A 72,089-nucleotide genomic window follows, 5' to 3' on the forward strand; every position below is an offset into this window, starting at 1 on the left:
ATTTTTAAAAAATGCAATTGTTGGTATCCAACCCTACATATGTCACTGTGACAACATCTAGTTGTCATCCTTCCTTCTTGTTCAGTGACAAGCCTCATTCTATCTTGTACCTGCCTGACCTGTGACATCGTCCCACACATTCTTATTGAATCCCCACATACTGAACTGGAATAAGGACCTGCAAGTCTGGAATGCAGGCGTTTCTTTTCTAGAGATCATTACTTTAAATTTCCTAGACATGGGTGACATACATGGGCATGGCACATAGAAAAATCCTTCCAGAGGGCATGTGGTTGGAAGAGTGAAATTGGCAGGCATGTCCTAAGACATATTCACACCTAGTGATTGAGAGGGAAATAAAAAATAAGCAAAGGAAAATAAAGATGAGATTGAGAGCAGAGTAGAGTCTTTCACGGCAAGCCAGCAAGGAATATGAAGCAGGAGACTGAACATCACGAGGAGACTAAATCCTATCAATACATAAACAGAAATTGAGACACGAGATGTAATTAGCAAAGTATTGAAAACAAGAGACAAAAATGGCAAATTCCTCAGAGAGGCTAGAAAATTCTATTGTTACACAGTGTCACATAAACCTCCTGATGGTTTTGCTTTGAGTTTAGTCATTTATGGTCGTAACAGCCATTCTTCACTCACAGGCCAATAAGCAATAACAAATAGTGAATAGGATCTTGATTGTACAGTTTATTTTCTCAACCTGGGGCTTTAATTAGCTCTATGTCCTCAAGAATCATGAAAAGCCAGCGAAAACAAGAATCAGTGCCCAGAAACAAAAAGGGAGGGAGAAAACATGCTACGATTTTGGAGGTATATATTACAATTTCTCTACAGGTCTGAGGACCTAAAGCAAATGGAAGAACTGGACTGTGAGAAGCCAGGACGGTTTAGAAACTGCTGACCAACATGGTATGCCCCTGGCTTTACTTTGCAGTGCAGCTGTGCTCATTTTGTATAGAAACAAATTTTACCCCTCCAAGCCCCACATCGCCCAGCACAAGACAAGCTCTTCTTATCTCCCTCCTTCCTATGAATGGGTGAGAACATTAGTTTGGAACTTGAGATTTTGAAAGTCTCTAATTTGATCTGTCTTAATGAACGAAGGGAAAGCTAGGCACAAGAACACAAAGATGCTGAAAGGAAATACCTGAAATAATTCCATTTTCATTTTCAAATCTAGCAGATATATGATCATCTAGACAGGTCTCCGAGTATATCTAAGGGCATTTTTACCGAAGTGGGAACTCAGGTATATAGGCCAACTATGGATATGAACAGTGCCATGCCACTGCCTGGATGCACAGACTACATAAAAATAAATAAATAAATAAATAAATAAATAATAAATAAATAAATAAATAAATAAAGAGACCGATGTCAAAAGCCAACTGACCTCAACATGCATTGCTCTCTGCTGCTTGTAGACACATTTTGCCCAGCTGCCTCTCGCTCCTGTCACCATAGCTACAGACTTTTATCTTCTCTCTTTTCCCACCATGGTGCCCTCTACCCTTAAACAATGATCCAAAAATCCGATCTTCCTTTATTTATCAGACATATTATGAAGCAATGAGAAATAGAACTAACACTATGAAACAGACAGTATATGACTCGTCTTAGTAAGTATGGCTTTCCAAAGAACACCAAGAACACTTTTAGCAAGTAGGATAGGGACATGAGCTTCCTGGGAGAAGTCAGCTTTCAATGAATGCCAACCATCTTGTGATTCATGATGATATGGTCGGACATTTATCCATAGAGAATGCATGTTCTGCATCTCTGCAGTCTAAGGCTGTGCCATTCCTCATCTCTTCCTTGAAGGGAAGAAGCTATGAGTCCCAGAAAAGAAAAAGCTCACACATCTCAGTGCATCCAAGCAGTGCTGAGAAGCTCAGCATCCAGCACCATGAGCTGTGAACAAGACAGATTATCTGAGGACTTGCAGAGCCAAGCCCTTCAACTGTAAAGATAATTCTAGGATTTATGGCATAAAATGATTGTAATGATTAAATAACTAGATGCATGAACATGCTTAAACCAGTATTAGAGTCATATGGAAAATTAAAATATTATTGATTGTAAACTGATATTAATAACCTTGCTAATTTTCTGTGATCTAGATGATCAGCTCTAAGCACCTTCTTGTGAGAGCCCATGTGCCCTGTCTCTCTGCAAGGAGCATTTTTTTTCTTTTACATTGCTTTTCCTTTTTCTTTCTTTTTTGAATTAAAAATAGATTCTTCTTTTGTATAGTAGTTTGAAACTACAGTTTATCCTCCCTCCACTTCTCTGATCTCCCACCAACCTCCCCTCTCTCCCAGACCCACTCTCCTCGACTTCCTGTTCAGAAAAGAGAAGGCCTCCAAGAGATAACAGTCAAACAAGGACAAACCAAGGTAAAACAAGACAAGGCAAAATCCGTAACAGTAGAAGCAGTGTGCCCCTGACTCTTTTGCTCTTGACCCTTTTGTCCTCCTTTTAGGATGCCTTGTCCAGCCAGGGACTTATCAAAATTGCATAATTCCACCTCCTCTCTACCTGCCTAAGACTGGAGTTTTATTTCCAAACTTCCTTCAAAATCCTTGCTGATCTTTTCAGATCACCCAAAAAGGAGGCCTTTTGCATTGCATTTTCTCTGGCTTCACTTAACATTTAACTCTTTTGTTCCTGAGCTTTTCTACCCACAGATCTTCTTAACTGTGCTACATCTCAATTAAACCAGTTAAGCAAGATCTCTAGTTCCCATATCTGTTACAAAGATATGAAGGGTATTTTATAACATGGTGGCTGAAGACCAATTCTCAGAGGTATATTCCCTAACATTTTTTAATTGGATATTTTATGGTTTTACATTTCAAATGTTATCCCATTTCCTGGTTTCCTCTCTGGAACCTCCCTGTCCCATCCTTCCTCCCCCTGCTTTTATGAGAGTGCTCCACCTCCCACCCATCCCCTTCCAACTCACCACCCTGGCATTCCCCTACACTGGGGAATCGGGCCTTCACAGGACCAAGGGCCTCTCCTGCCATCCTCTGCTACATATGCAACTGGAACTGTGGGTCCCAACATATGTACTATTTGGTTGGTGGTTTAGTCCCTGGCATCTCTGGGGCATCCGGTTGGTTGATACTGTTGTTCTTCCTATGGGGTTGCAAACCCCTTCGACTCCTCCTACAGTACTTTCTCTAACTCCTCCGTTAGTGTCCCCATGCTCAGTCGAATGGTTAGATGTGAACATCTGCATCTGTATTTGTCAGATTCTGGCAAATACAGGAGACAGCTTTGAGGAGAGAGCTATAACAGGCTCCTGTCAGCAAGTACTTCTTGGCATTTGCAATAATATCTGGGTTTGGTGTCTGTATGTGAGATGGATCTCCAGGTGAGGCAGTCTCTGGATGGCCATTTCTTCAGTCTCTGCTCCACACTTTGTCCCTGTATTTCTATTTAGACAAGATACTTTATGTGTAAAAATTTGGAGATGAGTGGGTGGCCCCATTCTCCAACTGGGGGCCTTACCTAACCTCTGGATATGGTCTCTATAGGTTCTCCCTCCCCTTTGTTGGGCATTTCAGCTAATCTCATGCCTGTTGGGTCATGGGAACTCTTGTATTTGGGACTTGCTGATGGCTACCCCCAGTTCCCCATCCTCCATTGCTATACACCTCTGTTCAAATTCCTGACCTTCGGTATATCAGCCCTACCTCCTGCCATACCTAATCCTGTCCCCACCTTTCCCCCTTCCTCTCCTCTCTTCCTACCAAGTCCCTCCCACCCTCGACCTCCTGTGAGTCTCTTGTTCCCCTTCTAAGAATGATTGAAGCATCCCATTTTGGTCTTCCTTTTGCTTGAGCTTTATATGGTCTGTGAATTGTGTCCTGAGTATTCCAAGATTTCTGGCTAATATTCACTTATCAGTGAGTGCATATTATGTGTGTTCTTTTGTGACTGGTTTACCTCACTCAGGATGATACTTTCTAGTTCCATCCATTTGTCTAAGAATTTCATGAAGTCATTGTTTTTAATAGCTGAATAGTACTCCATTGTATAAATATGCCACATTTTCTGTATTCATCCTCTGTTGCAGGACATCTGGGTTCTTTCTAGCTTCTGGTTGCGATAAATAAGGCTGCTAGGAACATAGTGGATCATGTGTCTTTGTTATATGTTGGAGCATCTTTTGGGTATATGCCCAACATTTAATCAATAAAAACAGTGCCTGGTTTTCTCTTTGCTCACTTTTACTTGGATTGGTTCATTTGTTTTGGGTTTGTTTTTCATTTGTTTATTTGTTTTATTCTCTTTATTTTCAGTGTTCTGTCTCATAAGACATTTCTTTCCATTAATTACTTTGAGTACAGTTATCAGAGATTATAAATATATAGTAGAGCATTATATTAAGACATAAAGGGACAAAAGCAAATTAAGTTACATTTAGGAACCATGGCTTTCTGATTTCAGCTTAGGGGAAAGAAAGAAACAAAAGTAGAAGTTGACCCCAAAGCTTAGCCAATGCTGAGTTCTACCTTTACCCTAAGCTCTGTTGCTGTTGCCAATGAGAACAAGTCTATTTCTGTAGGTCAGTTTCAACTGCCAACTTGGAACACCTTAGATTCAACCTAGAAGAGGTTTAAATAGGAATCATCTAGATCAGTTTGGCTACCTGATCATTAAGACAGCAAGCAAAATGTATCTACTTCTCTGTTTCTGTTCCTAGCTGGGGATGTGATGTGACTGACCAACATTCTCAGTCACAATTGTGTCACAGTTAAACACATTTTACAAACAATTACTGTGCAGGATTACTAATTAAAGCTAATCCTTTTCTTATGAGTTCTGGTATATTTTCAAAAATGCATTATAATGGAGTAGGTAATGCATTTAAATTATGAAATACAATTTTGAAATAAACCAGACAAAACCCATAAAGAATACTTGTTATAATTTTATTACATTTTCACTTATTTATGTGGGGGAAAGGGTGTGGCCCAGTATACACAGAGAAGTCAGAGGTCAACTTGCAAGAATAAGTTCTCTCCCTCTACCATATGGATCATAGGGATTTCAACTCCAATCATCAGGCCTGGTGGCAAGGACCGCTATCCACAAAGCTCTCTAGTCAGCCCATAGAGAGTCAATTAATGATAAGACAAGAACAGTTAATTGAAAGAAAATATTAGAAAAATAACTATGTATTTAGGAGAGTTATAATTAGTTTGTGTTCTCACCTCCCCACATCCATCTAAATAAATCCCTTAGCAATTGCAGGTAAGATTTCAAACAGTAATTCATTGGAAAACAAAGATAATAGAGATGAAAATTTGCCAAATCTCACTAGATAGGCTGGGTATTATGAATTTTAAAAGGAAATGGGTCATAAAATTAAAAAAGAACATATTTAAATAAATAAAAGTTTGAAAAAATCCTATGCAAAGAATAATTTAAGTTAAAGAGGTAAACATGTTCTAGAACTTTCAGTGAATAATTTTCCAAAAGGGGATCTATTTCTGTATAACAAGATTTCAAATATTAAATAAAACAGGATGAAACCCTAGGGGAACAGAGCTTATAAATGTGGAAACCTATGATGTTGCTAAACACATCGAAATACTCAACTTTAATAGTTGTGTGAATTAATAAACTTTATATAATAAGATGATAATTTTCTTGCATTAGTGTTTAGCTTAGAAATACAACCTCAGGTTTACTTGCTCCACAGATAAAGCCATATCTTTCTTCATTCCATTTCTGCCCAGCAGTTCTGTTTCTTCATTACAGCAATGATCACTGGCAAAATCCACATAGAAACTAAGTACGATACTTCTATAAGTCAGAAGTTAACAGATTGTGTGGTTGTTCTTTATGAAATTCAAGCACATCACAAAATATTAGACAAAGAGTCAATGTGAACTGGTAGAAGCCCCTGAGATTTTTTTTCAGAGAGATCTTAGCATATGAAATTCCCAACAAACTGTTCAGCTGAGTGAGAAGTTGGAAATCCAGCCAAGTAAAGAAGCAGCAGATGAAAAGCGTTAGCAATCTAAGGCCAGGAAGAGGGGATGGAGGCATTGTGATTGAGAATAACCACACCTCTGTAGGACTAGAGCGAGAAAGAAACATGCAAAAAGAAAGGACTTCTGCTTTTAGCCTAGGAGCAGTGAGGATGTAGGATGTACCTCACTCTCTGTGCATGTCACCAACATACAGATGCCACATGGAATAATGGCGAGCAGCCATCTACTAAAACCAAGGGTAGGCAGTTGTTCCTGGACAGGGCCAAGTTATTGTTTTTGTTTAGTTAGTTTATTTTGTTTTAATGTCCTGTATTCTTTTCTTGAGAGAAGCACCATGATACAGTAAAGAAAGAAAGATCCAATACTACTTGTGGTAGATAAAAAGAGGGGGGCCATGTAGAGAAGACAAAGAACAGGGGATTGAATGGAACAGCAACAAAAAGGAAAGACACTCACACATCTACAGAGGTGCGCTGTTAGGAAGCAAACTCATCACTGGATGCATATGAAGAAACCCTATAAGGTTAGCAACATAGCCCAGAAGGAGCCAAACTGCTGGAGCCTAATGATCACTGTGGATGAGAAAGAATGCAGGCTCTTCATAGCCAGACCAGAAAGCCTTAAAAGTACAGAATAGCTAACATGTAAACTTCACGAGCATGGAGTAGCTGACAGGTGATTTTCTTGTCTCAGAAGTGACCAGTGATCCCTGTGGAATCAATACTGATTTAAGAATGAAAAAGAAATCCTTACCAGCAGCACCCTAAAAAAATCTTTTATTCCTTCAAGCAAATGTGACTTAGAAAACAGGAAAGAGTACTTAAAATACTATGAAAGTATTTAATAATAAGGTAAAAATCTAATTCAATAAGACAAAAACTATCACATTGAAGTTGGACAAGACAGACATACAGAAAAAAAGTCCAAGAGGAGGAGGAACAAGAATTAGAGACCCATTCATTTTCACACACAGAAATAACATAAGATCATGAATATATATATATATATATATATATATATATATATATATATATATATAATCACTGGGAAGACACATGCAGGCCCTGTGCATGCTACTTCAGTCTCTGTGAATTCATCACAGAGCTTTGATCATTTTGATTTAAAAGGCCTTGTTTTCTTGGAGTACCCCATGCACACTGGGTGTTACACTCTTTCTACCCCCTTTACTCAGGGTTCTGTGAGAACTAGGGGGAGGGATTTGAAAGAGAGATCCCATTTAGGGTTGAATGTTCCAAGGTCTCCCTCAGAGTCTGAGTAACGTCTGGCTTTGAGTTTTTCTATTTGTTCCCTTTTGCTATAGGAAGAAGCTTCTCTGATGATATATAATTGATTATTATATATCAAAAGAACTTTAGAAGCAATTTTATTGCTGTTTTTAAGAAGAGAAGTATTTGGTTTTATCCTGGGTGCTTGGAGTGTCTAGTCTTTGATTCTTGGTCATCCAAGAAGTGTCAGATATGGGTTCTAGCTCATAGAGTGGGCCACAAATAAACATTGACTGGTTACTCCCACAGAGAGACCAGCAGAACAGTACATGTAACCCATAATTGGAAGAACAAGATAATTGAGATTCTAGTAGTTGTTATAGCAGTAGACAAGCACATTAAGATGCCTATTATGATGTTCAAAGGCTCAGGTAGGGACATACAAGACATAAATCTAATTTTTCAAGATGAAGTTACAATGGATGAAATTAAAGATGGGTTAAGATCTTCAGAAAGAATGCATTCTTTCCCTTAAGTCATAGCAGTAAGAATTATCCAAATGAAATGTAGATAGAGCATACACCGATAATAATAAGTCATTAAGCATGGAAACATTATGTTCCGGTACCTACAAGTGAAATAATATGGATTTGAGTGAGGGCTCCAAAGAAATAAAAGGGTCAATATTGGAGCAAACAAGGAAAAAAAATTTTTTGCTAGTTTGCTAGTTACTATAAATCCATAAAGAAAATATGCTCCAAAATTGAAACAAAAGAAGAATGCTGGTATCTGCCACAATTACACTCCCATTAATTACAATTATAAAAGCAGGTAGAGAAAGAAATACAATACAAACAGAAAACAGAACTCTTGGGATGACAGACATTCATTCAAAACAGAACAGAAAAAAAGAACACAGTAGAACACCATCACTTTGATGGGAAAGGGACAGGAGAGGGAAGAACACAGAAAGAACAAGGCAGGAACACACACACACATACAGAGAGAGAGAGAGAGAGAGAGAGAGAGAGAGAGAGACGACAGACAGACAGACAGACAGACAGACAGACAGAGACACAGAGAGAGAAACAGAGACAGAGACAGAGACAGACAGAGGCAGAGACAGAGACAGACAGAGACAGAAACAGAGAGACAGAGAGACAGAAAGACAGAAAGACAGAGACACTGAGACAGAGACACAGAGACACAGAGACAGAGAATGGGGAATAGGGGGAGGGAGAGAGAGAGAGAGAGAGAGAGAGAGAGAGAGAGAGAGAGAGAGAGAGAGAGAGAGAGAACTTGCAGGGGAAAGACTGTGCCCTTGAAGTCTACATGCCTGGTGAATATATTTTATAAAAATTAGTACCACAACAGAAACATAAATTAAACATAAACATAAATTTAAAGGAAATACTTCAACACAATACCCTTCAGAGTACCAGGAACACATTACTACATAGGATGTATATCATATAGAATTTTGTGCTTCACAAAGAAATGTAAGGCATTAAAGATAGTAAATACTAGACAAATATGTAAGATTAGCTCCTGTTGCTTAAATCCCTTAAGAGACAATTTGTTCCTTGGAAAAATAACTGAAATCTGAATGGGGTTTATCACATGCTGGATTAAATTCTAATCAAAACCTCAACAAGAGCAAAAGAATTGTAGAGAAAAAATGGAAACCTGAAGCTTTAAGGTTATTTCCTTTGAATTAAATAGTATATCACTGAAATAAAATGATGATAAATTAAGTATTTATAAAATCTAAAGCAAGGGATGAAATAACAAAGTATGGATTGACAATTACCAGTGTAGTGGGATAAACTTGAACAAGAAACTAAAATACAATCCATTCAGGATGTAGACAACACTGAACAGACTGGAAATAAACAGGGACATGTGCAAAACAACTAGGAACAGAAAAGAAATAAACTTGAGGAAATGAAGGTTCACATGAAGATAAAATTCTAAGAGCATCAAAACATGGATATTTCAGGCAGACCTAACCATATGACATAAATGTGTATTGTCAACCACAGGAGAACTTTAAATCCCAGACACAAATATGGTACCAGTGAACTGACTAGATCAAGCAGAAGTGAGCTATAAATTATATATATATATATCAAATTAATAATAAGCTGAAAAGTTAGGAAACATGAAAATATTAAATATTTATGCAGCTAAGCCCTTGGTCTCTGAAATAGTTACACAATAACAAACATTTGAACCTGATAGAAAAGAAAGTGGCGAATAGTCTGAAACTTATTGGCACAGGAACAACTTTCAGAATAGAAAACTATTAACAGAGTTCCTAAGATCAACAATTAATTAAATGAGATCTCAGAAAAACAAAATGTTCAGGCATGTCAAAGAACACTGTTATTTGGACAAAGCAGCATATTCTTGAGAACATATTCTTATCAGCTACACATCCAATAGTGGATTAATATCCAAAAACATATAAAGAAGTAAAAAAAAATCACTTAGATATCATTGAAAAAATAAACCAAGTAAAATATGTCCTGTCTCCAAGATATGCTAGGGAAATGGTGTATGAGTCAGAGGAGGGAGAAGGACACCAGGAGAATGTGGGCTACCGAATCAATTAAGCTGCACTCACAAAGGCTCATAGAGACGGACTGAAGCAGTAACATACCGAATCAATTAAGCTGCACTCACAAAGGCTCATAGAGACGGACTGAAGCAGTAAGCATACAGCCTGCATGGGTCTGCACCAGGTCCTCTGCATAAATGTTATAGCTGTTAGCTTGGTGTTTTTGCTCAACTCCTAATAGTGGAAGTAGGTGAGTCCCTCTTGGGACTGTTTTTCCTTCTTTGGATTGCCTTGTCTAGACTCCATATGAGAGTTTGTACATGAATCCTTAACAACAAAACCTGGAGTTACATCATGTTTTAAAAGAGCAGAAACCATGGAAACAAACAGCTTTTCTTCCAACTGGTCCAAGAGGAAGTTGCTTTACTGTCATTAATACATTTTCAACACAGTGACAAGCATGCAGGGAACTATGAATAGAATCTGTGTCTTAAAATACATTGTTCATGGACAAGAGAATTAATTCCCCTTATTCAAGTAATTAATTTATATCAATACCAATTAATCAAAAACAAATGCTTATGGATTGATAAAAATAATTATTCAACGGAATTAAATTTTTATACCACCAAAATACTTTGGTACACAATACTGAAAAACACTTCTGCAGTTCTAAAGTCTCAGAAATCTTATGTCATAATGACTCACTGTGGCGTCATCCATTTGGAAAAGAAAACAGATGATGGTAATGCCTTCTGTATTGTTGGTTTACTTCCAAAGACATTAATTTCAAAATGATTTATGTTAATGGGCAGGTCCAAAAGTGGCCAGGTTGAATATATTATATCTAAAGGGATGATTGCTGTAAACTTTTAATACAGTCAGTATTTTGGGAGGAGCTGCTCTCCATGCTCATACATGGACAGATACTGACAATGACATGGAAACTTTTCTTTGTCCCTGATTGAGAAGAATGTTTATAGTCACAGGAGAACACCTGGTCCTTTTTCAGCTTAATGGTGCATCAGTCCCTGAAGCAAAGGTGGAGATGCTTCTGTTAACCATCTGGCTGTGTCCCATTGGTTCTCTCATCATGGTCACATCACATTAACCCTGTCATTTAACATAGCTCTGTACTGCTGGGCACATGAAGTCTACTGCCAGGGCCACCTGAGATGCAATGAAACAGATAGATTTCAGGAATGACCTGGAACTAAAAGGATTCCAGATTGTTGTCATACAAGCCTCCACAGTGCCTGCTCAGAATCCACAAGTTGGCAGGAGGAAATAAGAAGTTCTGTTTGCCATGATGGAGGAATCCCTCACAATCCTGTTATTGTGCCTCAACTCAATTTTTAAGTAATTCAGAACGTGCTGATCCAAAGCTGCCTGATAATCCTGAATGTCTCCAGCAGTCCTACAGTAAGAGGAAATCTAGACCATGTTGAATATTTTTCTTAGGACATTTCCTGTTTGGAAACACTGGGAACATCAGGCATTATATTAGGTGGCTCTTTTTGAGGTGCCTATCTCTGGCATTAAGTCTTTTCCCATATCTACTCTACGTCCACAATGTTCCTAATAATACATCAATGACTGGGGATGTAAGTTATTTGAGATAGTGCTCACTTAGAATACACTTTACGTTGACTCTCAAGCATCACATCTACATGATGAGGTGAACATGCTTATGATTATGGAGCATGGGAGCAGAAGACAGGGAAATCTGAAATCCAAGGATATCCAGGACATGCTACCAGGGATACATGAGACTTTAACTCAAAAACACATATGCTACATGATAGTCAGTTTTAAGTCCTAAAGAAAGTTTGACACATCATTTGATCTTTACCTCAATGCCAGCCGAGCTCTTCACTGTTGTTTAATAGTTTGGTTATGTAATGTCCCCATGGGCTTTTGAATTGAGTAGTTGGTCCTTTCCACTTCCTGCCACACATTCTCCTTCCTGGCAAGCCACGAAGTGTGAAGTTTTCCTCCATCACACACTTTTGTCATCATAGTATTCTGCTCAAGTACATGGGTCCCAATGATCCTAAACAGGACCCTCTGAAACCATGAGCTGAAATAAATAAACAAACCATTCCTTACAGTGTTTTTTTTTCTTTTTTTTTAATTAACTTGAGTATTTCTTATATACATTTCGAGTGTTATTCCCTTTCCCCCACCTTGTTCACGGTGGGTATAAAAGTAATTAATACAGTGCATCACTGACTACTTCCCTGATCTCAAGCATACCAGTATGGAGTATGTTATCTCCCTATACAACCACAAAACAATCACTTCTCCAGTAAAAGACAACATGTCCTCTACTTGCGCAAAGCCAGTGATAACAGCTGTAACAGATTTATTACCCACAAATGTAGCCTTACATTTTTCAAAAACTACTTTTAATAAGGGTTTTTAAGTGATTTAACCTCCCTTTTAGACCACTACCAACCAGAGGTAGTGGGAAAAAATGTTATTAGGATCCAGGGGAAGTGGACCTGTTTAGAAATAGTTGTTTGGAGCAAATCCAATCTGTGTTGTCAGCATGTATCTCAGCAGTCCAGTTCAGTAGTGTCAGGATAACAAACACGAATCAGCAGCAATGGCACAACCCCCCACCAAAGTAGCTAGGCCTCCACCAAATCGGCATGAGTAAGCAGGAGCAACCAGGACCAGCGGAGTTGCCAGATGTTCTCTGCCATATCTCTCTCAATGAAGTGAAGACCAGTGAAGGCCAAACCTCAAGACCAACAGTGCATTGCGAAGCTAGTTCCATAAACCTGTCACTGTCCATTGAGTCCTATTTATACTCCCTTCAAACATCATGTTTCCTCACATGGGTCTCGCCTTAGCAAAACACCATGTAGGTCTGTCTTATCAAAACTCCATGAGTCTGTATAAGCTGACATCACGCTTTGTCAATCAGCCCATAATGGAATCAGCAAGAAACAGCCAGAATACTACCAGAAAGTTTTTGGTGCATTTCTTTCTATGAAGTCATAGAATGATGACCAATAAGGAAGGGTGTACTAATACCATCCAGCATTGTCTACCCTTTCTCGGGTCCTTCTTAACATCATGTGTCCTGTCACATGTGTGCTTTAGCAAAACATCCTTTCACCTGTGTCTGTGAGGGACCAGATTTTGGGTTCAGACTCCATCTTAGAGAACCTTGACCTAAAGTTGGACTCAAGTTCACTAACATACCGTTTCATAGCACCAGTTTCCAGGTTGCCATGCGTACACACACACACACACACACACACACACACACACACACACACCAAACAAAACCTGAGACTAACACCGGTTTCTAGGTTATTCCCCAATAAATCTGGACCTCTAGGTTACAAACCTGCCCCTGCCACTTAACTTCCTAAGAACTACCAATCAGGAGGAAAATAGAAGTTAAGTTTATGGTCTGGGTCAAAGCACTAGTCAATTATGCTAAAGGCCACAATATTCCCCCAACTAGATGCTCACCAGGCTAGATACCCACTTTTTGCCTCTATAAATGCTTGCCTAAAACTAGGCTCAGGGACACCCCTTCCCATCTTACTGTGTCAGGGCTGACAGAGGGCCCAAAGTTGAGCTTGTAATAAAGAGACCCTAATGTGATTGCATCAGAATCAGTTCCTTGGTGGTCTCTTGGGGTTCATGACACTTCCTGACACAACATCTGCTTCTGGAAAACACTCCTTCATGTGTTTGTCCCAGCAAAACACCATCTGACACAACTGATTTTCCAAAGATACCATAAGTTTCCACTTCACAAAACAGATCTGGAGAGCGTCAGGGTTACTTCACAGCCTGTGCCCTCTTCAACAAAACAGATTTTCCTTGAGATGGTCAGACATATTTGCATAAGAAAGCATTTTAGGGAAGGGTACATTTCTTAGCTCAGTGTAAGATGTTCATTTCTGAGATTTCTCAGTTTAAGGTGATGGTTCAAGAAGAAAAGATGGTGTGTAGGCTTCTGGGCATGCTTCCCTCAAGGTCATTAAACACATGTGTCAGATGGGAAGGCTTCTGGGCATGGTTAACATTTTTCTTTCAAAAGAAAGTTTAAGCGAAATGAAGCAGACACATTGAAAGTGTTAATACAAGGGTTTCCTCCAACAGCACAGAACTCACCTATTTCATAATACCGTAATGCTCTGTAAATAGCTGCATCCTGTATGTGAATTCAAGGCATGCCTTATGGTAGCATTTACAAACACTTGCCTAATGGAACAAGGCTTCCATGCACAAGAAATGGTGTTCACTAGAAAATAATAAAGTGAATCATGATGTGCTCTATTCAGTGTTACACAGAGAAAGGCTTGGTTTTGTTTTATTTTCTCTCAACGAGATTTTTACCTATTTCTATTGAATATTTGACATTTCATTCACAGGACATTTGTTTAGAAATTAATAATATGCCACAACACTGAAGCTGCTTGCTTGCCGTTCATGTATGTATTTTTATATCGATCTCTTTGTAACTTTATACCTTCCACATTTCTGTTTATAGGTCAAAACAACATCCAGCACAGATGTTTTATAAACTGCATGGTGAGCATCATGCATAAAACAAGGGCAGTTAAGCTGAATCCACAAGTGGAGGAATCTACTATAAATTCACAATAGCAAGTTAACCCGGAGTACACTGACCACAATTACTTTACCATATGATATCCCAGTAGTCTTAAACACCTTCAAATGTGTGTGTTTGTTTGTGTACTCAGATTTAAGAATTCCACATGACTAAGTGAGGTTTTACCCGTTATACATTTTATGTCTTTATCATTCTTTTTCTGAAATAGAGGTACAAGCAGTGAAGTGATTTCTAGTCAGTATTGGATTATATTGGGGATCGGTTCTTAAAGTATTGGAAATTAAAATAAAGAGTAAATTGCCTTTTCTTCTATTTTTAAGAAAGAAAGAAGAACATAGAAATAAAGATGAGCAGTGTCATCCGCTAATACCCATAACTCAATTATAGATTTCCCAGCTACTGGGTCAATGCCAGTAGGAAATTAATATGCCTTTATTCTTGATCATTATGAGGCAAACATTGACAATGAATCCAATTCCCTTGAGGGAATATGTGTGGGAAACTGAGGTGGATAAATGCCATGACTTAGAATAGGAAACTGCCTAGCAAGTAATTTCAGCTCTCTGAGCCTCCATTCCCAAACTGGCAAAATAGAAATTATTTTTACTGAGTTTCAGGCTCTGGTAGAAATCACATTTGAAAAACAATGAAGAACTTCCCAGCAATGTAATTTCCCCTCCTTCTGTGGACCTATAATTTTTTTTAAAATGTGGCAAAATCATATTCTTTTAACTTAGATGATAATATATAAATTTATAGATTTTTTTTATTTTTGCAGAAGATGGAACTCAGGAAATTCATGTTTAGGATATTCTCTTCCCTGAACTATCCTGATTAAACTTATTTACAAAATTGGAATGAATAAATCATGTTAGTTTAAAACTATGATATTTAAAGGGCCATTAACGTCATCTGTTTACTTCTCCTCATTTCTGGGATGGAAAAGAGGTCCTCCTGCTACCTATTGCAGGCCCTTTCCTGGACCTAGATCTTAAAATCTTTTTTTGAATCTGCTTCTCAAGTGCTAAGTGGAAACAAGAAGCCCAATGCCAAATTGTGCAGATCCTCTGAGAATGACTGTACCCTTTTGTCTCCAAATTCAGTCCATTTTCCAATCCAACTAATTACTTCTGAGGAGAAAAGTAGAGTGGCCTCTTTTACTCCTTTCTAAAGGCATAATGGTGTAGGTCTGAGGTCTTGTGAATAAATTCTCAATCATCCTAAGTGAAGGAGAGACATAGCTATAAAAGATATACTAATTCTTGGGGCACTTTTAGAAAATATGTCCCCTTTCCTAATCAGTATTTAGAGTGCACTTTCCTTGGTCACGTTTGTCAATCAATTCCTTTTCTTGTTTACATGTGATTGGGGAAAGAAAATTTAGAAATGGAGAAATGGTGGTGACAATTCCCACTCAGTATTTCATTGCCTTAAGCAATGAAGGATGTGGTTAGATTGAAGAATGACTTAATACTTAGAATAGGTGAGGAGACAGCAAATGCTGGCGAGGATGTGGAGAAAGACGAACACTCCTCCATTGTTGGTGGGATTGCAGACTGGTACAACCATTCTGGAAATCAGTCTGGAGGTTCCTCAGAAAATTGGACATTGAACTGCCTGTGGATCCAGCTATACCTCTCTTGGGCATATACCCAAAAGATGCCCCAACATATAAAAAAGACACGTGCTCCACTATGTTCATAGCAGTCTTATTTATAATAGCCAGAAGCTGGAAAGAACCCAGATGCCCTTCAACAGAGGAATGGATACAGAAAATATGGTACATCTACACAATGGAATATTACTCAGCTATCAAAAACAATGACTTTATGAAATTCGTAGGCAAATGGTTGGAACTGGAAAATATCATCCTGAGTGAGGTAACCCAATCACAGAGAAACACACATGGTATGCACTCATTGATAAGTGGCTATTAGCCCAAATGCTTGAATTACCCTAGATGCCTAGAACACATGAAACTCAAGACAGATGATCAAAATGTGAATGCTTCACTCCTTCTTTAAAAGGGGAACAAGAATACCCTTGGCAGGGAATAGAGAGGCAAAGATTAAAACAGAGACAGAAGGAACACCCATTCAGAGCGTGCCCCACATGTGGCCCATACATATACAGCTACCCAATTAGACAAGATGGATGAAGCAAAGAAGTGCAGGCAGACAGGAACCGCATGTAGATCTCTCCTGAGAGACACAGCAAGAATACAACAAATACAGAGGCGAATGCCAGCAGCAAACCACTGAACTGAGAACAGGACCCCCGTTGAAGGAATCAGAGAAAGAACTGGAAGAGCTTGAAGGGGCTCGAGACCCCATATGAACAACAATGCCAAGCAACCAGAGCTTCCAGGGACAAAGCCACTACCTAAAGACTATACATGGACTGACCCTGGACTCTGACCTCATAGGTAGCAATGAATATCCTAGTAAGAGCACCAGTGGAAGGGGAAGCCCTGGGTCCTGCTAAGACTGAACCCCCAGTGAACTAGACTGTTGGGGGGAGGGCGGCAATGGGGGGAGGATGGGGAGGGGAACACCCATAAAGAAGGGGAGGGGGAGGGATTAGGGGGATGTTGGCCCGGAAACCGGAAAGGGAATAACACTCGAAATGTAAATAAGAAATACGCAAGTTAAAAAACAAACAAACAAAAAAAGAATAGGTGAGTTGTGAGGGAGATGTGACATAATCATAAATGTAATGGTCAAACTCCCCTTGGGATGGCAGTGGGCATTTCCACTCAGTTTCACTCATTTTTTTAATTTAATTTTTGACAGTTTCATATGGGTACACAAATACACAGTATATAGAGATGCAATTTACTGAGCATATTTAATTTTGTTTAATTCTACCTGTTCCTAGGGCTGACTCCTTGGTATTGGGTACAGCATCACAGGCTTATCCCATAAAAAACCTGATTCACCTTTTCCCCTCACCCATTGACTGGATGTGGCTTTTTATCTAGAAGTGGCATTTTGTGAATTGCCCCCTCAATGTTTGCATGCCAACTGTTGTCATCAATACAGACATCTTGTTAGGAGACCATATTGTTAAGATTGCATTGATGGAGTTTCCTTTTCGTTCAGGAAAACACTTTCTCATAGCAGGTAGACTGTTCCTCTGACTCTGACAGTTTTTCTGCTCCCTCTCCTGGAATGTTTCCTGAGACTTGGGTATAGAGTTAGGTTAGAGCAATTGGAACAAGGAATCCCAGGGATACTTAATATTCTTTATATCTTGACCAGCTGTGGGTCTCTGTAATAGTTATCACTAGCAAAAAGAAGCTTTTCTGGTGAGAGGCACGAACTTCTCTGTATGTAGAAGGATAAGTATTTAAAATACAATTAAAAATCATATTGATTTAGGAAAATGTCAGCAGCAGGTTGTCCTCTAGTGTCCATGACCTTCCAGGCATGTATATTTGGATTTCTCGTCTGAAAGTTAATGTACTCTGCATTTCAATGAATACAAAAAGTGTACTAAGCTTTAGAATATCAACAAAACAAACAAAAAGCAAGTAAGAATGTAAAAGCAACTGCCATTCTTATTATAGTAGCATCTAATAAATAAATACATATATCATGCTTATTAAATAAAATTAATTAAATCAAAATAAAATAATTAAATAATTTAAAAAGTCAAGGTCCAAATGATCCTGAATCCAAACAAGAGTTCTGAACCCTCTTTGACACCCTGAAAATATATTCACACACTCTCCGCTCTTTGTGGTTCACAGCTGTGAGCTGTGAAAAGAAAATCTTATTTTACCATAATGCTGGGAAATGGGAAATATGAAAGTAATGATGAAAACTGGAAAGAACCGTATCTGTTTCCAAGACAAATCAGCCCATAATAATCCCTTCCTTTGTCAACTGAAATTTTCAAAAAAGAAAAGAAAAGAAAAAAAAATTCCTGGAGAGTTCACATCCTTGTTAGATAGAACTTTCTTTATGATTTTTACAGATACATTTCTGCTATTTTCCCATCTATTTTTTGGTATTTCTCAATAGAATAAGGCTGTTTCAAATTTGCGTGGATTCATGCATTTTTTTGAGGGACATCCTTGAAAACCATAGAATTTCGGGGTTCTCTATTCCTGCATTCAATTAGTAACACCCACAGATAACAAAATAAGGTAATAGCCTCTTCATTCTGCGAACATAATGCCCTTCAAGCTGTTTTTCTGTGTTTTTTATAGATTTCCATGTCTTAGGATTCTTTCCGTGCACATTATAATTTTTGTTGCTATCATGAATAGGAGCTTGTTTTGTTTCTTCCATTGTCCTTATTTATTTATCTTCTGCCCTCCCCGTCCCTTCTCTTTAGCCCCCCTTGTCCTCTCCCCTTCCTCCATTTATTCTACTACTGTTTTTACAAGAACACTTCACTTTCTCATATATGTCTTTGCTTGTATGTGCGTGTACATGTCTTTCCGAGTGTGCACATGTGTATGTCCTTGTGCCTATGAAGGGCAGAGATTGACTTAATTTATCTTTCTCTAACACTCTCCACCTTACTTTTGGGAGAAAGACATTTTCATTCCACCTGGAGCTCACGGATATGCAAGACTGGCTGGCCTGCCATATTTCGAGATCCTCCTCTCTTTGCCTCCCATGATCCCCTAGTGCCTGAGTTACAGAACTATGCCATCATGTGTGTTATTTATGGGTTGATAGTGATTCAAACTCACTTCCTCCAGCTTATACAGCAAGCACTGTACTCAGTGAGCTATCACTCCTCCAGATCCTCATTTGAACTTTCAAATGAGGTTGCACTAGAGAACTGAAGTTTTTTATCTGTTAAACTATCTACCTAGAAAACATATTGAGTAGTATTATTTATCATAATCTATATATCTTTTTGCACTTTATATATATATTTGTATTTGCATAGGTCATGGAGTCCTTGCATTGCTTGAAAAGTTATGAAAGGCATGTCTAGATGAGAAATTCAAAGATTTCAGTCTATGGGTATTAGACTTGTCTGCCTGTGGTTGTACAAAAATATCTTGAGCAGAAGGGCACAGTAGAGAAAATATACCTACACCCATGGCAACTTGCCAGGGGAAAGCAGAAACAATACGAAAAAGGGGGTAAAGACAACCATGACTGTGTGAGTGACTTAATTCACGCCCGAAGATGTCCCATCATTCATTGAGGCTCCTCCCCTTAGCCACACCAGATAAAAACCAAGCCTTTAGTATAGGAGTCTACGAGGGATATTTCCCATTCAAATCACAACATTGCGAGAACTAATGGACAGTTTTAAGCTGTTTTCCTTTTCTCTAATTATTGTCATTTTCCATTTCAATAGCCTGAACTTCTCAATGGCATGAAGTAAAGTAAATAGTTAACATAGATTTCTCCAGCTTTTCAGTCCTCATCCTTCACATCATAGATATGAACTCAACCTTCCCAAATCATGTTTCTGTAGTCTTTCAAATTATGTGAGGCAGATCAAGAGAGTTCTACCTGAAAGGAGGGTGATAATCCAGTGTGTTCTCATAGATAGTCCCGGTGCTGATGAAATAACCATGAGCAGAAGTGTTTGAACCAGATTATAAGAATCATGTTCTTTTCACCAGTTGTGTGTCTCAAAGGAAAGAACATTAAAGAGTGGACGAGATCTTACAAGTAATGCATCCTAAGGTCATCTAGACGGGAAGCAACACTGCCAGGATCAGAGTCCAGCTTTCTCTTGAGGCTACTTCAGTACAGTCGCTGCCCCAACAGAGCATCCCTCCCTGGGGACACTGAGACTCTTTCAGAACCAAGGTCACTAGCCAGGACTCATGCTCTACTGCAAACTCATTAGAGCACTCAGGCTACCAACAATCTCTTTGATTTCTGAAACCCAAGAACTACCAAACGAACTGCTTTGAAGTTGGTTTCCACCTTCCTTTGAAAGGGATGATTTAAGTAGAGTGACTTGGATCAAGGAGGTCAGAAGGGAGACTGAAGCACACTCTTTAGTGACAAGCTTCTGGAGAGAGAGAGAGAGAGAGAGAGAGAGAGAGAGAGAGAGAGAGAGAGAGAGAGAGAGAGAGAGAGAAGTGAGATTGCTTCTACTGGGAAAAGTTGTGGAGTATGGGCCAGCCTTATCTGGAAGGCACTCACCAAAGAATGCTGTTATTTTAAAGGAGGGACATATCACCTAGAAAGAAAAATAAAATATAATCAAATCATTTCCCTCCTTCCCGGTCTACTCTTCATACTTTTCTATGCCTCATCTCTACAATTCCTCCCACGACCCACAACTCACTCTCAGATTGATGATCTCTTTACATTATTATTTTATAATTCTTATTGTTGTTGTTATTTGCTGTTGTTAAATAATATATTTTAAATAGAGTTTAAATAAAATCTATATGTTTTGCTTTATTAAGAAGAAAATATAGGGAAGAATGCCTGTTACATAGGAAGATCATGGCAGTCTCAGTATCTCCCTTTAATGCATTAGATGTTGAGTTACAGTGTTGACATCTTAACTATGAATCCCAATATTATTGCAATAGGGAGTTCCGACAGGGTGGGGTCCTGCCTTCCTATTCTTGCTCCCTCTTCGTTCTTTCATTCTGCTTAGTTTAGAGACTCTATGACATCCATTTCTCCTTCCTTTCTCTTCTCATATTTAGTTCTTAAAACATTGTTTATATGTTAATGACTGCCTGAAACTCTCCTCTTTGAAACATAAATTTAATGAACACTGTCTATGCTTAATAATAACTAAAGCTAGCAAATGATGAATTTTTGTTGTCCCGCAAAGTATGCTGAGGGTGTCACATGTATTCGTTCGTTCATTGTTCACACTACATCTAGAAAGGATCACTGTCAGTCATTTCACACGTGTGGAAATGGAGTCTCAGGAAACCACTGAAAAAAGCTCCAAGTTAGAGTAACAAGTAGCATTTCACCAAGGAGAATACTGAGCTTAGAGATCTCAACAGGCACTGTTCCAAATATGTATGATAGACAGACAGTCAAGCTAAGACTCAAGACATATATGCTTGGCGCCTATGACCCTGCTCCTTGGGAGAGTAGCAAAACTCAATAAGGCCTGGGTATCCTGTGTTCATCTGGAATGAAGTAAATTTTATTTGTTTCCACGAGAACAGTGACAGTCAAATGGTGAGCTACAAGGCACATGAAGCATAGATCCTACAAGTGGAAGTGAGCTCATATCTTGGATAAGAAGCCGAAATCAGGCCCTGGAAGAAGAGAAGTAGTTCCAAAACCTGCAGGACAATTTTAGTGATTCGTGTTGGTGTGTTCACAATACCTATTCCCCCTGCTTCAGCAAATAACAGCTAGATCCGAGGGTCTAAAGATGGACGTTCAGCATGGACATTGTCATTAAGATGCTTTGGAAACGACATGGCAGACAAAGGCGGCAGCCTTACCCTAGAAAGTGTAAAACAGAGTTTATTTTAAAACAAGGATATCTAATGCTGAACCCTGCACTCAAGTTTTGTAGCTTTCTTTCACTGGACAATTGAGACCTTGTTGATCATAATGGAAAGCAACAGGAAGGCTTTGTCTATTAGCTAGACACCAAAGGCTGTGTGCTATTTCTGTGGCCCTCTACAGATGCACAAGAAAGGAACACCCTGCAGGATGAACAATGAGAACCAAGAGGTTTGAGCAAGATGTGAGCAAGCTGGATGTGAGGCTAGCACAATGGGCGTTGTATAACTTAGCACAGACATGCAGTGGTTTGGCTGGTAATCATAGCTTATGTAGGGCACACACTGTGAGGCAAGAAAGGAATATGCAGGGGTTTTTCTTACAAACCTGAAAGAAAGTGAAAAGCAAACCCATTCTCTCTCGCTAAAGAGATGCAGAAGGAGAAATCAGCAGGGCAAATGTGCCCAGGAGTAAGAGGAATTCTATTACTTGACTGAGGACAAATAATTAGGTTGACAGGATTGTTTCCAGTCTTTCGGCATCTGAAAGGAAGTGAAAAGTTGTATGTCTTGACTACAGCCTAGAGTCTGCTTCAAATGGACTCCAGATCTCTAATGGCTTCCCCGTCTAAGAGCTTTCAGTGCTCAGTATGAAATGCTGAAAGCTTCCCAGGGAGTTGATGAATTGGGCATCAAGACTTTAATACAACTTAAAGTTGTATTCAAAGTTATGCATGGATGTGAGTGCTCACATTTTGTAGAGGAACAAATTTTAATGATTTCCTACCTTTCTTTAGGAGACGGAGCTCCTAAATGTTTACACGCACTACATCTTACCCAGCACCAAGCATTAATGATTACATTGTTTCCACTTCCCTGACTTGAGTTTTATTCATGCAACACGGTTTGTTAAAATTTACACTCTCACCCAGCAGTGTGCCAGTGGCTTTCCACTGACAGCAGAACCAGCAGGTTTGAGCCTTCCTGGATGCTTTGTAGCATAGAGTGTCATGCATGTTTGGAGTTGTCTCTATGTCTCTATGTCTAAATGACCTCTGATGCTCATTTGCATTTCTCTTCCTACCCTTTGCCTTTATGTAATGCTTCACATGGCTGTGTCCTGTGGAATCTGGTGAGTTCTTTTAGATATCTAATAGGGAAAATCTTTGGAGAGTTTTTCTTGTAATGCCAAGCCTGGAATTAGCTTTGAACGTGGAGAGTTAGTTGATTATTTAGGAGTTGGGTCTATGGTTTCTGAGGACATGCTTAGAAAGTATTTATGAAAATAAATGATTGAGTTACAGGGTAGACAAAGGGGTGGATATGATCTAATAATTAGTTTAAAATGCCAGTCCATATAGACATTTCTGGGGAAAGTGCATGCATGACACCAGGACTCAACTATTCTGCAGCAATGAAAAATTAAGTTGTTGAAGCCCCTGGGTAGGCAATGTTTTAGTCAGTTTGCTTTGCCTCTTTCCTGAGCTTGATCTTGTTTGTTTGTTTGCTTGCTTGCTTGTATTTGTCATCATTATTTCTTTCAAATTATTTTTAATTTACTTTACATGGCAGTTGCATCTTCCCCACCCTCCTCTCCTCCTAGTCTTCACCCCCATCCTCCCATCTTCTCAGGCTCCTCAGAAAAAGAGAAGCTTCCTTCCCATTTATATCAACCTACTTTGGTATATCTAGTTGCAAGAGAACTAGGCACATATACTCCTATTGTGGCCAGACAAGGCAGTTCAGTTAGAGGAATGGGATCCAAATGCAGGCAAGAGAGTCAGAGACATTCCCTCATCCTACCTAATGACTGAGCTGTACAACTGTTACATATGTTCAGAGGGCTTAGGTCTATCCCCATGCATGCTCTCTGGTTGTGTTTCAGTCTCTGTGGGCCACTGTGAGTCTAGGTTAGTTGATTTTCTCAATTTTCTTGTGTTGTCATTGACCCATCTAGCTCCTTCAATTCTTCCTCCTCACAAGCCTCTCCTTCTTATGCTTGACTATGCTTCTATACATCTCTTTCCACCAGCTGCTGGATGAAGGATCTCTGGTGGTAATTGTGCTAGGCTTCTGTCTTCACATATAACAGAACATAATTAACAGTGTCAAGGATAGGCTCTCTCTCTCTCTCTCTCTCTCTCTCTCTCTCTCTCTCTCTCTCTCTCTCTCCCTCGGCATGGGTCTCAAGCTGGGCCAGCCATTGGTTGTTCATTCTCTCAGTTTCTGTTTCATCTTTATGCTTGCACAACTTGTAGACAGTGCAAATTGTGGTTCTAAGGTTTTGTGGCTGGATTGCTGTCCCAGCCCCTCCACTGGAAGTCTATACTGTTTACAAGAGATGGCCCCTTCAAGTTCCATATGCTCCATTGCTATGGGTCTAATCTATGTGTCACATACTCATAGATTCCAGGGAGTTCCTTTTGTTCTAGATTTCTAGCTTTTTCCAGAGATGCTCCCCATCTCCATTTATTCCAGTTCTCCCTCCAAGAAACCTCTCCCTTCATCTTTCTACCCAACTGATTCCTCTTGCTTGTCTCACCATCCTGTCCCCTGTCCTCCATCAAGTTCCCTCCCACCCTCCCCTTCTCAATGAGATTCAACCCATGGGCCCTCCTCTCCCTTGTTAATTAGTTTCCCTGGATCTGTAGAACATAGAATAATCTTTACTATTAAACTGCAACTTCCAAAGAATAGAAGTCAGTTTCTGTGATTAAAGATTTTTCTGAGTAAATTCCCCAAACAAACAAGGCCTCTTTGGTTACCCTCCAGTCTGTAGTAGTTAGAAACTGCTCAGCATTGGAGTCCTGCCATTCATCTAGCCCTACTCCTTCCAAACTGTCCAGAAATCAGCCTCCCCAAGGGCCTTAATGTTCTGTCCTGGAAAAAGAAGATCAATGGCAGAGTGCGCAAGCCAACACAAGTTGCCCCTGATGATTACCAAGGTGCTTTGCAGCAACACACTGGGACTCCTCCTAACCCCTTCACCGTCATATTTATGTTTTGGGTTCCTGCCTAAAACATGTCTGTGTCTGACAATCTTAGTGTTGTATTTATCATAGGGACAATACGTAAGAACTCATTCCTTATTCTTTTATGGACAGTAGTCTGCAGACTATCTGGGAAACACTTTAAAATGAAAACTGAGATCTGACAGAAATGGTAGATGCTTTGTTTTTCCATTGACTGGGACAGATAAAGCCTCTATTGTGTTGTAAAGAAGTTAACAGATATCTGTAGATAATTTTTCCACCTTCTAACAATTTAAATTTTCTAATATTTATACCAATACAGACACAGGAGGGATAAACAGAGTTACAAACCTGCTATCTCAGAGAGATACCTTTGTTTTCTTAACTACATATAAAATGTTGTTTATAAGCCTGATTCTACAACTAAACAGCTAGCTCTTATGAAATCTCTTTCTAACTGTTTCATTCTCCTGAGCCAGTCTACCTCTCTCTTGAACTCCTCCAAACCCAAGAGGAGCTCCTTAGCTCTCTATCCTAGAGTAATGTTTCACCAGTGTCCTGCCAGATGCTTCTCTTGCAAGCCCAAGGACTCTTTCAAGTCAAAAGGGAGCTGGGAACAAGCTAGATGTCAGTAGGGCTGAAATATTTCACCTTTACCTTGGAGTAGCTGGAGGTCACTGAACTGACTTTTCCTAGGGTCATAGGATGAAGAACACAAGCTGTCCCCCAAGCCATTAGCCTTTCCCATTCCTTAGCATTGCTATCTATGCAAGCTTTTTGAGGCACGCCTAAACTACATCTCTTCAGGGCATAACTCATTGCATTTAGGCTTTTGTATTTTGCTAACAATTAGGTTTTCTATGTACATAATCAAATACCCTCTAACACCATTTAACAAAAAGATATATGCTGCTGTAGTCATTCATGTTAAGTTGTTATAAGCATCTTGGGTCCCCACATGTACCCTGGGTTAGCTGAGTAATAAAGTGCTATTCCTCTCAGGATCAGAAAAGGTTTAACAACTCACTCTCTATATCTGTATTATATAAGGCATATAGAGTCCTTTCTCTACCAACCACATCTTTTGCAAATGCCCTATAAAAGCTATAAGTCGTCTTCCTCCAACTAACTTGCAATTTCTTTCTTTCCTTTCTTCTTATTCTCTCTTTCTTTCATCATTCCTTCCTTGTTTCCTTCCCTCCTCTCCCTTCATATTTTTGTTAGGGTCTATGATGCCTTGAAAAATGATACCTGGAACTCAAATAGTATGCAAAAGCAAAGAGTGTTTCACTCTGCAGAAAACTATACATGGACTGACCCTGGGCTCCAACTGCATATGTAGCAGAGAATAGCCTTGTTGGGGTACCAGTGGAAAGGGGAAGCCCTTAGTCCTGCCAAGGATGGACCCCCAGTGCAAGGGGATATGGGGGACAGTAAGGGGGATGTATAGGGGGAATACCCGTATGGGGGAGGGGGAGAGGAGGGGATGGGAACTTATGGATAGGAAACCAGGAAGGGGAATACTTACATTTGAAATGTAAGTAAAGAAATATATCTAATAAAAAAATTTAAAAAAGAAAGAAGTCCTGCATGATGGAATCTACCGTTTACCAAGATAGAAACATCCAGGTGAGCTTGAAGGTTCAATTTAAAGCAATTCAGGAAAATTCCAGGGAGGAGTGTAGGTGCTTGGGTAACACACAGAAAAATTACATATTCATTAACTCCACATCATATACCTATCAACTCTCTGATTGATAAATAAAATTTAATGTCACCTTCTTTCCTCATAATTATGCAAACATCCTTGTACAGAAAGACATGATGCTTTTAACAATGAGGTAAATGTGAACATGAACATGTACTGGTACAAGGTGTAAGTTTAGCCTGGGAAGTTTCTGAGTCAGATAATTTGAGCCTCATGTTCTTCATAAGAACCCTGTTTTTAAGGACTGTAGTGGTTTGGCCCAATGTTGCTTGTATTCTAATTCTAAGGGCAGGACCCCAAATGGAGTCTGCACATAGACCCAAGTGATCCTGCTTCCAATTATTTCTGATTTGTAAATAAATATGCTAATAGCCAACAGCTGGTCAGAAGAGTCATAGGTAGGGTTTAGGCTTCCCAAGCTTGGGGATAGAGGAGAACCAAGAGGAGAAGAAGGAGAATAGAGGAAGGGAAGCAATCATGGGTTAGGTGAGTTCAAGAGAACATGGACTGATCAGTTGGAGTTAAGAGCAGCCTAGATGAAACATATTAAGTAATAACTTGGGATTATCAATAGGAAAGTAGATTCTAATAGCATAGAGGGTAGATACCTGCCCAACTCTAATGCTGTTTAAGGCTTGTTTTAGATATAAAGGTTGTGTGTGTGTTTTCCTGGGAATGAAATGGTCAAAGCATGGTAGAAACCCTGGGTTGGGATTAAAATTTTTTGACTACATAGAAGCTGAAGACTTGCATTGATATTAAAATCAAAGCTTAGGGTAAAGTAGGAGCTTCAAGTTTGCCATGTGTGGAAAGACCATCTTGTTTGTTCATAATGATATTAAACTAAATCTCTAAACTCTGAGGCAGTTCAATTCAATGGTTCCCTTTATAAGAGTTGCCTTGGTTATGGTGTCACATCATAGCAATAAAACCTTAGACAGAGGTTGGTACTAGTGACTTGGGTATTGTTGTGATAGGCCTGGCCATGATGTTTTTGTTTGGAAAATTGGGGACTTTAGCTTAGGAAAGCAGTGGAATGCTTTAAGTGGGGCCTTATGAGGCATGTTTGTAGGAATGTGGAAGAGAGTGGAGCTGAGGATAATTTGAACTGTGGGCATATGGTTCAAGAAGGTTCAGAGGAAAAGAATTTTATTATGTTGTCTAGAGACTGTTCTTGTAAAATTTGGCAAAGAATGTGGCTATGTTTTACCTTTGTACAAAAATGTTCCTGAGGCTATAATGAAGAGTTTTGGGTTAATTCCTTCAGGAGAAGAAATTTCAAAACAGCTTAGTATTAACTTTGTCCTATGGTTATTAATGTTCACTATTATGAAGATCTATAATGAAAGATAAGCAATCCGAGTAAGGAAAAATACACAGAATAAGGAGAACTGGAAAACACAAGGAATCAGAATGCAGCTAAATCCTGCCTTCAAAGAGATTAACAGATTAAAGAAATGGCAGATGTTAAATGGAGTAAAGGGAGTGATGACCTCAGAGCAAGACCAGCTAAGCTTCCAGCAACAAAGAATGGAGGTGAGACTGAAGTAAAGGCCATCCAGAGACTGCCCCACCTGGGAATACAGCACATATGTAGCCACCAAACACAGTCACTAGTGCTTGCTGACATGAGCTTGATATGGCTGTCTCCTGAGGCTCTGTCAGAACCTTACTGATATAGATGATGATGCTTGCAGCTAACCATCAAACTGAGTATGGGCACCCCAATGGAGGAGTTAGAGAAAGAACTGAAGGAGCTGAAGGGGTTTGCAACCCCATAGAAAGAACAATATCAACCAACCAGACCCCTCCCTCAGAGCTCCCACAGACTAAACCACCAATCAAAAAGTACATATGGAGGGACCCATGGCTCTAGCCACATATGTAACAGAGGACGGCATTTTATGGCATCAATAGGAGGAGAAGCCCTTGGTCCTGTGAAGATTCATTTCCCCAGTGTAGGGCAATGCTAGGGTGTTGAGGTGGGAGTGGGTGGATGAGAGGAGGAGCATCCTCATAGAAGCAGGCAGATGGGGAATGGGAGAGGGAGGAACCATGAAAGGGGATACCATTTGAAATGTAAATATATATATAATATCCAATAGAAATAAAAATATAAAAATATGAGCTTCCAATTTAAGAAAAGGAATTAAGGAAGGGACACTTATGTTCCAAGCATAGTGGTATACACTTTTAATCCAGCACCCAGGAGACAGAAACAAGAAGATCTCAGAGTTTAAGACCATGCTGGTCCACAGAGAAAGTATAACCAAGTGCAGAAAGTGAAGGAAACCATCAAAACCAGAAAGTTGGTGAAGATGTAATTGAATGAGGAGATCATGACCCAGCCTCAGCAAGCAGCAGAGCTTTGCTCTAGCTTTAGAGTCAGTAACAGAAGAAAGGGTTTATAGAATCTTATCCATGACTAAGGAAAGCCACTGAGGCCAGGTATGCATGTCAGGTCTGTTCTTGTGTGAAGGCCTAGACAGGCCATTTTGTGAAAGGATAAGGATGAAACCTGGATTGCCTTGGAGATCCCAAGATGTCAACAATGCCAGAACTCTGTGCTATCTGCCAAGCAGAGCTCCTAACAGGTAGTGGAAATAGCCCACAGGAGAGAAGTGTGTGGCAGTCAACAAATCTAAAAGGAATTGAAGATCTAAAGAGTGATTTGGCATCAGATATAAAAATGCAGAGTTTGGAGTTTGCCCATCTGGCTTTTGGTCTTGTTTTGGTCCAGTATTTTCTCACTGTGAAATCATCATGTGTGTCCTGTGCCATTGTATGTTGAAAGTATATGATCTACTTTCTATTTTTATTTTACAGGAGACTACAGTTAAGAGATTGTCATGAGTCTCAGAAGGAACTTTGGAGTTTCTTCTTGTATAGGGGACTTTTGAAGCTGAACTGATTGCAGTTTTCTTTATGATATGGCTATAATCCTATAGGGTCAGGTAGTAACATGTGGTGATGTGAAAGAAAATGCCCCCACCATATGCCCATAGGAAGTGACAGTAATAGAAGTTGTGGCCTTGTTGGAGTAGGTGTGGCATTGCTGGACGAAATGTGGCTCAGATTTCTTCCTGCTACCTGTAGATCCAGATGTACAACTCTCAGCTACCTCATTAGCACCAACTCTGCCCTGCATACTGCCATACTTCCCACTATGATGATAATGGACTAAACCTCTGAACTGTAGGCTAGCCCCAATTAAATGTTTTCCTTTATAAGAGTTACCATAGCTATGTTGTTTCTTCACAAGAAAACCAAAACTAAGACAGATACCTATGAACCATATCAACAATTGTGGCACAATAACCCTAAGGGTATACAGTACTGATATGTATACTTTGGCATTGACCAATAGCTCTCCATTTGTATTAAGACCAACTCAACAAGATGAAGACTATGCCAGGTACTGGAAACTTACTAACTTCTCAATGCTAGTGAACTCATTGTTACTGGAAGAAAATAGGCAACCACTAATTTGTTAAGCTATAAACATCTCTAACTACATTCTAAGTATTTGCTCTTATACCCATGGGTAAGTGTAGTCCTCACTCCTCATCAAAGAAACTTCTCTTTGCAACAGATGGAGGCACTACAGGAAGCCACCATCATCCATTCTTTTTAAACTCCAATACAGCCTTCGCAGAAAATAATTCCCTAGGCTTATGTAATGCTCTGAGCTCAACCAGCTCAATCATCTACAAGTTATTCTCTCTTCATTCTTCATTAAAGAACGTTCCTTCCTAGCAGTTTCAGAAAAACATTTCCACCATCAGATTATCTATTGTGACTCAATTGTGAAGCTACCCAGCACCCTCACGGTAGCTCATGATCATCTGTAACTCCAGCCCCAGGAGATCCAATACCCTCTTTTGTCTTCTGTGGGCACTTTATACACATGACGCACAGACACACATGCAAGAAAAAGTTACACACACCAAATTTAAAAATAAAGAATTACAAATACAGGTACACAAATATTCCTTTGGCAAATAACTGCGTGTTTAAGTGAAATTGAACTGTATTTTTAAATATCATGCACATTCAATTTATTGCCAGCAAACAAAGCCTTTTTTTTTTTACAAAACCTTTTCTTTATTAACCCATGATTTAATATATTTTCAAGTCATGAGGACTTTGGAACTTAAACTTCACTGAACTATTACTCAAAATGAAAGTCCTGTTCCAAGTAGTTTTTTATTTTGTAACATGCATCTCTTTTATGCTGGGATTCATCACAAGGGCAGCTTATACCAGAAAAGCTTATACACAGAAACAAAGTTGGAACCCTGTTTCTGGTCCAAGCTAATCATAAGTAGCTATTCAAAACATTTCTAATGACTTCTAGTGGGATTGCTTTCCAAGGGCACAGAACATAGCAGAATGCCTAATCAGATTAATATTAGAACATTTCCTAGTAACAGCAGAAACATTAAAACTTTTCCTTATAATGGCAGACTAGCCAGGTAACTGTTACCTAGGCCTTAACATTTTATCTAGGTCTTAACATTCCATCTAGAGCAGAATTCTATTAGACCTTCAAAAAAAACCTAATACCAATACTCTTCAAACTATTCCACAAAATAGAAACAGAAGGAACATTACTCAAATCGATCTATGAAGCCAAAATTATGCTTATACCTAAACCACACCAAAACCCAACAAGGAAAGAGAACTTCAGGCCAATTTCCCTTATGAATATTGATGCAAAGATACCCAATCAAATTATCACAAACCAAATGCAAGAACACATCAAAATGATCATCCACCGTGATCAAATAGGCTTCATCCCAGGGATGCAGGGATGGTTCAATATACAGAAATCCATCAACTTCATGTGCTAAATAAACAAACTCAAAGAAAAAAAACAACATGATCATCTCATTAGATGCTGAGAAAGCATTGGACAAAATTCAACATCCATTCATGTTAAAAGTCTTGGCAAGATCAGGAATTTAAGGCCCATAACTAAACATAGTAAAAGCAATATACAGCAAACCAGTAGCCAAAATCAAACTAGATGGAGAGAAACTTGAAGCAATCTCATTAAAATCATGGACTAGACAAGGCTGTCTACTCTCCCTACCTATTCAATATAGTACTAAAAGTCCTAGCCAGAGCAATCAGACAGCAAAAGGAGATCAAAGGGTTAAAATTTGGAAAGTCAAAATATCACTATTTGCAGATGATATGATAGCATACTTAAATGACCCCAAAAGTTCCACCAGAGAACTACCAAGCCTGATAAACAGCATCAACAAAGTGGCTGGGTATAACATTAACTCAAACAAATCAGTAGCCTTCCTCTACTCAAAGTATAAACAGGCTGAGAAGGAAATTAGGGAAAAGACACCCTTCACAATAGTCACAAATAATATAAAAATTCCTTGGTGTAACTCTAATAAAGCATGTGAAATATTTATATGACAAGAACTTCAAGTCTCTGAAAAAAGAAATTGAAGACGATCTCAGAAGATGGAAAGATCTTCCATGTTCATGGATTGGCAGGACTAATATAGTAAAAATGGACATTTTGCCAAAAGCAATCTACAGATTCAATGCAATCCCCATCAAAATTCTGATTCAAAGATTCATTGAGTTGGGAAAAGCAATTTGCAAATTCATTTGGAAAAACAGAAAACCCAGGATATCGAAAACTATTCTTAACAATAAAAGAACTGCTGGGAAAATCATGATCCCCAACCTCAAACAGTATTACAGAACAATTGTGATAAAAAAAACGGTATGGTATTGCTACAAAGACAGTCAGGTAGATCAATAGAATAGAATTGAAAACCAGAAATGAACCCACACACCTATGGTCACTTGATCTTTGACAAAGAAGCTAAAACCATCTAGTGGAAAAAAGACAGCATTTTCAACAAATGGTGCTGGTTCAACTGGTGGTCAGCATGTAGAAGAATGCCAATCGATCCATTCTTATTGCCATGTTCAAAGCTTAAGTCCAAATGGATCAAGGACCTCCACATAAAACCCAATGCACTGATACACTACAAAAGAGAAAGTGGGGAAATGCCTAGAACACATAGGCACAGGGGAAAATTTTGGAAACAAAACACCAATGACATATGATCGAAGATGAAGAATTGACAAATGGGACCTCATAAAATTTCAAAACTTCTGTAAGGCAAAGGACATTGTCAATAGGACAAAATGTTAACCAATAGACTGGGAAAGATCTTTACCAATCCTATACCTGATAAAGGTCTAATTTCCAATATATACAAGGTGCTCAAGATGTTAAACTCCAAAGAATCAAATAACCCTATTTAAAAATGGGGTACAAACAAAAGGAGGTCAAGGGGATACAGATCGGAAAAGAAGAAGTCAAAATATCACTTTTTGCAGATGATATGATAGTATATTTAAGTGATCCCAAAAGTTCCACCAGAGAACTACTAAAGCTGATAGACAATTTCAGCAAAGTGGCTGGGTATAAAATTAACTCAAATAAATCAGTAGCCTTCCTCTGCACAAAAGAGAAACAAGCCAAGAAAGAAATTAGGGAAACGACACCCTTCATAATAGACTCAAATAATATAAAGTACCTCGATGTGACTTTAACCAAGCAAGTAAAAGATCTGTACAATAAGAACTTCAAGGCTCTGAAGAAAGAAATTGAAGAAGACCTCAGAAGATGGAAAGATCTCCCATGCTCATGGATTAGCAGGATTAATATAGTAAAAATGTCCATTTTACCAAAAGTGATATACAGATTCAATGCAATCACCATCAAAATAGCAATCCAATTCTTCAAAGAGTTAGACTGAAAAATTTGCAAATTCATCTGGAATAACAAAAAACCCAGGATAGTTAAAACTATCCTCAACTATAAAAGGACATCAGGGGGAATCACTATCCCTGAATTCAAGCAGTATTACAGAGCAATAGTGATAAAAACTGCATGGTATTGGTACAGAGACAGACAGATAGACCAATGGAACAGAATTGAAGACCCAGAAATGAACCCACACACCTATGGGCACTTGATTTTTGACAAAGGAGCCAAAACCATCAAATGGAAAAAAGATAGCATTTTCAGTAAATGGTGCTGGTTCATCTGGAGGTCAACATGTAGAAGAATGCAAATTGATCCATGCTTATCACCCTGTACAAAGCTTAAGTCCAAGTGGATCAAGGACCTCCACATCAAACCAGATACACTCAAACTAATAGAAGAAAAACTAGGGCAGCATCTCGAACACATGGGCACTGGAAAAATTTTCCTGAACAAAACACCAATGGCTTATGCTCTAAGATCAAGAATCAACAAATGGGATCTCATAAAACTGCAGAGCTTCTGTAAGGCAAAGGACACTGTGGTTAGGACAAAACGGCAACCAACAGATTGGGAAAAGATCTTTACCAATCCTACAACAGATAGAGGCCTTATATCCAAAATATACAAAGAACTCAAGAAGTTAGACCACAGGGAGACAAATAACCCTATTAAAAAATGGGGTTCAGAGCTAAACAAACAATTCACAGCTGAGGAATGCCGAATGGCTGAGAAACACCTAATGAAATGTTCGACATCTTTAGTCATAAGGGAAATGCAAATCAAAACAACCCTGAGATTTCACCTCACACCAGTGAGAATGGCTCAGATCAAAAACTCAGGGGACAGCAAATGCTGGCGAGGATGTGGAGAAAGAGGAACACTCCTCCACTGTTGGTGGGATTGCAGACTGGTACAACCATTCTGGAAATCAGTCTGGAGGTTCCTCAGAAAATTGGACATTGAACTGCCTGAGGATCCAGCTATACCTCTCTTGGGCATATACCCAAAAGATGCCCCAACATATAAAAAAGACACGTGCTCCACTATGTTCATAGCAGCCTTATTTATAATAGCCAGAAGCTGGAAAGAACCCAGATGCCCTTCAACAGAGGAATGGATACAGAAAATATGGCACATCTACACAATGGAATATTACTCAGCTATCAAAAACAATGACTTTATGAAATTCGTAGGCAAATGATTGGAACTGGAAAATATCATCCTGAGTGAGGTAACCCAACCACAGAGAAACACACATGGTATGCACTCATTGATAAGTGGCTATTAGCCCAAATGCTTGAATTACCCTAGATGCCTAGAACAAATGAAACTCAAGACGGATGATCAAAATGTGAATGCTTCACTCCTTCTTTAAAAGGGGAACAAGAATACCCTTGGCAGGGAATAGAGAGGCAAAGAGTAAAACAGAGACAGAAGGAACACCCATTTAGAGCCTGCCCCCCCCCCATGTGGCCCATACATATACAGCTACCCAATTAGACAAGATGGATGAAGCAAAGAAGTGCAGTCAGACAGGAGCCGGATGTAGATCTCTCCTGAGAGACACAGCCAGAATACAGCAAATACAGAGGCGAATGCCAGCAGCAAACCACTGAACTGAGAACAGGACCCCTGTTGAAGGAATCAGAGAAAGAACTGGAAAGCTTGAAGGGGCTTGAGACTCCATATGAACAACAATGCCAAGCAACCAGAGCTTCCAGGGACTAAGCCACTACCTAAAGATTATACATGGACTGACCCTGGACTCTGACCTCATAGGTAGCATTGAATATCCTAGTAAGATCATCAGTGTAAGGGGAAGCCCTGGGTCCTGCTAAGACTGAATGTGATTGTTGGGGGGAGGGCGTCAATGGGGGGAGGATGGGGAGGGGAACACCCATAAGGAAGGGGAGGGGGAGGGATTAGGGGGATGTTGGCCTGGAAACCGGAAAGGGAATAACACTCGAAATGTAAATAAGAAATACTCAAGTTAAAAAAATAAATAAAAAAAAAAAAAAGAAGTACACCAAAAAAAAAAAAAAATGGGGTATGGAGCTAAACAAAGAATTCCCTCCTGAAGAATATCAAATGGCTGAGAAGTACCTAAAGAAATGTTCACCATCCTTCTTCAGCAGGGAAATTTAAATCAAAACAATCCTGAGATTCCACCCCACACAAGTGAGAATAGCTAAGTTCAAAAACTCAGGTAACAATAGATGTTGGGAAGGATGTGGAGAAAGAGGAACATTCCTTCGTTGTTTCTGGAATTGCAAGCTGGTTCAACCATTCTGGAAATCAGTCTGAAGGTTCCTCAGAAAATTGGACATAGTACTAGCTGAGGACCCAGCTATATCACTCCTATCCCAAAGATTCTCCAAAATATAACAAGGACACGTGCTCCACTATGTTCATAGCAGCCTTATTTATAATAGTCAAAAGTTGGAAAGAACCCAGATGCCCTGCAACAGAGGAATGAATACAGAAAATGTGGTACATCTACACAATGGAGTACTACTCATCTATTAAAAACAATGACTTCATGAAATTCTTGGGCAAATGAATGGAACTAGAAAATAGCATTCTGAGGGAGGTAACCCAATCACAAATGAACACACTTGGTATGCACTCACTAATAAGTGGATATTAGCCCAAAAACTCAGAAGACCCAAAATACAATCCACAGACCACATGATGCTCAAGAAGTTGGAAGACCAAATAGTGGATGCTTCAGTTCTCCTTAAAAGGGAGAATAAAGTATTCATACTAGGAAATACAGAGACAAAGTGTGGAGCAGAGACTAAGGGAAAGATCATCCAGAGATGGCCCCACCTGGGGATCTATCCCATATACTGTCCCCAAACCCAGACAATATTGTGGATGCCAAGAAATGCAAGCTGACAGCCTGATATAGCTGTCTCCTGAAAGATTCTGCCAGAGACTGACAAAAGAGAAGCAGGTGCTTGCAGCCTACCATGGAACTGAGAATGGAGGAGTTAGACAAAGGACTGAAGGAGCTGAAGGGGTTTTCAACGTCATAAGAAGAAAAACAATATTAACCAACCAGATCCCCCAGAGCTCACAGAGACTAAACCACCAACCAAAGAGTACACATTGAGCGACCCATGGTTCCAGCCACATATGTAGCAGAAGATGGCCTTATAGGGCATAAGGGAGAGGAGAGGCCCACAGCACTGTGAAGGCTCAATGCCCATATAGGGAAAGCCAAGGCAGGGAGATGGGAGGGAGTGGTTGGGTGGGTGGAGGAATACTCTCATAGACACAGGAAGACAGGGGAAGTTATAGGGGGACTCTAGAAGGAAAATTGGGAAAGGGAATAGCATTTGAAATGTAAGTAAAGAAAATATCTAAAATAAATAAATAAATAAATATTCCATCTAGGCCTTAATATTTTACCTAATCTTTAACAGTACCTCTAGTTGCTTTGAATCACTATTTCTAATGATTATCATGTCCAGCAAAAAGCATTTCACAGTTCTTCTTATCTTCAGTTCTACATTCTTTATGAACCCTCTTCTGTAATATTCCAAGACTTAGGTGTGGTGATATAATGGCTTGGTTATGGATGGCTGTGTTCCCGACTCTCACTTATTTCCAGCACTCGGAGCAGTTATATGTCTCTGCATTCACTACTAGTTGCCTGTGAATGTTTTTCAATGAGTCCCTTACTATGTGAGGGCAGGTTAAAAAATGTACTCTTTAATGCCAGGGGCCTCTATCCTCTCATTCAGAGCTGAGTATCCCCTGACAGTCCTCTCATTATCACCAGGATGTTATGGGACAGAATACATGTGATAATTAACTTTCATTGTCAATTTAGTTTGACTTGGAATCACCCAGATGTCTGAAGTATATTTCCATTCCAGTTTAAGTAAATGAAAAAGACCCATAATGTACGAGGCTACCACTTTTATTGGGATAGTGTGATAGTTTGAATGAGAATGTCCTCATAGGCTAAGATGTTTGAGTACCTGGTTGGCACTCGGTGTTGCTGTTCGTGTAAATTTTGGAGGTGTGGTCTTGCTGGATGTAGTATGTCACTAGGGGAGAGCACTGACATTTCAAAGGGCTATTTCACATTGGCTTTCTCATTGCTTGTGTTCAATTAAAAATGTGAGCTCTCTCATAGAAGCTTGGCATGGGAGGATGGGAGGATGGGAGGTTTCCAGAGGGGAAATAGGGAAAGGGGATAACATTTGAAATGTAAATAAATAAAATAGCCAAGTTAAGGAAAAAAAAAAAAGATGTGAGCTCTCAGTTGTAGTTCCTTCTTGTTGCCACAATTCCTTGCCATGATAGACTCATCCCCCTGGAACCATGAATCCCAATCAAATTGTTTTTCTATGTTATCTTACTCTTGGTATTTTATCACAGCAATAGAACAGTAATTAATACAGTAATTTACTAGAGGCTGCCATTGCCTGCACTCTGCTTCTTAATCTACTCAGACGTGAAGCAACCCAGCTGGGGTGAGCCCTACACACATTGCCCTCCTTGCCAAATTGTCCTACCTAGTGTTGCTTCTATAAGATATTTGATTGCAAAAATGGAAAAGTAACTCCATTTACACACACATACTTAAAAGACTGCATTGGGATGTATATAAGACAGAAGAAATAAAACATAGAATGTATTTGCTGTAGAAGGTTGTTCCTCATTAGTGAAAGAAGGGGCATAATATAAAACAGATTTTAACTTTCAGGTAACATTGAAACCCATTTTTATCCACAATGATTCAAATTCTGGTAACACTGACCCTGGCTCTGCACATCTGGATGAGGTATGACATCTAATCTTTCGCATTCTTGATGAGAAGTGTCACAATCTTGGAAGGATTCAGAATTTCTCTGACAGGAATAAAATGAACCACATAAAAGGCTGCATGGGATTTGGGGCATGAAAATCAGTCAGCTTTGACATGAAAGCCATGATTGACTTAATAAGAACACTTAGTGTGGCTTCATGCTCACCAAAGGAGCTGCAGAAGAGTCGCTGTTCGTTCTTCAGTAATCTGCCATTACCCATCCTCAGAAATCATGTCTCAGACTTCTACAGCTCATGCTGGGGCACCAGACAAGCTAAAAACCAACAAAGAATACAAACAATAATCTCATAAAATGTCCAGAGCAAAAGAGAGAGGCCCACAGAAGACATCTGGCTTTTGAAATACAGCCCATCACCAGCATTCCATTCTTCTCCTTTTAGAAGTGATTTTTTAATTCCAATAATAAACTGTCTCCCGGTGACATGTACATTTTTATCATCAAAACCCACAGGCAAATGTTTTCCACTTCATATACATTTTCAAGAACCCTAAATATATAGAATAAAAATGTATACTATTTTAAATATTTTTATGTGTAGATCTTGACTTTTAACTGAAAGATAAATGTTTTTGAATTGTCTCCATTATTTTAAATTCCTATTGTATCACAAACATTGAAAATGAGAAATTCTTACCTTTCATTTTAAGTCTTCTTCTCTGTGGAAACTACTATATTAAATGCATTAACCCTAATGACTTTTGGTAAATATTGATTGAATCTAATTAAAATGAAGTATAGCCTTTCTTGCTGTGTGAATTCAGAATTAAAGGCAGTGACCTGCACAGTAAAGTCACAGAGCTTAGAGAAATGTCTTGGGGACAGCAAATCCTATCCATGGTGAAATGACAATTGGGTGGTTTCCTTACCTAGAATACAAGAAGAATAGGATTCAAAAGGGAATAACACATGATCACGAATCTCTGGGTTTCTGTAACTTCTGACTTTATTCCACTACAGTAGTGAATTATGTGCATAAACTATGGCTGTGTCTTCCTGCTGTGTTCAGACAGCCTGATGCCTGTTTCCCCCAAACTCTACCTCTCACCTATATCTTATACTGACTCACTCTTAGTTCTTAACTCTTTTTCTCACTTGCTTCCCTCCAGCATCCTTTACTCACAATGAAACCTAAAATTATTGTCGGGATTACAAAAAAGAAGAGGTAAAAAAAATGTTTGCCCACAGGACTCTCCCTAAAAGAACAGCTCATCAGCACTCTTTGGAATTTATGTAACATGACACTCAGTGACAGAAGTGACAGGCCATTCCTACAGTCTGGGCCTTCCTCATACTACAAAGCATATGTGCATGATGATTCCACATACGAGATTCTTCTGTCACATCACTAAGGGAGAATAGATTCTCTTCAGTAGACCTATCTGCAATTTGAACAGGAAGCTTCAGAGAGGCAGCTTTCTTTCATGAGTTTACCCATGTTATTATTGTAGGCCTTTTTATGACGTGACTCTCTTAAAGATGTCTCCTGTTTTTAATCTTTACAAATTTGGTTCTCCAAGTTAGACTTTAGTAGAATTATTGCTTTGGTCTTCATTACTGCCTTAAATCAGATGAGAAAACACTTGTTAACATAGCCTTAAAAATGTATAAAGTAGGTTCAAGATACTGTAATGTTTACTAATCCCGTGGACACTGTTGGTTTCCTAGCCATCCTGCCTCTGGCTATCATTCTTAGACAGTACTTCTTGACTCAACTTTTGATTCACCTCCTCACTTCAGAACAACATATTAGGGAGGCTATAAAGCAAGCACAAACAAAATGTTAAAAAAGACAATACAAATTTCATAAGTAGAGGATCGGGTAGTAGCAGCTTGCTTTCTTTTATTCTCTGATTTTAATGTTATAATGCCAAGACATTTTAACAAAGAATGATTTGGACAAACAGTACTATAATACTTGTCATCACTTCCAATGCCATAGCAAACAATAAGAATGTTCTAGTCTCTGGGGTGGAGAGATGGCTCAGTGGTTAAGAGCACTGACTCCTCTTCCTAAGGTCCTGAGTTCAATTCCCATAACCATCTGCAATGGCATCCATGGAGAAAATGTAAAAGACCTTCCATGTGAAGAATAGTGAAATGTTTGAATGTCTGACAGCACTCTACTGCCTGTGCAACAATGTGCATGTCAGTCATGAGTCACATGTCATGTCTGCACCCCCTTCTTCGAAGGATTTGGGAAGCTATGGTTAGTCTTGAGAAAATGAGACCAAGCTATAGGATGTTTTGGAAGTAAATGACTCCTGAAATCTGAAGAGAAGAGGAAGGAGTCCATGATGATTTCCAAGTTTGTTTTGTGTGCTGGATGGATAATAGGGTTGTCGTAAAGAATCTATTACACAAAAGGGGAAGATTTATGAGGGGGCATAGTGAGTACCTGGGGAGCAATCATATTGAAATATTTTGTTCCACAAATATCAAATGTAACTCCAAATCAGTGTTTCTCAGCTCTGAAGCAGGAGAAATTTCACCCTTGTGGGACACTGAACCATCTGTAATATTTTGGCTGGACGGAGTACTTCTAACAGCTAGTAGGAGGAAGTTGAAAACAATGATGCTGCAAAAAGCCTGGCTCTGCTGGTTGGTTTTTGTCAGTTTGACACCAACCTAGATACATCAGGGAAGAGGGAATTCTTATTGAGAAAATACCTCAATCAGTTTGGCCTGAAGATAAGGCTATGTGGTAGGCTTTGATTAATAATTGATAAGTGAAGGCTCAGCACACATCAGATAGGGTCACTTCTGGGCAAGTAATGTTGGTTCCTATAAGAAGGCAATTGAGTAAGCCCAGGGGAGCTGGCCAGTAAGTAGTAACATGTCTTCTATGGCCTCTTCGTTATTTCCTGCCTCCAGGTTCCTGTCTCGAGTTCCTACACTTCCCTGACTTCTTAGATGATGGGCTGCAGTATAGAACTGTAAATGGATAATCCTTTTCCTCCCCAAGCTGATTTTGGTCATTATGCTTTATCACAGCAATTGCAACTTAACTAAAGTACTATGTGTGGGTGAGAGGAGGAGAAAGTTTCAACCAGAGTTGAATGAGACACCTGGAAGGATATTGACTTTGGGTAAATTACACCTCATTCAAATCTCACTTCACCAACCATTTATTGTGTTGCCATAAGAAAGAAATTTCTCTCATCGGAGACTAAAAATTATATATTTGGAAAATTGGAAACAATCTCCATGTTGAAAATTCACCATAAAATGCTGCATATTGCACTGGCAGGTGCGTAATAAACTATTAACAAATGCCTCCTCTCCTCATCTATATTTAAAATAACTAACAGCATTAATTAAAATGAGGCCACAAAATATAGGAAACATTTCTCATTATTTTATGTTGTGATGTCTAGTTCAGGAGCATTTTCTAGGCATAAGAAATCTATGAGTTTAGGAACAAATTTCTCCAATTTGTCAAAACTCAAACCCACGTCTGATGTTTCCAGGCCTCCTGACTGAAGTCCATGCTTTTCTTCTTGATCAGTACTTGGGTGTGGTTGTATGACTCATTTTGTATGTATGGCTCCAACTCACAAATTCTCAGGATTTAACCATTCTTCAAATTCATTTTATAAGAGATTTTGGAAACAGACACACAAGTAGTTCAAACTCCTGCTTCCAAGTCAGAGATTGCAACAGTACACAACCACACCAAGTTCAAAGCTCATTTACGTGTAAAGCATCTTCCCATTAGGCCTTCATTAAAATAATTATTGCCTTCTTTAACTTATGAGTTTTTTTTCATATGTCTTATTGGTAGACTCTGTAGTATTTCTTTTCCCTCCTCAGTCTCATTACGATGCCTCTTTCTACTTTCCTGCCCTTTGTACATCTATAACAAAGAAAGTGAGGACTATGTAGGCAAAGCTGATGCACCTTTTTCTACAGCCTCATCTCCAGGGGCAGTTTCTGTTCCCTGTCTCCATCTCCATACTGCTCTACAAAATGCTATTGGATGGTTGAGCTTTAGATTATGGTTTCCTATTAGGTCTCCATCTCCATACTGCTCTACGAAATGCTATTGGATGGTTGAGCTTTAGATTATGGTTTCCTATTAGGTTTTCATTTAAATGTTCACATTTTTCTCAACTAAATACATGCACTGCGATCCATTTACAGATGCTACATGTTTTGAGTCTCCACTTCTGGGATGGTCATTTTCCTGGAGACCCCATTTTCTTTTTTATTTAAGAGACTCCTATTTCCAGCAAAAGGCCAGTAGTAGAGAAAAGAAAGTACCCTGTTGCAGTTAATTACCACTTTCTTTAGCCATAAGATTCAGAGTAAATTATAATGAGAGTCAATGTTTAAAATAGCAAATAAGTCATTGTGCTTTCAGAAGAAATGAATTCATCAGTGTCATCTGCACCTGAAAAGTGGACTCAGGAGCCACATTTGGACACATCTTAGATACTTAGCACAATTGTTTTTAAAAAAAATTGGGATATGTCCAAGTAATTATGATGAATACTAAGTGTGTCAAATGTGTTAGAAATTAAAATTATTCTCATGAGCCAGTGTTCTGTGTATGCCTGCTGAATATCTGTTTTTAAGACATTGATGATAACCATGCATCTCCGTGTCTCATTACAACTTCCTTATCAACAGCATAACTGAAATTCTGTTTGAGAGAATGTTGCTAGACTTCCACGTTCTTTCCATTCTACACCGCAACATCTTAGTAATAGAAATAAATCTATTTTTCTTTCAAACATATTCTACATCTTATGTCAATATTCAACAAGTAACTATTCATTAAGAAATGCATTGATACTTTTAATGGTATGTGACTATGTGTGTGACTCTGTGTGCACATGAACCTGTGCAGGGGTGTGTGTGTGTGTGTGTGTGTGTGTGTGTGTGTGTGTGTGTGTGTGTGTGTGTCTTATCAGATGCCTGGTAACTGGAATTAGAGCTGGTTGTGAGTTACTATAGGTTGATATTGGGTGCCAAACTTGGGACCTTTGAAGTGAAGCATAAGCTCTTAACTACTGACTCATCATTCCAGTCTCAATAGTTTAGATCACAATTCTATCTCTCCTTCCTTTCCCAATCTGCACCTAAGGTACTTAAGTATTCTCATAGGTGAATATGTGAGAGCCTGTCCTTCTAGGCTGGCCAAATATCTCCAAGTGTCACCTCATGCTTAACTAGATAATCATTGTCAATACCCATTTCCTGGGGACTTGAAAGCACATCAGTACTGAAAATTACAAGCCATCTAATAAAATGTCTACTCATCTTAGTAACTTTCCTCCAAATGTACTTTCCTTAGGTTTCAGATCCAGCCATGTGAGATTTGCTCCTCTTTATGCAAAGTTAGGACATTAATAAATAATACCACCTTTCATAAGCAACAGAGACCAGGGCCAATATAATGTCTGCTTAAATGTTTTCTTCTTATAGCTGGAGAGATGGATTAGCAGTTCACAGCACTGGCTGCTCTTCCAGAGGACCTTGGTTCAATTTCCCACATGTTGGCTCACAATCATCTTTAACACCTGTGTCTCAGGACCTTATGCACTCTTCTGATTTTTGGAGGACACCAGGCACACATGTACACAGCTACACATGCAGACACAATATCCACACACATAAAAGTAAAACTAAAATCTACTAATAGCAATATTTACTTTTTAAAATGAGAGGAGAATGAGTGTTAATCTGACTGCTTAGCGACACCAACTGAGAAATTTGTCTTTGTCATCGTGCATGAGAAAAATGTCAAATTTAAGATGAGTTTATTCATGAGGCTACGATTGCCTCCAAACAGGTAAATGGTTGTTTTCTATGGGAATCACTATCTTTATCTTAAGACATTGTATCTACATTGTATATACAAAGGTAACTTTGTATATTAAAAGGTATCTAATTTTTTAAATTATCTTTAATCTTATTTTTTTAAATTACTGTTCCTCATTCATCCCATTTCTCCTCCTGAGTCTCCAAGAGGATGTCCCCACTCCTATCCTACCCTATCAGACCTCCCCACTCCCTTGGGCCTCGAGACCCTCAAAGGTTAGGTACATCTTCTCTCAATGAGGCCAGACCAGGCAGTATATATGCCAGGGGCCTCATACTGGCTTGTGTATGCTGCCTGGTTGGTGGCTCAGTGTCTGAGACATCTCGGGGGTCCAGATGCTGCTGGTCTTCCTATGGGGTTGCTCTTTTTCCAGCCTTTCCCTAATTCAACCAAAGGGGTTCCCAGCTTCTATTCATTGGTTGGGTGCAAGTATCTGCATTTATCTCAGTCAACTTCTTGTTGATTCCTGTCTGTAAGCACACCATAGCATCAGTAATAGTGTCGGGCCTTGGCGCTTTCCCTTGAAATGGATCCCAATGTGGGCTTGTTATTGGACCTCCTTTTTTTCAGGTTCTTGTCCCTGCAGTTATTTTAGACAGAAACAATTCTGGGCCAGTGTTTTTGACTGTGGGATGGGACCCCCATCCTTCCATTTGATGCCCTGTCTTTCTACTGGAGGTGATCTCTTTAAGTTCCCTCTCCCCACTGTTGGGCATTTCATCTAAGATCCATCTCTTTGAGTCCTGAGAGTCTCTCATCTCCCAGGTCTCTGGCACATTCTAGATAATAACCCCAGCTCCTGCCTCCTACTTGTTTCCATTCATTCTGCTGGCCCTCAGGGCTTTACTCCGGTTCTCCCTACACCCAATACCTGCTCATGATCCCCTTTTTTGCTCTTTGTAAGGAACTGAAAAGAGTGAAAGTACCTGGGAGCATAAAGATGGATTGTACTGAGTCACATGGAGAAACTTTAAAAGCTTGGAACTCTCATAAATACAATCAGAGAGGGACATGGGAGTGGGTTTTTTCTTTTTGAAGAGAAAAATAGAAAACATGACCTGATTATGAACACCTTTGTAAGAAAAAGTCAATCAGCCTGCTTACTCTAGAACCTCCAGAAAAGACTACATCTTGTCTCACACTGTGAGTTTAGGTTAAGAAGACCATGCCAAACTTCTGTCCTAATAAGCTTCTAGATGGCATGCTATATTCTTTTAAACTACTAAGTGTGACCTGTTGGCAGCAGCAAATATAAACCAAATGTAGATACACAAAGGGCAGTTGAGGGGACTCAATGCGTGGCATGTACGATGAGTAGCACAGAACAAAGTCTTTTTCAGCACTTTTTTTTCACTAGGAAATGATGGCCCAATATATGAGAATTCTCATCCTCAAACAGGAAGAACAGGATGTGAATGCATCGGTCCTATAGAAAAACAAGGAAAGTGACCCTATGAGATTCACAGTGAGAAAGGAACTGAGCATTTTTTGGGGCTCAGAATTACCTATAGTTCTTAGGTAATATTCGGGTCCCAGAATCATGGGGAGCACCCAGAGGCCCAAGGTAAGCAGAAGAGTGTGCTAACATAGGTCAGTACCATCTAGAGCAGCCTGTGAAGCCAGAAAGATGGGGCATGAGCTCCTGGGCTTCATTCCCAGGGAGAGCCAGCTCGTGCTTCCTGTAAAGTGAAGAGCAGCAGCAGAAATAAACTTCTGTGCTTCAATGCCATCAATAGAGCCTCTTGAGATAGTGCAATGGAGTATGAGAGTGTGGCCTTCTGCACTTTTGTAGAGGATGGATCAATGTTTAAGCACTATAAAGGGAGACATCACATATTTACTCCTATATCTCTTGGCATTTTCAATGGTCATTGTATTTCTGCATCCTAGATAAAATCAGTTGACACACACTTTTCCTCATAATCAGATTTAGATTTATATGTTTTAGGGGGATGAGCATGAACTAATTCAAATTGTTTTGAGATTGTTTTATCTACAGAGACAGAGGGGGAGAGAGAGAGAGAGAGAGAGAGAGAGAGAGAGAGAGAGAGAGAGAGAGAGACAGAGACAGAGACAGAGAGACAGAGAGACAGAGAAAGAGAGAGAGAAACAGAGACAGACACAGAGACTGCACTGAACTGTGGAAGGAAATCTGTGTGGACATTATATAATGACTTACAATGAAGGGAATGTGAAACTGTCAGAATCAAAGTCATGAGCTGTCCATAAAATACAATCTATATTATTTTTAAGATAAAGAAATAGTGTGGTTATGCCTGGGAACGTAAATTTCTCCAGGAACCTAAGTTATCTAAGAAATGAACAATGAGGACTATGCGAAGGCGAGGGCTTTGTCTCCAGTCATGGAACAATTGGTGAGACATGGAGGCCATGACTGTTCTGATTCCTACTCTGCTACTCACTATAAAGAGTAACCATCAGATCCAGGAGAGAAGTGAAGACATTTCTGTATGCACCACAGGAGAATATTTAGACATCAACACAGTGATTTGTATATAATAGAAGTCATGAGCTAACAACCACACAGCCAACTCAGGCTGTATAATTCCATAATCTAATCCCTTAGAAACAGGCCGTATGCTGGTGGACGGGCATCTACAACCCTATATGGATAATCATCCTTTCTAAGGGCACATTGCCATTCAAGGGAAAGTAGGCCTGGAGATCAGTTAGTGTCCTATAGGAGTGAACAAAAATACAGGACCAGAACCTGAAAAACAATGTTTCCATCTAGACTCAACAGCCTTAGGAGTGTTACAGTTTTATGAAGAAATGTAACCTCAGGGATCTTTTAGAGTCTTGTTATAAAACCAAAGGTAAGGTATAGTAAAGGGGTGTTTTGCAAAGCTATTTAGGTATTTATAAATTAAGCAACCAAATCATATCTCAGAAACACAGAGGATTCCATGAAATCTATATTCATTAATTATTTCTCACCAGTGTATTGCATTTTTAAATGCATTTTCCCTAAATTCTGTAAAGAACACTTGATTTTAAAAATAATGTTATACTTGAAATCAACGAAGCATATAGATCCCAAAGACTAGTTTCTCCCAGTCCCCAAAGAAGGGCTTCATGAAGACTAGAATGACGTCTTAATGTACTTTCAAACTGTCTCACCAGCAACTTCTTTCAGGACCACAGAACACTGTTCTCTGGGATTGTGGGCACACAGCGCCACCTTATGGAAATCTATGAAATTGCTTTTTCTCTCTGCGTCTAGATACCGTATTACCCTTTTCTGCTAGGCATAGAAGTTAACCCAAAATTAAAACAACTTCTAAATTTCCCTTCTTGAATTCAAGCACTAAAACATCCCATTAGTGAGATGCACACATCCATGATGTAGAAAAAGAGCAACGTGGGCTCCCAATCCTGCCAGTTTATCTCTCAAGACTTACACTGAAAACCCCTGAAATAAGGGGAGAGCAGGAGATAATCTGGTGAAGGCTTCCTGGAGGAGGAAGTAAGCCATAGCAATAACAACCATCATGTACAGGTATGACATGGCTTCTTTCTGAAGGCTTTATGTGTTTATGGACACAGAAAACATTTGTGATTTTGCAGAGAAAGGTAAACTCCAATTCCAGGAAGACTGGATCCCAAATTCTCTCAGCTGCAAGTGCTGGACCCACCATCTCAGTAGTAGTTTCCATTCTAGATACGTTAAAGCATGCTTGAAACATGCTAAAATCCAGACTAATTCCCTAGCAAGGAAGCTACTTTCTTTTTTTTTCTTTTCTTTCCATTTTATTAAATTGGGTATTTCTTATTTACATTTCAAATGTTATTCCCTTTACCGGTTTCCTGTCCATCAGCCTCCTAACCCCTTTCCCCTCCCTTTCTATGAGGATGTTCCCCTCCCCATCCTCCCCCCATCACCTCCCTCCCCCCAACAATCACATCCACTGGGGGTTCAGTCTTGGCAAGACCAAGGGCTTCCCCTTCCACTGGTGCTCTTACTAGGCTATTCATTGCTACCTATGAGGTCAGAGTCCAGGGTCAGTCCATGTATAGTCTTTGGGTAGTGGCTTAGTCCCTGGAAGCTCTGGTTGGTTGGCATTGTTGTTCATATGGGGTCTCCAGCCCCTTCAAGCTCTTCCAGTCCTTTCTCTGATTTCTTCAATGGTGGTCCCGTTCTCAGTTCAGTGGTTTGCTGCTGGCATTCGCATACAGCAACAACTATTATAACAACAACAGCATCTTAACCACTTGATATGAACTTCTTGAGCTAGGAAAGATGTCATTTAAATTTCAGTGATCACTTTCAGTTTTAATAATTATAACCTTTTTGAAACTTAATTTTGATTGTATTTGGTATATGTAAGTCCAGGTTACAGAAAAATGAATAAAATATTCTGCATATTTTAAATTAATTTAAATCACACTGAAAAATTAGAATATCTAGGAAGCTACTTTCACTTAGTAGAATCATTGCCAACGGAAAAGGATATTTAAAGCAAGTTATCACAGCTGTCAGGTAAAGTGCTGAGAATCTCAAAGGCCATGTACAACAAGAAAATTAAGACTGTAAAAGTAAAAGTCAGTTATCAGAAATGGTGGCTACAGGATTACTATGCCTCTAGAGTCTAAAGATTGGAAGAGGAGGATAGTGAGAGGCATCTTCTATAAAATGATGAGCTCTAGACTACACAGGAAAGAGGAGAATGCCTACCCCAGAGGGATTCAAGAATGGAAACTAGCTTTCAACTTGCCAAGTTCTGTGACCTGACAGGTCACATTTATAAATTGAACATTCTATGTTAACTTCAGATGATGATATTCTGCAATTGGGGAAGTCTTTGTATTCTACACAGATTGTCAAAGAAAAAGGCAGAAGGAGAAGAAGCAGAAGAAATGGGAGTGGGAGTCAGAGGAATTAGCTAGCATGTTCCAGCAAAAGAAAATTATAAAAGTGTCAGATAGACCACAAAATTGGTGGCAGGACATTACCACAAGATTATCTGTGTTTCCTAAAGTGTTCCAAACACATGAGTATCCATTAATGGTTCAGAGTACAGAGGAAGAAAGTAAAGCAAAAGAATGCACTCTGTGTTCCATTTATATGAACTATTGACGTGGGAAAAATCTCTTTCATCATCAGTAGTCATGACTGTCTTAAGATTCAGATGGCTCCGTGGTATCCTCATTTCGTGAGCTAGAGTGAGCCTCTTCCCTTAAATGGGCATGTTAAGATGGATAAAATGTGGTGTAAAGAGAAATGAGGTCAGAGTCCTGTGCTGTGAGAGTGTAGGCACAGTCAGTGCGACACCATTGTGAGGGAACATGGCATGACAAAGATGAAAGGTATCAACGATGTTCGGAGAAATGGGCAGGCTTTCCACAGCTGTTCATGGGATGGAGGATACTGGAAGTCAGTGTTACAGAGTGAAGGAAAGCGTGATGCACGCAAGGACGAGCAGAAAGTAAGACTCAATACGTGGGCTTTCTGTTTAAACACAGAGGCTGTAATCTGGTCTCAGAATAACTCAGATGTTACTTTGGGAAGTGGGCATGTCAAAATAACTTTAGAATTATGGATGTCTTTCTGTCTTATTCACACAGGTGAAAAACTGACATAAATCTTGAGGCTAGTTCTGACCACTTTTATATTTTCAAGTAGGTACATGATGCTGAAGCCAACGGAAGAGAAATGATATTTTTGTCCTTTACAAATGATCAGGAGTTCAGAAAGCTGAGGGCCAACCTAGATGAGAGTGCTCGCAAACTATGACTGACTCAGCTGCACACAATGGATGGCATTTGAATGAGTTGTGCATCGTCAGTAAAAGCGGAAGTGCCTAATTAGTCTCGGGCTCTTAACTAACCAAACCTCCTGGTTCAGAAGCCAGCCAAGTGGCTAATGTTACGTAAGTATTAAGTGAGGTGCGTTGATCATCACTATCCCCCCCACACATTGGCATACACTCCTACAAACAGTAGCTCTAAAGGGGATATTCCCTTTCAATGAAATATCATGAAGTGTGTTGAGGTGATTAGTCAGAAGAGTGAGATGGCCATCCATCCATTACACACCTGACAGCATACATGCACTAAAGTAAATAAACATAAAATAGCCATCCACCATTTTCCTGCAGTGTCTTTTTTCCAGGGATGCTCTGAGTCAGTCAGGAAAACCTATCTCTGGATTATGGCATTGAAACAGGGTAAATTCCATACATGTTTTCCCAAAAACACAGTGTTGACAGTGTACATTCTGCAAATGGGACTTCTGCTTAACATATTCTGATTTCACATAGATCCCCAGTATTTCCTGAATATAGTGGGTGAGTGGAAATTTTAAATATATAAAGGGAGTAAACGACTCTTCCCATACACAGTAATGTCACAACCACCATTCTTCTGCCTACAAAATACACTGGAGTTTACATTTCCGGGAAGCCATACGACCAAATCTTATTTGGATTCTGTCACTTTCACTTTAAAACATCTGCATTTCCAGTATGGGATGATACACATCTGTAAACCCAATACTGGGGATCCTGAGCCAGGCGGAACAGAAGATCAGAGCATGACCCTGTGTGAAGAGCAAAGGTTAAAACCAATGAAAAACAGACTAATAAAATGTCTCTGTCCAGGTTTAAAACTGAGAGTCCCATTACCAAATGAGCTGCATGGCATCTAAATGAAAGCACTCAGCGGCAAAGATTAAAGTTTTGACTGCCAGGAGTTGCTAGTGAGAAACGAGTTCCAGATTGATGAAAAGGTGGCGGAAACCCTGAGTTGTTCATGCAATTCCTCTTCACCAGCCTCATCCTACTTTGGGTAGCATTCTCATGTACTTTCATATAGAAAGAGAAAACAAAAATAAATAACACTCTAAACTTGTAAAATGCATTATTAACATATAATAATTGCACATGTTTGTGGGAGTGGTGTCAAGTCTTAATATTTGTATGCATATGAGGGAAATAAGCTCATAAAGATGCAGAAAGAAACCTTGACAGTGGCACATGACTGTGTCATGTTGGCTAAAATATTTCACCTCTGAGCTCAAATTTCACTGCTTACCAATAGTGATTAATGTAATGAGTTATATGCATAGACAGTACAATAGAAGGGAAAGCCAGAAAATTGAAATAGTAATAGGGATTGTTGATTGGCAAAATATTTAGTAGAAGTTGGCACAGTCACCTCAAAATAGTGGATATAGAGATTTTAGTTCACAAAAGTGTGACATAAAGATGGGTAAATGATGCAACTTATTAACAGTGCTAATGATCCTATAAATGGAAAAACACAAATATACCAATACGAGTAGCTTGTCATGAGTTCTGTATGTATGCTGTCATCCCCAGAGCAATCAGTAAGATAAAGACACAGTATTTCAAAGCCCTTTAGATAAACCAAAATAGATATTGTACAAGGTGGATCAGTGAATAAAAGTGCTTGCTGAATAAGCCATGAAACATGAGTTTAACCTTTGAAAAAAATCACATAAATATAAAGTAAGAGAATAAATTTACAAATTGTTCATTAACCTCCAATGCATGCTCCAGTCCCACACACATCAAAAGTAATTTTTAAAACAAAGTAAGTTGAAGAAAAAAGTAAATTTGAGATTGATAGGCAATTAGCAATGGATGAAAAAAAAGAAGTAAAATGAAAACATTAACTAAATAGCAGACTAAATCCTAAATTATCAATTTGCATTATACATAATAGCTAACTAATTAAGGAGTAAGTACAGTATAGAACCACAATAGCATTAGATCATTTTATTTATTACATATATACTACATATAAATATATAAGATTTATATCATATATTATATTTTTAAAAACTCATTCAACTATAATAGAATTTGAAATGTCAATATATTGCACTCATATTTTTATCTACATAAATAAGCAAATTAATGTCAGATATAGTATCCTTGGAGCAAACATGATTACCAGGAACAGTGAAAACACATTACATAAATGACTAAAAGACCAAAATGTACTGTAAATGAACATTTCTGAACACAAACATAATTAGCTAAATTATTAATACGTGAAACAAGAACAGAAGGTATAAAAAAGAAAAAGAAAAGTCCGCCATGTTCAACAGATCTTCAAAATTCTGTTTTGTTCAGTAACTAAAAATTTATTATCAATAACAACCACCCACAATCAAATGGATTTTTTCCTTATTTTAGTCTTGTTACAATGTATATTTCACAAACCACCAAGGCCAGCCTTTAAGTGTGCAGTCCAATGACCTTTAGTGTATACAAGGCACCATGCTGTTATTGTCACATTCTAATTTTAGAACAATATTGTCATTGGAAACAAAATTTTAAAAATTACCAAAAACATTGAGCTACTTGTAGTTACCACCATCACACCTGTGACTGAAATTTGGCAAATTTGACTGCTGGTTTCCCAGTAGTTTTGCCAACATTGAACACAGGGTATAAATGTATCAAAGCTTGGAGTCTTTTACTATTTAGTTTCCAAGATGTATCATATGCTTGGATTTTACTTTTCTTCTTGATATATAGTGTTCTGATATATGAAGAAGGCACATTCTAGTTATTCATTCTTTAGAGAGCAGTCATTTGTCTTTTCCTAAGTGCTTGGGCACTGGAATAATGGTGTGATAGGCCTCTGTGTGCACATGCTTTTATATCTCTGCCCTGCCATTTTGACTAAATGTCTGGGTAAGAGTTGAACTGATAGGTCATATTGTAAATCTTACACATTTGAGTTTGTTTGTATGATTTAGTTGTTAACGTAGTTTTTCTTCAAACATCTGATCTTGTGACAAGACCATAGAGAATCTTCTAGATGTAGTCATCCAAATACTATTGGCCATTTGGACCCCAAAACAGCTATTAATGGAACAAAACACAAAGCCATAGACGTGTGTATAGACGGGTGTATAGACGTGTGTGTGTGTGTGTGTGTGTGTGTGTGTACCACTGAGATTTGTTTGTTTTTGTTTTAGTTTTTCGTTGTTTTGGTAGCTTGACTGTGTAGTTGTAAACATGATGCTGTAGAAACAGAATGTATTCTGGTTCCCTTGATAAGGTGTGCAACAAGTGAGACACTGATTTTCCTTCTCCACTCAGATGAGGGGGACTGCTGTTAGCTTTCTGCCAGGATTGTTAATATGGCATGGTCATAAACTATGGTTTTACCTCCCACTACCAGCTCTAAGATCTAATGAGGCAATATGAGACAAGACAGACCAGAAATCTACACATACACACACACACACACACACACACACACACACACACCAGAGAGCATGTGGGAAATGCCCTATTCCCCCATTTTCAGTGAAACCAATTAAGATAGTTAGGCTGCCCATGTTCATAAGCATGTGAGCCAGTCTTTTACTTCCTCTTATTTACTGTCTGCAGATGTAAGGGACATCTGACCTGACATGCTCTAGCAGAGCAAGGAGACAATAGTAGTTGATGTGGACAGAAAGATGTATGTGAAAAATATGTCGGATCTATTGTTTACCCCACTGTGAGCTATGAGCAAGGATCAGTTTTGTCAGGATTATATTGCTGGATTCTGATAAAAGAGAAATGGAGAAAGGTTAAATTTAACAAAATTTGTCAAGCAAGAAAGAAAACAACCTGTATCTGATCGGCATTCTATATCTCCTTCACACCCAGATTAAGTTTACAATCATAGGAAAAGAAATGGCACACAGTAGCAAACTACTTGGCTGGAGTCAGCATCACCGTTAGGTAGACACGACCACATCAATGCTTACCTAAAGCTGGGCTGCTGTGATTGGCTGAGTCTCAGCTAGTCTGCTAGGTTAGAGGAGCACCATTTTTCCACATTAAGCTAGGCTACAGTTCACTCTGCATCATCCAAGTGCTGGAGTCAAGAAAGAGCAAATATTTTTCAGTGTAATCACTCCCCGGGAATGTAATTATTTACCTAATCTTCATACCACGCATTAACCTGAGGAATAAATACCGACTAGAGTAGTTAAATGGGATGCACAGAGTCTCATAGTGTAATAACCAAAATGTAATAATCAAAATAAAAATAGCCTTTACACTAAAAATAAGAAAAATCAAACTTGAATGAGAATATTTCATAAGCAGAAGAAATACAGGATTGAATATGATGTTGAAATTATCTGGCATATTTCAAAACAGTTGCTATAAAAATAAACAGGCAAAAATCCCTGGAAAAAGATGTGAAATTGCAAGATCACCCCGAAGATACACAAATGTTTTCCAAAGCTTACAATAGAAATTATAGGAATAAAGAATACAATGTAAGAAGATAAAAATGTGTAGGATGGGGTTTATAATAGATTGAGATAAAAAGATAAAGTTGGTGAACGTGAGGACAGATCAGTGGATTTCACACACTTTCAACAACACAGAGAAAATAAAGCACAAGTCAGTTGAACAGAGTCTAAGGGATGCATTGAACAATTACAAAACCTGTCATGTGTGCCATTCAAGTGTCGGGTGGAGAAAAAGAGAATAGGACTGAAGAAATATTTAGTAAACAATGACTTCACACTTCAAATACTTGGCAAAGAAACATCTTTTAAAAGATTCAGAAAGCTGGTAAACAAAATAAGATAAACACAAAGAAATGTGTGCCAAAGCACATCATAATTCAACTTCTGAATACAGAAACAAAGGAAAAAGATGCTGAACACAGAAAGTAATGAGGTTAGAGGGAAATTCAAAGTCAGGCGACATCCACATCAGTGTCTTCCCGTTTCTATGACAAAACACTTGATAAGAACTTAAACAATGGCTCCTAGTGCAGGGCTACTTCATCATGGCGGAGGTGCCTTGGTGAGAGGAGCTTGCAACAGCTGGTCACATTGTATCTGCTGTCAGGACGTGGATAACAAGCCATGCCTATGCACAGCTGGATTTCTCTTTCTTCATTCAGTGCATGATCACTGGGATCTATTTCACTGCCTGTATTCAGCAGGGATCTTTCACCTCAATTAGCCATACATACATACATACATACATACATACATACATACATACATACATACATACATACACACACACGTACATACATTCATACACACACACACACACACACACACACCCTCACATAGTGGTTAAGAGGCACATCTTTTAGGTGATTCTTGATCTTTTCAAGTTGTATTTAAATGTTAACGATCACAATAGATTTCTAAACTAAATGATGAACTCTCAACGGTGAGTACTACAAACCAGTGTCAGGAAGAAAGGAAGACATTCTCAGATGAAGATAAACTGAGACTGATTTTCTAGCAAGTAAACCCGTAAAGAATGATGAACGTGTAAAAGAATATGGCCAGAGAAAGAATTTCAAATATCAGAATGAGTAAATTTCAATGTAATTAGCCATACTTCATTTTATGCCTCTTAAATCTTAGTTCCTAAAGCAAAAGGTCATGCCATCATGATATTTAATATATGTGTTAACATAAATTTTCTTTTAAGTAAAGATACTAAAGCTTTCTAAACCAAGTTTTCCACACTCAAAATGTTGAAATGCCAGCTTATCAGTCATTTGAGTTAGCCATGGTAACTGTGTGAGACAACATATGTATCCATTTGTCTACCTTAATTTTATATGTGTGTAACAGCTTGCCTTATTAAATATGCTGATTTATTATTAATAAATAGGCCATGTTCTACAGTTTAAATGTTTAGAAAAAGGATAGAGAAGGAAAGTATACAAGATAAAAGTAAAGAATTAGAAACATTAAGAAAGGTTAACTCCCACAAGTGAGTGTGGGGGAGCTGGCCCCACCACTTACCTCCCCTGAGGTTCCGGGATAATGTCTGCTACCCCCTTGCCCCTCACCATGCCACTTTGTAGTAGTCTGAAGAGCTGGTCCCAAAATCGTGAGGACAGGAGAGTTATCCCTGCCCCTCACCGGCTGTAACACTCAGGAGAGCAGCTCTTATACCTTGCTTGGGTATCACAGTGGAGCTCGCCCTGATGGCGAAGGCACAGGAGAGCTGGCCCTGAAGGTATGAAAGCAGGAAAGCTGGCCCAGTCTCTCATAGTCTGTAGCACTTGGGAGAGTGGACCATGTACCTGTACCGGGTAGCACAGAGGAGCTGATTCTGGAGATGTGGGTGCCTGTGAGCCACCCGAGGGCATGAGAGTGGGAGAGCTGACCCTGTGTGGGTCTGCATTAGGTCCTCTGTATGTATACTGTGGTTGTTTAGCTTGAAGTGTTTGTAGTACTCTTAACAGTGGGAGAGGGGGTGTCTTTGACTCTTTTGCCTGCTCTTCAGATCCTTTTCCCCCTAATGGTTTGTCTCCTCCAGCCTTGATATGAAGGTTTGTACTTGGTCTCATTCTAGCTTGTTATGCAGTACTCAGTTGATATCACTGGGAAGCCTGCTCTTTTCTGAAGAGAAATGTAGGAGGAGTGGATCTCAGGGAGAGGGTAGGTGGGGGAGGGGACTGTAAATCGTGGATAGAGGAGAGGCTGTGGTTGGGATGTACTGTATGAAAGAAGAATAAATTAGAGAGAGAGAGAGAGAGAGAGAGAGAGAGAGAGAGAGAGAGAGAGAGAGAGAGAACAAGGAGGATAAATTGTAGGTCAAAGGTGCTGTGGGTTGGTGTCCTAGTCCCACACTGAAAGCTTTGCTTTGGTACAGAAAGTATTAAAGCTCCATATCCCACATTACTGGGAGTCACCCTTATAGATTTCAGGGAGTTTCCACTGCACTAAGTTTCCACAAATATCCCCCACCAAATGAACCTCAATTATAATCTTCTTTTCCCATACTTTCTTTCTCCATCCTTACCCGACCTGAGCTCTCATGTTCCCATCCCTGAATCCCCCCAGTCCACCCACAACAATCTATTCTATTTCCCCTTCCTAGGAAGATTCATTCACAGCCCCCCTATGAAACCCTCTTGTTATTTAGCCATTCTGGGTCTGTGGATTATAACATGATTATCCTTCATAGCTAATGTCCATTTATAAATGAGTACATACCACGTGTGTCTTTCTGAGTCTGGATTACCTCACACAGAATGACTTTCATCTAGTTCTATCTATCTATCTGAAAATGGTATGCTGTCATTTTTTGACAGCTGAGTAGTACTTCATTGTGTCAATGTACTGCATTTTCTTTATCTATTCTTTGGCTGAGAAGGGTCTAGGTTGTTTCTGGTTTCTGGCTATTATGAATAAAGCTACAATGCCTGCATGAGTCTGAGCGAGGTCCTCTGCATATCTGTTATGGTATAGTTTGGTGTTCTTGTTGGACTTCTAACAGTGAGACTGGGGGCATCTCTGACTCTTTTGCCTGTTCTTGGGACCTCTTTCCTCATACTGAGTTGTCTTGATATGAGAGTTTGTGCCTAGTCTCATGGCATCTTTGTATGTCATATTCAGTTGATCTCACTGGGAAGGCTGCTCTTTTCTGAAGGGAAATTGAGGAAAATTTGATCTAGGGGAAAGGGGAGTGTTGTGTGTGTGTGTGTGTGTGTGTGTGTGTGTGTGTGTGTTTGTGTGTGCGTGTGCGTGTGTGTTTGAAAGAACTTGGTGGAGTGGAGGGAGGGGAAACTGTGGTCAGGATCTATTGGATAAGAGAAGAATTCATTTCAAATAGAAAGATAGAAAGAAAAAAGGAAGAAAGGAAGGAAGGGAGGAAGGAAAGAAGGAAGGGAGGGAGGGAGGGAGGGAGGGAGGGAGGGAGGGAGGAAGGAAGGAAGGAAGGAAGGAAGGAAGAATTGTGTGGGAGGCTGACGTGACAAGAGGAAGATGGAGGCCACAGATAAACACTTCTCATACAACCAGACCAAGCTTTCTGAAAAACCAAGACCATGGTAACTATTTTAACAGTTTGAAAATGGAAAAAGAAAAAAAAATACAGCTTGTGCCTTCCACACTCCATACAGCACCTCCCAGAAGGAAATTGACACAGAACTCCCAATGTGGTCTCCCACCTTCAAAGCTGATTTCATCACCATTCTGCCCCTACCCTGCTTCCTGTCTTATTCACAACAAAATTATGACCTGAATTTCCTAGAGCCTAGTCTCCTATGCAATTAATAGGAAAAAGATACAACAATAACAACCTTCCTGTGGGGAAATAATAACAGAATCAAGGCTGGTCTGTTAGAAGAGGAATACAAACGGAGCTCAGGGTTTTATAACCACCAGGAAACATTTGCATAATGATGAATATATAAACTGAAAGGCAAGGGACACTTAGAGACCCAAGCATGCAGATGGATTCATTAAACAATGTTTGTGCTCCATGGGAAAAATGCTAATTCCAGTATTTTCACTCAAAAAATGAGGAAAGAGCACTGCTTATTAAGAATCTATACAATCTGAATGTCTACAAAGGCCATTCCTTTTCAGATAAAACAGTCATTGACCATTTTCTCCCATGGGAAACAAGGTTCTGTATGAGGTGCCTCATCCTCCAGCTTTCTTTGGCCTTGAATGCAGCCAAACTAGTGGAATGTATGAGCTCTTGATTTACTGAGAGACCCTTTCTGAGAATGTAAGGTGTTGAATGATCAAGAAAAACACCTGACACTGACCTCTGGTCTGTACACATGTATGTACATAGACGCACATGCACATACATATAAAAGAACATAAATGATATTCCAGATTTGAATTTATTTCAGATATTTAATATATGTCTCAGAGGCTAAAGATGTCTGCCACTGGGACTGATAATCTGTTTCATCTTCAGAACCCAAATGGTAAAAGAGAGAATCAACTCAGAATAGTTGGGTTTTTTTTTTTTTTTAGGCCTTCATATATATGTATACTGGCATGCTAGTGACCACACATATACCCAAAAATAAAAAGTATAATAAACACAAAGTAAACATGAATCAGTGCAAACTACTCTATCAAAAAGCAAATCCTATGATAACTGATGAAAAAAGAATTTGACAATATTCTAATACAATAAAAATCTTAAGCAAGTTAGGACTATAGCTAAATTATCTAAATTTCATATTGGAACTATACAGGAAATCTATACCTATCATGATACTTAATGATTGCACACTGAATGCATTGAGAATAAGACAGTGGCACTGCTCAGTTACTATAACTCATCAGGTGGTTAAACCCGACAAATAATATTATCTGAGCAGGCAGAATTTTTATATGTAGTTCTATAGGGTCTCCTGCATGCAGTTTTGTGTGCAGTTCAGAATCTCTGGTCTTAAGTTTCATCTGGGAGAGATCAACACAGGAAGGTACTACTGTCTTCTCAAAAGTTTTCCTCACTTCTCTCCAGAATGAATAAAATTATTTGAGGTGCATAATACCCGTAATTCATTGAAATTGAGATTTATGACATGTCTAAGATTCGCATATCTTAGACATATGCAAATTATTTATTGGTTTAAAGTGAAATAGATGTAGATTTTGTGGAAAAACAGAATCATGACTGGCTGTGTGATCAGAACCTGGCAAATAGATCATTAGATCTATTTGATTTAGAGGGCCAGCATCTATATGCTCGATATGATTAACATTTGCTGTTACACACTGGAGATCCCAATCCAGCAGCAAAGAGCAGAAAGAAAACAGATTATGTGATCTTCTGGGGGCTTCCCATGAACGCTGAATTCAGGCTACATGCCTGAAGGATGCTGTCTAATTCCAGTTTGTGGAATACAAGTCACTATTGTGCCAAATCATTGCTTACATATTTTCTGTGAACGGAAATACTCCTCCATGGAAGGAAGATGGAGGCCCACAGAAATCATAATATTATTAAAAAAATGCCTTAAGTCCCCTCTCTTGTCTTAAGACTATTTTGGGCGGGAAGGAGATTCTAGTGAAGCTGCATGAAACTTGTGCATAGAGCATGAGTCACAGGCTTTGTGAGTCATCCTTAATGCTGGAGCAGGCTTTTCCGTGATGCTGTTGTCCAAGTCCAAGCCCTGTGGATAACCCCAATAAAGCTACTGGTCCATGCAGCCAGCCTTGAGTAGACCTGATATTTTGCCTGTCATTGGAGTTCTTCTTGCAGTGAATAAATATTGGTGAACTCATCTCCATGAGCTGACTTACAACACCATCTTACTAATGCAGTAGCCACAACAAGGAGGAATGTAAACGTCTAACAAGGGATGGTAAGGTGACTCAGCATGTAAAGCAGAGACTTGACACTCATAAACTGTCCTTAGACCTGTACACATGCATCACAGTGTATGCATATGTGATTGTCTATGCACAATAAATAAATAAATAAATAAATAAATAAATAAATAAATAAATGAATGCAACAATAGTTTAAGTAAAATGTCGAATTCAAATCATTGTAAGGATATACTTGAAACTGTGTTGTTCAAGTTTTAAATTTTTTTGCCTTACAACTATGAATACAATAACTCTTAAATGAAGAAGCCCTTTTGTGTGTGTGTGTGTGTGTGTTAGGCAGAGGAATGATTGTTGCATAAAGACATTCACAGAGCTAAGTGTTGTTTGCTAATGTGAGGCACAGTATGCTTTAGGAAGGACCCACTAATTGCATACCTGTGATTTTGATCTACCTAAATATTTTAAACGAAAACCCAGATGATCTTAAAAATTATTTCTGCCATTTTTGCCTCCAAAACTCATGAGTCTTGCTGTTCAAAGAAAGGAGTCCACTAGTCTCTGCACCTAAGATTTATTGATTGTAGACCATGTGGTTTTCAACAAGGCATCTGTTCTTCAAAAGCTGTCTGTTTTCTGTGAAACCAACACCAACAGATTGTTGCAAGGAAGTTTCATTGAGGGAGCGCCACTGTACATCTCGAGAACGTGGCGAGCCACCACAGCTCCCACACAGGCATGGAGAGTCTCCCAGCATCCACAAGACACTACAACATTTAAGATTCCCCCTCATCCTTTCTATGGAGAAAACCTGGCTATGTCTTTTTGATTTGTTAAATAGTTTTAAAAGAACTTTTTTCTATTTCTTTCCTGGCTTCATGTCAAGGCAAGGAGGTCCTGCAACTGGTTATTGTCTCAGCAAACTCTTTGGAATGGCCTGTCAGCAACAGAATCAGAGATTTCTGAGTTTATTCATACTGATCTCAGAGTGTGAATAGTAACCTATGTCCATAAGTCACTAAGTGAATGAAGAGGTCACACAGAATTTATAAAAACATAATTTTGAGACCGAAGCAAAAATCACAGATGCTGTCAGTCCTTCTCTAATGCAGTGTTCTGTTGCAGAGATTTTTTCTCAGAAAATAGAATATCTTCCTGCCAGCTTAAACTACAGTATATCAAGTAAATTACTGGAGTGATGGGATGTTGAAGAGTATCATCTGGACACTTCCAGAAGTGTCTCAGTTCTCACCAGAGAACTGGATCCCTGTCTACCATTAGCTTGTGAAGAACCAGGAGACTACAGTATCTGACAGCTGTGGAAAATCAATGAAGCTAGATGCAGCCAGTAAGGACTAGAACATGGTCAGTCCTTATTGGTCAGGGTGCAAAGGGCGGGTATCTCTGCTTGAGCCCAGCTCTGAATGCAAGTAAAGCATCACATTGGACTGATGTCAGTCATTTCTAGAAAAGGGATATTGTAGGGGTTTGGTCTGGTGCTGCTATGTATTCAAATGTTAAATACTGGTCCCCTAAATCTGGTTGCTCCCAAAGATGAAATTCTCAAGTACATCAGCTTTTGTCATGGGAACCTTGTTCCCCAAGTTAATTGGTCAATAAAAGGTTAAAGGCTGTGATTGGGCTATAGGTGGGTTTTCAGTTACCTGGCTGTAGTGGCAGGTAGAGACAGCAGGGAAAAGAAGAAAACAAGGACAAAGAGATAGGAAGAGGCCTCCATGAGAGAAGGACCATGTGCATTTGGTCAGGAAAAACACCAAGTAACAAGGGACCCATGGCTAGGATGCAAGTTAGAATAGCTCCAAACCCCACCCAATCTAGGCTTGCAGCTTGCGAATAAAATATCCAGATTGTATGTCTTTTATAAGGGCTATTTAATTGTTATTTAATTCTTTTTATAAAATACCATGTAGGCATGTATAGAATACCTGGTTTTCTGTTCCCCCAAATACAGGAATGCACACAAAGAAGAGGGTGGTAAGCAAATCAACAGAGCCAGACTGCATTGTTCACAACAGACAGCTTCTGCGCCTTCCTCTTAGAACTTTTCAATTTACAAGGAGGCAGAGAATTCAATGCTTCCTTCTCTCTGTTTTCATCCTCTTAACATCTTATTATGTGGAACTTATAACATATAATCACACATAAAGAATAGAGAAACAAAAATCCACATTTCTCTCAAGGTGCCAATCTTTCAAAGATCCCCTAATATTTAATAATGCAAATTTGCATACTCCAAATGTAAATTCCAAAAATTCCAGTAAAGTTAGAGAATCTCTGGGTGGGGGAAACGAGGCAGCCGGCCTCTGAGTGCTTTCCATTTGGAAACAAGTACATCAAGGGCCAGTCTCATCCCAGACACCTCCTGAGAAGGAAGGGAATGCTGATGTTTTTGAAACAGATGTTCCTTGGCACTCAGAGCTCCCACATTGTATTGAACAGGCTCCAAGATGGTCATTATGCACAAGTTTTAATTATAGTTATAAAGTAAAAACTCTTAGAGCTTCTTCCCAAATCCCACACATCGATTATATTTTTCAAAAATGTACCAGCCATGTCTCATTCTTCAATTTTATTTTCTCTGCTGTGGAATGACCCAACAGGGTTCCCACTAATAGCAACATGCCCATGCCCTAAGCATCACAGTCACATGATAATCATGTCCGGACTTCTCTGAAGCTCCTCATAGGGTTATCATTTGGGGACACTGAGCCCAGGAGAGTGAATGAAAGTATAAAATTCAGGGTGTATATTACAACTTGGAATTGGAGTGTTAGAGAAACTAGCAGATGTGAGGTCACAGCAGAAAAAATCTGCGTGAAAACACCTTCATTGTTACATCTATAGCCCTAGTCACTAATGGGAAAGCTTTCTTCGCCATGTTTATGATTCTATGTTAGGGGCTTTATCTATTGCATCACCCCTAATCACTGAGAAAAGTATTATAATAGTTAAAGCAAAGCACCCCAGTACTTAGCGAATAATTTAAAATCAAAGAAACATTTTCACATCTGGGTTAGCGGATAACTTGGATCCTTTACAGACAACAGATCTAAGGTTCGGGGACATAGAAAAATTTTGATTTATTGATTAACCAATATCGATTGCCTTATATTTTGCAGGTCAATCATTAAAGGGAGATGAGCCAGGTATGGAGTGTGCCCATAGGATACAGTGGTACTTTGCACAGTACATCAATGGACCTCCCATGGCTTAGGAAGGATAGGAAACTTTGGATGGTTCAGGTCTTAAATATAGTTTTGGAGAACAGATATTATTTTCTGAGCAGAAAGGGTTAGAATAGGTAGCCACTACGCAAGGAAGCATCTTTAAAGATGAAACACATACAAGGAGATTTGGGGTTCTTCCTGCTGGAAATAGGTTTTAATAAAATGATCAGTAAATTTGATATGTAGAACAGAAAGGTGTGTTTGCTTGGATTAAGTGCTGATAACTCGGTCTTTGCCTCCCAAACTCTTATATTAAAAGAATGCACCGACATGAAATGCATTTTAATTTTTAACAGTACCATTTCAAAAGGTAAAATGGATCACGTAAAGTCAATTTCAACAATCCATATATCATTTACTCATCCTATTTATGACATTATTTTCAGTGAAGCCTAGTGATGGGCTTTTATCATCCCTGCACTATGGAAACTCAAATAGCAGAACCGTGAGTTCAAGCCTAGACTGGGTCTACACAGTTAGACCCACATCGACAAAACAAAAACCAAAATGAAATGTTATTTTAACCTATATTAGAAATGCAAAATTATTGACATATTCTATGTTCTGTTTTCATACTCTCTTTATAATGCATAATAGAGCATCTCAGTATTAATACATCACAAGTACTGAATAACAAAACATTCTAATGTATTTGCTAGCTTAGGATTATAACAGGATATATGCCACATCATGTCATGCAGCCCATCTACAGAGTGAGCAGAGAGTGATGAATGGTTGGTTCAAAAAATTAAGGAATGCATTGGAACCTAAACCAGGGCTTCAGGAGCTAAATGTAGATTCTAAGGCTCCTGAGAAATGTTTTACATTCTGTAAAAAAAAAAATAGAAAAACTAATAGGTACATTCACGTCCAAAAGGTATGGACATGTTGCTTGAACCCTATGGTGTCATCTTAATTTGTCCCACATAAGCATTCACCACTTTCTCTGGGAGTCAGCTTCCTGGAAAATCGTTCTAACCTGGACACATGTCCCATTCTAATAAATCAACTCTAGATTGTGAAGACCCATCCCTAAACCCCAGTTACGATCTTTATTAGCTTTTAATTGTTACTAATTATATGTCTAAAGAATCTACGTGTGAATCGTTCTTTACTTTCTCTCTTATGTATCCATTGTCCAATTTCTAGAATGTTGTCAATGAACTGTGTCTTTGAGGCAGTTTCTTTTTGAGCTATCTGACAGCATACTATCTTTCTGCCTTGAGTGGATTGTTTTATTATTCACCTAAAACAATCTCACATTCCTGTTACCATTTAGCTAATGGCATATTGGTGCAGAATTAACAAGTTAAATATGTTTTCACTATACCCTATCTCTGCTGCTGTCAAATCCTAAATCCATGCCCATCACCCTGGTAACAGCTAACCCTCTGTGAACAGTGGTCTCCACCCACTCTAGCTATGCATGGGAATTAACTTCTGTGCCAACCCCTCTAAATATATGCCATCCTGGTTCTGCTGGCCAATCATGTTCTTTCCACAGAACTCTCTCCATTTTAGGGAAAACAGTGAGCAGAGGAAAATAACAACTTATTAATTTGTATTATTATAAGCTGATGAATTTGATGACCTAAAATCTAAAAGTTCAACAAAATTTCCAGAAGTGTCAAACTAATAACCTCTGACTGATAGATCAAAACTCAAAACAGTTCGTGGTACTTGCTAGTATGTTAAAGGCCTTGGGTTTGTGTTATAATATCAGCAACAACAAAAAAAGAACAAGCTACCAAACAAACAAACAAATAAATAAATGTCAGTACAAAGGAGGCTTTCTTCTCCTTGCTCTCTGCTTACACTTGCCCATACCGTCTCTTTGAACATCTAATTAAAGAAAAACAACTGAAGTAATAATGTAATTTTTACCACAGAAGTTACTTCAACATTCTTATATAGTTTGGGAATGGGGTAAAAGTAACACTAGATAAAGGATTTGCGGCTTTTCAAGAATCTCAGTTGGCAAACTCTGAGTTTCGTTTAACTGATTCATTTTGTGTTTGTTGGGAATTGGGCCTCCCCGATCTATTTAGTCATTCATTACCATAATGCTAGAATCTGCAATAGCTGTAAGTGGGACTTCTCTCCTTGGTATTTATACTTCATGCAAAATCCCAGCTCACTTTTAAGAGAGCAACACAAGAAAATAGGAGACAGCATCTGAACAGAAGTTCTTTTGTATTTGAGAATCAGATATTCCCATTTGCACTTTGAGACTCTGTGTTCATTTTTCCCTTGCATGATGGCATTCTTTCTACTTTTAACAAGTATAATTCCACATTTTTAAAAACAGTGTTGTCCATCCTGTGATCATCCATCATCTATAATGCATAAGGCATCACTTGGGGCTGGGGAGGAGGTTAGGGAAGTTGCCTCTCCACTCCAACATTAATATGATTTGTGAAAAATATGATATCCAATGACAACACATTCGGCAGTTTCTGGTGCTTCTTGTCCTGGATGTACATTAGTGTAGTCTGCGTCTTGAATACTGCCTATATTAGGCGATGTGAATTTTGCATCTTGGAAATAAGCTCCTTGTTTCACTCATCTGCTGACCATGTCTGTATCAAGTGCAATGACTTAAATGTATGTCATTATGTACAAAGCTCGTTGACATTGGACATTTCATTCTGACCAGCTGCTCTGAGGGAAGACGGTATGTCACATGGAGCTAACTGGACACAGAAACAAAGGTTAAAAGAGGTCAGCAGATATTTTCGAAAGCAAATGTGTCCATCTGAGTACGCAAGGGTGGTAAATTGGCTCACTCACTGCTCTTTCCCATGTTTACTTGGTATGAAAAGAATGAAAGCTAAAGGCTACATTGCCCAGACGTTATGATAATAAAAGAATATCTAAAGAGGTATCAACACTTCTTATCTAGTTGTCTATGTCAAACAGCCTATGTAAAGCTCTTTCCTCCCCTCCTGCTCTTAAGTATTCATTGTCAAAACCCTGGGGTACACTGCTTGACCTATGTTTTCATAGCAATTTCTCTACTAAACCCATGTAAGCTTTGGTGTGAAATTCACTCAGGAAGACAGAGTTGGGGTAAGAAAGCATGCATTTTACTTAGAAATATTGTAGTCATGTCACCATAGTTCATGAGACTGAATGTGAAGTGGAGTTTGATTCTTCCATTTCCTGACCTTGGTAAAGGAAACAGTTCATTGGATAGAGTACTCTGCATGGTAACTTTAAAGCCACTCCAGAACACTCAGACTACAGTCTGCTCCTGCAGCCTTCCAAGAGATTTAAGACACCTTTGTACATCATTAAATTCGTTTCTACCTAGTCATCAAGGTGGCTGATACTTATAGTGCAACCAGTAACAAATCTCAGATTTTATTGAATCAAAGGAAAAATAAATATTTTCCTTAATGGAAATTTTGAAGGATGCAGTCAGGTACAGATATAAAAGAAGAAAATGGGCTTTGAGCTGTGAGTGTTTTTTTTTCCTCAACCTTCAACTCTAAAAATTGGACACATAAAGTTAAGAATATGGGTGATAAATCAAGGTTGCCAGAAGTTTTGTGAAATAACAATGTTGCTAGGCAAGTTCTGAGCTTGAAGTTATGCAAAGAGGACATGGTTACTTACATTATTAGGTACAGGGACTTAATAACATAAGCTGTAAAAACAACTCCCCATTACCACAGGGAACATCCACATAAGCATGAACATCTGGCCCTCAAGCTGACCCAGAGGTACTATGGGTACCTCCTTTGTTGTCCACTTTGGATCTTCTCATTTTAACCAGATGATGGATGTTGACTTTCTAAGCAGAGGTATAACGAGCAGTTGAAGAAAATCTCAGACTTTGTTGCAGAGTGAAAAATAAGAGTGTGGAGCCCTCTGCAGGCTTCTTGGCTACTTATCTTTCTCTAGCTAACGGAATTTTCCTGGAGCATGGTTTGAGGTCTTGTTCCTTCCCATGAGATCTGCTCAGAAAGCTAAAAATGATCAGCAATGTGAAGAAAGCTTAGTTTCATTAGGTAAACACTTTTAATTCCTTTAGGATTTCCTAGGCACCTGGACTTCAAAGCTCTTTCCCAAAAAGTCTCAGTCCTTGGTGGTTTTCCATGAATAAATAAAGAAATTCTACAAAATTTCCTGGGACAAATTATGTTATTCTCCTCATTCATATTCAGTAGAATGAATTCTAACCTTGTTTCAAAATATGTTCTCAGGTCAGCCTTTTTCCACATCCCTTCCCCAGGACCCCCAGGATTCTTAGAGAAAAATTAGCCACTCTTTTGGAGTGAATGTTTTCAAAGACAAGTGAATGCTCAGCTCAGCATGGTTCTTAATGCCATGTCCATTTGCAGACTTTTCTGATAGAATTGTTGGACATGGTACAGAGGAATATATAACACTTGCCAAAACAATATGCTAGCTCTTCACCCAAGACCCACTATGGAGTATTGCAGAAGCAGTATGTATTTCCTGGATTTTGTTTTTAAAATTTATTCTTTAGTCTTTTTTTACAGTCCAGACTTTATTCTATTCCTGGTTCACTGTCTGACTGTTCCACATGCCATATGGCATCCCTGTCTACAAGAGGATGTCCTCATCCCTCCAACCCCCATCCCACCAGACTCCCCCATTCCCAGGGGTCTCAAGGCTCTTGAGGATTAGGTGTATCTTCTCTGATTGAGTCCAGATCCAGTATTCTTCTGCTATATATGTGTTGGGGGCCTCATCTCAGATGGCGTATGCTGCTTGGTTGGTGTTACAGTGTCTGAGAGATCTTGGGGGTCCAGGTTAATTGAGACTGCTGGTCCTCCCACAGGGTCGCCCTCCTCCTCAGCTTCCTCCAGCTTTTCCCTAATTCAACCACAGGGATCAGCAGTTTCTGTTCATTGGTTGGATGCAAATATCTGCATCTGACTCTTTCAGCTGCTTGCTGGGCCTTTTGGAGGGCAGTCATGCTAGGCTCCTATTTGTAAGCATATCATAGATAGCATCAGTAGTAGTGTCATGTCTTGGGGCCTCCCTGAGAGCTGGATCCCAATTTGGGCTTGTCACTGGACCTCCTTTTCCTCAGGCTCTTCTCCATTTTTGTCCCTGCCGTTCTTTCAAATAGAAACAATTCTGGCTCAGAGTTTTTGACTGTAGGATTTTCTTACATGCTCTAATCCTGTAAAAGGTGCCTGCCTGGAGTAGAGGAGTCAAATAACATAGAGTAGAACTTGCAGTTGTTATTCTGCTAAACGGACCCTCTGTCGGTATGTCTTCTAAATATTTATGGCCATGTACACAGACATTGGATGCTCTCAACCTTGATCAAAGAGGCTTCTTCTTGCAGTGGGCTAAAAGTAATGTAGAAATGCTTCTCAAGTGCTAAGGATAAGAGAAAATAGGAAACCAATGTATTACCAAGGCTCTGCATACATTACTGCAAAGGAAGCAGACAGAATGCCAGAGCTTGAAGATAGAAGAGGTTCAAATGCTATTCTGGATATGACATGGTTATGGCATGAACTGACAGCAACTATAATTACCTGAACAATACCTGAACAAGGTCAAAGTAGCAAAAAGTCCAAGGATGAAGCAGATGATTCCCAGGATTTACCTTACTGAACAGATGTTTAGGTATTTGATAGTTGCTGGGGAAGGAGAACTATCAAACTATCAAATGGTAATCACTTTGTTGTGTGTGACGATGTGGCCACTGGTAGTTTTTCTTGTTCCAGTGAACGTCTCCACATATATGTCCATATGGACAGCACTAACTGATCTTAGTGGATTATCTAAAAAAGAAAGAAAGAAAGAAAGAAAGAAAGAAAGAAAGAAAGAAAGAAAGAAAGAAAGGAAGAAAGAAAGAAATAAAGAAACTTAAAGATGAAAAGGGTTATGTGTTGTGGAGATGTTAGAGGAGTAATAGAGAGGGATAAATATGCTCACATCATACACATGTGTGGAATTATCAAGAATAAAGAAAAAACTTTAAAACCAACAACTTAAACAAAGAAGGGAAAGGGTGTGTTTTAAATTCCTTTTTCGTTTAAAGATTTATTTATTATATATGAGTACACTGCAGCTGTCTTCAGACACACCAGAAGAGGGCATCAGACCACATTACAAATGGTTGTGAGCCACTATGTGGTTGCTGCGATTTGAAATCAGGACCTCTGGAAGAGCAGTCAATACTCTTAACCACGGAGCCATCTCTCCAGTCCAAAGGGTGTGTTTTAGATAGTGCCCTGTGAGGACAGGGTATCATGGCTAGGATGTATGCAAGTAAGAATGGGCTTACTGCTGTCACAGGAGCAGAACGCACACACTGATGGAGCAAGGTACATTGTCCACATTCAGAACACAGAGAGTGATGGATGCTAGGGCTCAGCCTGTATCCTCATTATTGCATTTCTTTTCAATCCAAGACCCCCGAAACATGAGATGGTATCACTCACATTTAAGAGAAATCGTTCTCCAATAATGCAAACTTCTCTTTTTTAAAATAACAACTTTTTTCTGAGGGGAAACAGTCCCAAGGGTGCATTATCTATAAGTCTCTAGATCCATTTTCTTGATCATGAAGATTAAATAGTACATAGAAGAAGGGAGTCACACACCTGACTTTCCCCCACATTAGATTCATGTGTTAGCAAACAAGTGTTTATGAGAATGCTTGGATGTTATGGTTTTATGGTGGAGGACAGGAAGGAAAAGTTTTGAAAGACTTTTCTAGGAAGATAAAAAGGAGGGAAAGAATGTGAGAGATAATCTGGTGTTGCATGGGAGCTGCAAATAACCCCTCTAATTAGCTGCGAAGCTCTGCTAAAATGGCTACTCCATACCCTGCAGAACAATCCATTGGTTAAGAAAAAACATGCTCTGTGAGTTTTTATTTCACTAAAATTGAAATTTATTGAGCAAATCATAGCCAGTAATTTTCAGTCCATTCAGCTATTTTCCTCTGAGAAATCCTGCCCTGTGGTCCTTTATAAATGGTCAACTCTGAAAAGAGTTGAATCAAGGCAAATAAATTATCTACAGAAAGCCCAAATGGCCCTCTCACAAAGCTCTGTTAAAACAAAGGCATTGTATCTGAACCTTAGTAACCATCCACAGAACATACCTCACGCTATTACATCCTTCGTATTAAAGGCAAGCTGGTACAGCCTTAATAGCACCAAGAGAAGATTTGGAAATGAGGAATTTTACCCAGAGCACTTAAGGAGTGAATTCCAAAACCATCAAGGGTATAACTTCCCCACCCCCCAAAAGACCGCTCTGTCAAGAGAGCTTCAAATAACATGAACCAAACTGATACCCTAGAAGAAAAAGAAAACTAAAACAAACTCACAATTTTGGTTGAAAGTTTGACACCTCCATTTCAGTCATCAATGGAAGAAATAAAAGAAAATTATTAGAATATAGAACATAATGTTTCCACCGAGCTCCTTTATTAGATGTTCAGGGAGCACACAGCCACTTGAAAGTTTTCTTGTGACAAAATACAAGCTGGAAAGTATATATTTTTGGTAGCATGGAGCTTAAGAAGTGACTGATAACAGAAATATGCCTAGAAGGATATTTCTCAAGTGTTTAAAAACTAAACAGAAAATGTAAATAACTAAGGGATAAAATACTAAGTGACAGTTGACATAAAGATTTAATTAAAATAAGATACAGTAAATGTAGGCTAGAGCTAAAGCAGCATTGAAATGGATATTCTGGTACAAAGCAAGGTGGTTTTCAAATGAATGTTCTAAGCTGCTAGCTAAAGAAAAGAAATGTAAACTCAAAACGAATCACATTGGAAATAAATGAGACAAAGTCATAATACGTGAAATTGCAAAGACAAAACTAGAGAAAGTTAATGGCAGCAAAGTTGGTTCTTTCCAAAAGGTAAAACGAATTATAAACTTCTAAGACAGACTGATGTAAAAAAGGCATAGGCTTCTGAGAAGATGAAGAAATTCACCATTATCCACACAGACTTGAGAATGTAATAAACACCTTCAAGAGTAAAAAGACAATAAAGAGTCTAGTTTAAATAAACCAATCCCTTAAATGATGTAGACTACAAATTGTTAAGAAATAAAGCTTATAGAGTAGACAATATTTATTAAATTAACTGGATTTACAGTTAAATGTGTGTCAGTAAACTAATTTTGAAAATAAATAGTCTAACAATGTACTGTTTCTAGATTTCCAGAAGCCAAAATGAAAAGTCATATATATGTATACTATCATCATCTTGGCTTCTAGAAATCTATATAATGTATAAATATATGTGACTATTAGGTAAAGTTGTTAAAATGGTAAGTGGACAATTTTATATAACAATTTTTAAAAATATAACAGGGAGAAATAGAGTATGAGGAAATGCGTATATTAAGAAACTTGTCTAAGCACATAGTAGTGATTCCAGGACAGAGAGCTGTACCAATACACTCATCCAGGTTTGAGGAGCAGGGCTGCAATGTGAATATCAGGACGTCGGTGTTTTATTTTTTCCACAGGAAATAGGAAAATAAAAATAAATTATCTAGCTTGTATGGCAAGAGAAAGTAAACAACTGGTAACAAAAATTGAAAAACCATTTGGGAGAATCTTCTCCAAGGTGTGATGTGGCCAGAGAACAGCACAGCCCTGGAAGTGGTGTGGAGGAGGAAAGGAAAGGAGGAAGAAAGGGAGTGAGAGAGGGAGGGGAGGAGGGTACAGGAGAAGGAGGAGGAGGAGGAGAGGGGGAGGGGACAGAAGGCTAAAGAACAGGAAGTTCGAATGGGAGATTAGCAACATATAAAA

This window comes from Rattus norvegicus, chromosome 7 (genome assembly GCF_036323735.1).
Source record: "Rattus norvegicus strain BN/NHsdMcwi chromosome 7, GRCr8, whole genome shotgun sequence".
Classification (NCBI taxonomy): Eukaryota; Metazoa; Chordata; class Mammalia; order Rodentia; family Muridae; genus Rattus; species Rattus norvegicus.